The sequence below is a fragment of the Anser brachyrhynchus genome, assembly GCF_964034855.1.
Source record: "Anser brachyrhynchus genome assembly, chromosome: 4".
NCBI lineage: Eukaryota > Metazoa > Chordata > Aves > Anseriformes > Anatidae > Anser > Anser brachyrhynchus.
In genome coordinates, this window is record NC_137698.1 from 65,205,444 (window position 1) to 65,277,532 (window position 72,089).

Below are 72,089 nucleotides of genomic sequence, written 5' to 3' on the forward strand. Positions count from 1 at the left end.
AGCTAGAGAAAATCCAGTCTTTTCAAACATGAATGCCTACAGTGAGTCAGTAACAGGTTAATTCAAACACCTAATTTATATTTCACGATCCCAATCTTAGTGGCACGAATGTTTAAATAGGCAAATATATCCCATTCAGCAAAGCACCTTCTCTTTCTTCTAAACTGCATCATTCCTTAATTTTTGTTTGTTTTGTTTTTGTTTTGTTTTGTTTGGAAATATTGATTGTAGTTTTGCTTAAAAAATATATATATATATTGTTTGACATCTGCTCATATAAGTATATAAATAAAAAAATGTAAACAATAACTGAAAAAAATGCTATAAAGATACTTGCTTGCTTTCATTTTAACTTAGAAGTGTGACTGCCATATGTACCTTTAACTCAACATGGAAACCATTCCTGTGAGAATACGTGGAGTGGCCATTTTTATCCAACTCTAAACAGGATTTCATTGGCAACCTGTAACTGTGGTGTAATGTGTGATTCATAGATATTAAGGACATGGATATAGGTTTACAGTGCAGTAGCAGTAAGCTGGAGTCCTTTTATATATTTTCTTTCTGCTTTGGACAGGATAATTTTATTTTTTCTGAGTACTAAAAGCCATACTTTAGGCTAGACTCTATGTCTATGGTGGAAGCATCAACCACTTGTACTTTTGTTTTTATATGGAGATTATTCCACCTCGACTCAGATAGAGTGAAATTAAAGTAAAATCTGCTTATCTGTCGGCTCCTTCCTGGCAGCAGGTGGACAGGGAAGGACAGAAATGGCATATTCTTTCAGTTCCGTACGGTTAAGTGTCTGTCATGTGCAATGGGTTTGCTCAGCTTGTTTTACAATTTGCTGTTGTAGAGCAGAAGCAAACCAGCCATATAACAGCAATAAGGAGGGAATTTTGATACTGATACTTAACTCAGAGTCAAACATCTCCTGAAACAGGAGGTTTGCCTGGGGCTATGGTAAAATTGCCAGACTCCCATATATGCTAGAAAAGGGTATACATAATGACAACACCCCGGGCAGTTCTGGTTGCACAGTGCCTCCCCAGATTCTCTGGCAGGTAGCTCCAGCCAGCACTACATGCTCTGAGATAAGATGTCATCTGCTGCCTTCTTGTCTTCTCCCAGGGTATTGCTCATCTGTGCAGGAGGAAGGAGATGATAAACCTTCAGCTCCTCTGCCTGCTCAGATTAAATACTTCGGTATTCTTTTAAGAAAGTGGAAAGCTAGAAGGCTTTGGGTTCCTTTTTCACTCCCAAGCACTAGGGAGAGAATTAAGAAGTTAAATATTTTTCCTCAGACATCCCCGTGTGTACAGGGATTTGCACTTGTCATTGCAAGATATAAGGGCATCTTGCAAATAAGCAGAGTATCCTAATGTATGGACTTAAAAAAGCCAGAAAAAGTCAGTAAAAATAACTTGGTAGGTAGCTACACAGAACACATCTGGAAACAATACTGCTTATAAAAGGCAAAAGAAAAATTAGTTAAAATCTATATATGAACCTTCTGAAAGACATATATTGCAGGCAGAATTGCCTTCAGAGGAAATGTTTTCAAATTTTGCAAGTCCTCGGAGAGTATCTGTTACCAGAATCTTCACAAAAAAAGTAAAACACATTCGCTTCCCATTCATATCTTTACTCTTCATTCCAGAAGAAACTCTCTACCATTTAGATGTCAAAAATCCCAAGGGGCTGCACAGAAACTATGGAATATGAAAATGAAAATAGTCACAGTGATGCAACCCTACACCTCTAGGAAGTATTAATATCACCCCAGGACAAAATTCAGATGAGGCATTGTACTTGAATTACACTGATTTCTATGGTCACAAATCACGGTGCTTCTAATGTATATCTTTAATATTATTATGTCACTGTAAACCATTTTATATGCATTAAGGTCTTCCCTCAGTCTTGCTCATTCACATTACTGTTTAAGTACTTGGATTTAAAAATGTGAAAGCCCTATCCACATGATATATTTGGTTCATCAATGCTTTTCCTGATCTTCTCATAGAATATATGATTTCAGGTGAGTTTAGAAAAACTCACTCATAGACCATTTTTATTCACACTTAATAAGCATTTCTATTTCAAGCCACTGTTAGCCTAATCTCCCTGGTCTATATTATGCCGTGACAGAGCTGTTTTAATAGATAAGAAAGTGCTTGGCATAAACATGCATAGTAATATGAACAGTAACCACAGGTACCAAAAGCCTCCCACTAGCATTTTTTCAAGTGTCAAATGTCTGTGGTTACCTTTCAGGTATCCAAGGTCCCTGACCCTCCTGACAACATATGCTCAGCCAGCTTGACAGTTTTATTAGGGGTTCATGCTGCTGGCCCTAAGTGTTTGCACTGAGGTGACAGAACTGATTGCTATCCTTAAACAAGTACATATTGTAACGTATAATATAATATACAATATTTATATTATAATGTATATAATAGATACTATATGCAGAGAGAGAGAATATATGTATTCTACTCTTTTGTATATATATATAAATGGTCTATATGTGTATACATACATACGCAATGTGTACATATATAGAGAGAGATTATATATATGTATATATATACACAAGGTTCTGCCTTTTGCGTTGTATTCCTTTAAGGAGACATACAGGAATGGTTAGGCATGGAAGAGGCAGCCCCATGGTTCATACTCCTTTCTTCAAGGGCAAAATGTCCGTGCCATACCTCCCTGAGGAAGCTTTGCAATGTGGTTCGTATTATATTGAAGCACTTGGCTTGAAGTGTCCCAAAACACTGTTGCTGTTTGAATATGTTTTGCCTGATTTGATAGCAGAGTTCTGGGGAGGAATCTCTGCCAAACTCCAAATCTTTTCCAGGCATTTCTCTCCACAGCATGGTATCACGCACAACAACAAAACATAAATCTACATTTTGCAACAGTAATTTCTTAAAAGGGCCAGTCTCTCTAAGTGTTTGCAAATAAGGCTGAGTAAAACCTTTCCTTCTCCTTAAAGATCACAAAGCTTGGCTTGAAATGTGCCTTAATACTGTCCCGTCTTTTTCTTCAGACACAATGGGTTATCATTTTTCTCTCCTTTTAATCTCTTTCAACCTGTGCAAAATCACCTGGCTAGGATTCATTGCAGCCACTCCAAACCAGATGAGGCAAATAAAAGTGTCTTCTGTGTGTCTTAATTGTCAGTCTGAATACCTGTATTACCCAGTAGTAGAGAGGTGGGAATGATACCATGTTCACCAAAGGAGCTGTTTCCTGATAAAGGTAACTTTAAAATCTTTTAATATTTTGTAAGTGGAGTTTCAAAGAGCTGGCATTTTGCTGATTGCTAGTGCAGTTTGGCACTAAGGAAATGTTTCTGTTCAACACTTCTAAAATCCGTATTTAATCAATAGGATAACTAATTATTGTTCACTTTACTTGTGTTTCTGTGGGTTTATTTTAACTGATATTATAGTGATCGGTTGGTATGTTTATACATCTATATATATCATTTTAAAGGTTGCCAAGGAAACCTACAGCATGTTTATTTTTTTTTAAGAAAATAATTCAAATGAATTGTGCCAGTCAAAATTCAAATCATTTTGCAAATGAACTGTTACATAATTATACTAAGAGAATATAGCCTATAACATTTATTATTATGCTCCTAACATTCACTTTAGGTTAAAAAAAAAAGATATCCTTGGAGACTTGGAGGATCACAGCTGAAGTCATTTAAAGATGTTAATCATATAAGCATCCGTTTTAGGCAGCTTTTTGTCTGATGTCACTGCACTGAGTACAATGCTTCCACAGATGATCTTATTACTGATTCATAAAAACTGACCTTTACAAATTAAAACAAACCAAAAAAAAATAAATAAGAGCTAATTTCCAGGACAGTGTCTGGGACTGATTTCAGAAAAGTGGTTGGGCCTCTGCGTCAGACCTGCAGGATGCTTATGTGCCTGCATTCAAAACCATCAACCTGAAAAACGTGATGCAAAGGTTTTCACTCACCATCTCCCACGGGTAGGCCAATGCCTAAAGAGTCTCTAAGCAGTGGCTATCTCCCCCAAAAACTTCCTTTAAATTTTAGTGCTGAGTACAGCGTCATATGTTGTGGGACATCCCTTTGGTCAGCTGGGGTCAGCTGTCCTGCTCTGTGCCCTCCCAACCCCTGGGGAGCAGAAAGGGAAGAAAATTGAGCCTTGATGCTGAGCAGTCACTGCTCAGCAACAGCCAAAGCAGTGGAGCATTATCAACATTGTTTGAGCCACAAAGCCAAAATACAGCCCCATATGGGCTGCTGTGAAGATGATTGACTTCATCCTAGCCAGACCCAGTACGGCACACTGCAAATTATATCAAGTACATAGAAAGGTAACTATGCTGGCCCAAAACTACCTCAAAAGGACTTAAAAGCTGAATGTGTGCCACAGGCAATTTGGAGTACAGAGGCTCCATGTTAGCCTGTTAAAGGTTCTAAATAACCCTGCTCAGATGTTCTTCCCATGTGTACCTCCTACCCACCACTGGCATCAGTCCCAAAATTACTGTTTCTGCCCCTAAGTGGGATGGTAGCAGTAGGAAAGCTCTCCCGCTGCCCTTCTGCACATAATTATGGGATTCAGGAAAAGGAAGATTTGGACTCACATCCTCCTGAGCTCCAACGGGAGGCCAGGCGGGGTGTATTCAGGCACCCAAAATGTCAATGCATCCCTGCATTGAGGCAACTTTGAAATCGTCTTCAGTAGTGAGCTAGCCCAATCAAGCCAGATTCATGATCTCTCTTATTTCCTGTCACTTCCAAAAGTGAGCTAACTCTCTTCCATGCACTCCGTGAGAGGTTTTTGTGAGTGTTCTCTGCTGTTAGATTTAAACATTACTTCTGCCCTACTGACTTCAGTTGTGCTTAATCAGGGCCACAACAGCAGTAGCCAAGCCTCCTCCTAAGCCAAACCCTACTGCTAGGTAACGTCTGTAGAGAAAGATGTTACCAGAAAATGAGTGAACAGTATGATGCACTTTCAAACCACCTCATAACAGAATGGCCTTGCGATTGCAACATTCCCAAAATCTAATCACACTGCCATGTGCAGTGCACACAGCACATTTAGACACAATTCAGGAAACAAACTGTGTTTTGAATGACACCGTCCCTTATTAATTTCCCTGGTAAACATTTTTATTCAGAAAATTACTTCAAGGCATGGATTGGGATAATCAGAGTGAAAAACACTAGGATCTTTCTTTTGTGTTAGGTAGACAATAAAATGTAATATTTATCTCTTTGTATAGTAGTAACGATACGAAGATTGCTTTCTCCTTCCACGGGCCTGACGGGTACCTAGGTTTTCACACCAGGGACTGACCCCCTTCAGATGTCTACAGTTATCACAGGGTTGCATACTCCATGATTTCCTCCTTTCCTTCTAACCAAACTTTATTTTTGCCTTCAGCTTATTGTTTTGTTCCCTATTTGTTGGTGGCATCCACATCTTTTCTTGTTTTATGCATTCTTTGACTTTACGATTGTGAATCATCCAGCACAGCGAAGATCTATTCTTTGAGACGAGCTCTCACAAATTTCTGCCAAAACAAATAAATATGCAAATAACTGCAAAAGTAAGTAACTACGGAAACAAATAACCACAATAATGTTTAACCAATAGGGAATTGCTTCTGAATACTTTGGGACGAATGATGGTATTTACAATCTCTCATGAAGAAAAATTTGACGCAGGAATATGGCAGGGTGTTTGGAATGTAGTAATTGATGGAACAAAGCATCAGGCAATATTGAACTGCTTCATGTAAAGTATTGCCTGCAGAGGAGAACCGATATGATAGCTATTTTTGTTCTTCTTATTTCACTGCTGAAATAGAAGAAAAGAGAGAGAATAAAGGTAAGAAGAAAAGGATTTGTCTCTCTTTTTACCGTCAATATTTCAGCTACTGATTTAGTCATTCTTTACTCCTGGCAAGTAAAATTTACCCTAGTAATTATCCCCTTAAATGCTGGGAAGTAAGTAAACTTCCAGATGGAGTAACATAGCTACAACTTCTGTGACTCTGGGAAATTCTGAGATTTTGAAACAGGAACTTTTATACATCCAATTCGTCATGAATTAGTCATAACTTATTGCAAGAGAACTCATCAAGAGGAATTCAGCTGATATTAATGTAAATGTTATTTTTATTGCTTTAGGTGCTCCATTACAGTTTGTCTGCAGTAAAATATTAGTCAACCATCACTTAACAGGAAGTCTACCCTAGATTTTCTTCTTGGTATGTCTTCTGGCCATATACAATGTAACCTGGATCTTGAGCTAAATAGGTTTTGCTGATCTCTCTGTGCCACTAAAGTGCCCTGTCAAAGACATGCAATTTAGGTTTCTGTATCTGGTCAATCTCAAATGAGTAATAGATGAAAAATGTTCTAAAACGTAGCCAGATAAATGAAATTCTACATATCCCTTACGTTAGAAGTGAAAGGGTTTTATAATGCGTAGAAAAAAAAAATGCCTTTTGCAGAAGGTGGGAGAAAAATCACTGTATTATTGCCCAGAGAATGAGGAAAATTCCATGAAAGCAAAAATGCATTGGCACTGTAATTAGACACAGGGATTTAAGAAATGGCATATCTGTATTTTAAAGAAAAAAATGGTGAAATGGGCTTTTTGTAATCTTTCTGGGCAAGGGAGGGATTTTGTTAACATAGGTCACCCAAAAAGCGCAGAATGTCCCCACGATCTGAACCCATGATAAGCTTCTGACAAATCCTGTACCATTAACAGTATTAGTTACCTTTAACATGTCTGTGGTTCTGAAGGACTTATGTAGGTAACCATCAAAAGAGGTATTTAACCTCCGTGCTGCATCTCACATGCAGAAAAAAAGCATACAAAGGGGACTAAAATAGTTCCATGCTGCAGGCAAAGGAGAACTTGCAGAAGGTCACTTTTCAGGTGCATGTTGGGAAATTCACCATGCAGAAGGGTTGGTGACAAATGCTGCAAATTCAAGCACACAAAAATTGCATTCACTGTATTTTAGAACATTTAAATGCAGTAGGCATTTGCATTTGGAATAGATACTTCAGTAAGTGGAATTGGGGAAAGTTTTGCAGAGAATGAAATTGTTCTCTTAAAGGAAAAACAAAAAGTTATACATGAATGATAAAGAGAATAGAGCTGACAGAAATCAGTTACCTGTTTGTATTTCTGACATTCTAGAGAGATAACTCAGCAGTAAAAATTTAACCATTTACACTTCTGGTGGCTGGGGAATACAACAAGATTTTTAAAAGTCTTGACTGGCAAACTGAGAAAAAGGCAATGTCCAAAATTCTCTGCAGTTATAGCCACTGTTCGAAAATATCTCTCATGCCAAACAAAATCATGTCTTCTCTTTGTGTTTGTGACCATTAGTATTTGCACACTGACAGAAAAAAATATTTATCAATGTGTACATTCAAATATTGATTAAAGGATTTTTATTTTTTAAAATGAATTTTGGAGCATGTTTATAAGGAAAAATGAAACTTGATTTGGCAATACTAATTATAGGATCTATGAACTTAGAGTAATTAGGGCAGGACTGAGCCCAAGTGAAATTGTTCAAGAGAACATGACCAACTTGACTATCTGTAGGCATTATTTAGCAAGAAAATCCTAACTCTTTTGCTGCAAACACTGAAGTCTCTGGTAGTTAAATGGTAAAAGTTGAAATCTTTTCAGTGTTTCAAATTAGTTTATTTTACATGAGTAAAATTATGTAATCTGTTTCTACATAGGGCTCAAGAGCAACCAGAAGTGGGGGACCAAGAGAAGAGGTCTCTGGTACTTTGATACATACGTTGCTGGTGTTTAGCAAGTGTTTTAGTATCAAAAGAGATCTTGGATAGGTGCCCTGTGTTTTAATTCCTATTCAGCTATACAAGAGTTTACTAAGTACCGTACAGTAAAGAAACCAAAGCACTGGATGCAGGAATTCAGTTCCTAGACTCCCATTCTCTCAGCAGGAAAACACTTTAGTTATAGTGTTTGGGGTGTTTTGTTTTGTTTTTTACAAATCAGAAAGAAAGAAAGAAAGAAAGGTCAGCAAATATATTCCACCAGAGGATGGAAATGTTTGAGGTAGAAAAAGCAATAATTTACATAAATGTGTTTCCCAGACTTGAAAATTTGAAAACTCACTTTTCTTTCCCATTTACTGCTACTTGCTAACAATAGACTTTGTTCAATTGTGTCAGAGCTAACAGGAAAACCAGAGTACAGTGCCTGACAGATTCAAACAGCATAAAGAAAACTATGCCAAAAAATAGGTAAGTGAATAAATTACCTTTTAAGGCATCCATAAGTAACTTTAATAAAAGCCGTAGTATTGATACGCCCATGTTTTAAGCAGCAGACAGCAAAGACCAGATGAATCTAGTGTGGTTTACATACTGCTCGCTGAACAGGAAACCACTCAGCTTCACTCTGTTCAAAAGCTGCTGCTAACCTAAATTATGTTGTGATTCCAAGAGTGGGGCACTTGAAGCTCAAAGTTTTACACTGATATTTTTGCAAACTTTAGGAAGTTCCAAGAATGGGTCATCAGAAAGTAGGTAAAATAAGTGTGTATTACTGTACTCTTGATGTGAAACCTGTCTGCATATTCATTGTAAAATAATAATTCTTGTTGTTTCTGAATACTAATTACTGTTACTGTGAAGATCTATATATGCTGCTGGACAGAGTGATACAAAGTCCAGCGGGTAACGAGGGTGATGGTGAGAAAACTGTCGTCCACAACACCAGGGTTAGGTCAAGACCTGTCAATGCATTTCTTCTGCACTCAATATATCTCATATATTCCCTGTGTCTGAGTAATAGCAGGATTGAAGAATGCCATGTCAGAGTTGGGGGAAATCGTGATACCTGTGGGGGTTGGCAGAAGGGGAAGGGCACAGCTGCATGCTAAAAGGAAGGTTTAGGTCCTATCTCTCCAAGCAAATTCATCCCTGAAATGATATACTGAAGATGCTGTCAATAAGGCAGTTACAATATTTATGCCTAAAATTAATATTAGCAATATCAGTAGAGTTCTCTTTAATTGCACCAAATTTGGGGCTGTAAATGATTAAAAAAAAAAAATAGTACAGTTTGACCAAAATTGTTGAATTTCCATGTCTATTGAATTGTTTTTCAAATGTAAATTGTTATTCTTGCAACTTTCATTCATTCTGTTATACTAGATTGTATGTAAAGTTTAATAGAGCAGTGGTAATTTCTAATATTTAAATTTATTTATTTATTTATTTTATGTTCTTAGGTCTTGTCCAAACATACTTGCAGAAATGAATCTGGAAATATATCCAAAAGGTAAAATTCATTCAGTACTGAAAAAAAAAAAAAAAGAGTGCTATAACATATCTTTTTACCTTACTGTTTATTCAGTCAGTGATGGTTTCTAGTATGCAAGGAACAAAGGGCCAGAACATTTTAATGTGATTAAAAAAAAAAAAAAAAAAAAAAAAATTGTAAGAAAAAAAGGAAAAGAAAGCTAACTTCTTGGATACCCACTAATGAAGAAAAAAAAAAAGAAAAAAAAATAAGAAGGTGTTTATTTCCAGGCTGCTCCAAAAAAATGTTGGCTTCATGATGTTATATACTGAAAAAAGCCACACATAAGTTATCTTCTTGCTGGAAACTGAAAATATTACATTGGCTGATGACTTCTAGAAAGCAATTGAGGGAATTTAAAAACTCACCTGTTTTAAAACAATCACTTTTTTGTTGTTCCAAAACAGTGGGACAATGACACAGGAGCTCTAAATGTGATTCCATGACAGTTATGGTCAATGTTAAGCATGTGTTTAATTCCCATTGACTTCATAAGTAAAGTATTGCTTCTTCTCAAGTCAGTGGAAAATGATACCGTATTTCACAACTTCAGCTGAGCTTAGAGATATTTAATGCAAAGCATATAAAATTATCTAAGTAAGTAAGTGCAAATCTGTTTAGTATACCATATATTTATTGTGTTATGTGAAGTTTTCTTAAATGTATATCAGTACAATACAGAAGATTTAGATTTAAGTCTGGAAAAAAAAGTAAAAGTGGTTCTGGGAAAATAAAACCCAACAGTCTAGCATCTTACTGCAGGTCTTTTATTCCCTCTGGATAACTGACATATCACAAAAGCTTAACATAACTGGCATTTATTCACATACCTTTTTCACAGTCTCTGAGGAGAAGCCTGCCTAGCCTTTTCCTTGGTCCTGGAATTAAATCTGTGCAATTTATGAAGGTTCTGCTTGTCTTGCCTAGCTCCTCTAGAGGCTAAAGGAAAATGCCAAGCATTTTACACAGTACTTTTGGACCTGACGGAAAAAAGTGACACTGAAAATTCCTGTGAAGGTTCTTCCTTGCAGTATTCCATCCTTTTTTTTTTTTTTTTTAATTTCTTTTTCCTTCTGTTGAAGAGGTTAGGAGACACCCTGTAAGTATGACAAGGTTTATTGAAACATAACCCACAACACTTTATTGTTTTCTGTCACTTGCTGAAACACCACAAAAATGACTGAAAAAACCACAGCACATTCACAGACCCACAGAAGTCTGTGGGGATAGATTTATCTTCTGCTTTCTCATTTAAATATGGACTAGATTTCTGACATTAGATTTACATGCACGAATTGTTAACCAGTCACTCTTTTGGTCAGACTTTTTTTAGGTCACATTGAAAAGCAAGCTAGATGGTCACAAAATGCACACAATTTTATTCCGCTACAAAGTAAATAAATTTAATTTCTTCGCTTTTGTCCTTTGACAAGGACAAAAATGTCCTTCTCTATCAGCTGGCAGAAACACACCCACACATATGCCATAGAAATCCAACACCTTACTGTTGTTACAACTGGTATACTCCACCTATTAATTTCACAGAGGATGCAGTGAAGCAACAAGAAATTTTAAGACTGATTATGACATGTTCAGTCTCTATAGCTTGAGGAAACTCCCACCAGTTGCAAGTTGTTAACTTCACTGAAAAAACATTGATGTGAGAATGTCCACCTGATTGCAAACTACCTGACACAAAGATGGAGAGAGACTAAGAGTGCTGGCGTTGTTCAGCCTGGAGAATAGAAGACTCCAGGGAAATGTTATAGTTAGTTGCTTTATGTTACAGTTAGTTGCCTTTCAGTAATTAAGTGGGCATACAGAAAAAATGGAGAGAGACTTTTTACCAGGACCTGCTGTGACAGGACAAGGGGCAAGAGTTTTAAACTGAAAGAGGGTAGATTTAGATTGGATATAAGGAATAAATTCTTCGCTATGAGGATGTTGAGGCACTGGAACAGGCTGCCCAGAGAAGCTGTGGATGCCGCATCCCTGTATCACAGTATCACAGATTTCTAGGTTGGAAGAGACCTCAAGATCATCGAGTCCAACCTCCGACCTAACACTAAGTACTCCACTAAACCATATCGCTAAGCTCTACATCTAAACGTCTTTTAAAGACCTCCAGGGATGGTGACTCCACCACCTCCCTGGGCAGCCCGTTCCAATGCTTAATAACCCTTTCGGTAAAGAAGTACTTCCTAACATCCAACCTAAAACTCCCCTGTCGCAACTTTCGCCCATTCCCCCTCGTCCTGTCACCAGGCACGTAGGAGAACAGACCAACCCCCACCTCTCTACAGCCTCCCTTAAGGTAACTGTAGAGAGCGATGAGGTCGCCCCTGAGCCTCCTCTTCTCCAGGCTGAACAAGCCCAGCTCCCTCAGCCGCTCCTCGTAAGACTTGTTCTCCAGACCCCTCACCAGCTTGGTCGCCCTTCTCTGGACTCGCTCGAGCACGTCCATGTCCTTCCTGTAGCGAGGGGCCCAAAACTGAACACAGTACTCGAGGTGCGGCCTAACCAGAGCCGAGTACAGGGGCACAATCACTTCCCTAGACCTGCTGGCCACACTGCTTCTTATACAGGCCAGGATGCTGTTGGCCTTCTTGGCCACCTGGGCACACTGCTGGCTCATATTCAGCTGACTATCAACCAATACTCCCAGGTCCTTCTCGGCCAGGCAGCTTTCCAGCCACTCATCTCCCAGCCTGTAGCTCTGCTTGGGGTTGTTGCAGCCCAGGTGCAGGACCCGGCACTTGGCCTTGTTGAACTTCATACAGTTGACCTCAGCCCATCGCTCCAGCCTATCCAGATCCTCCTGCAGAGCCTTCCTGCCCTCGAGCAGATCGACACACGCACTTAGCTTGGTGTCATCTGCAAACTTACTGAGGGTGCACTGGACGCCCTCATCCAGATCATCGATAAAGATATTAAAGAGGACCGGCCCCAGTACCGAGCCCTGGGGGACACCACTAGTGACCAGCCTCCAACCAGATTTGACTCCATTCACCACAACTCTCTGGGCCCGGCTATCCAGCCAGTATCTAACCCAGCGAAGCGTACGCCAGTCCAAGCCCCGAGCAGCCAGTTTCTTGAGGAGAATGTTGTGGGGAACGGTGTCAAAAGCCTTACTGAGGTCAAGGTAAACCACATCCACAGCCTTTCCCTCATCCACCAAGCGCGTCACTTTGTCATAGAAGGAGATCAGGTTCGTCAAGCAGGACATGCCTTTCATAAACCCACGCTGACTGGGCCTGATCGCCTGCTTGCCCTGCAAGTGCCGCGTGATGACCCTCAAGATAATCTGCTCCATGAGCTTTCCTGGCACTGAGGTCAAACTGACAGGCCTGTAGTTCCCCGGGTCTACCCTCTGGCCCTTCTTATAGATGGGCGTCACATTGGCTAGCCGCCAGTCAACTGGAACCTCCCCCGATAGCCAGGACTGCCGATAAATGATGGAAATCCCTGGAAGTGCTCAAGGCCAGGCTGGATGGGGCTTTGAGCAACCTGGTCTGGTGGGAGGTGTCCATACCTGTGGCAGAGGGTTGGAACTAGGTGATCTTTAAGGTCCCTTCCAACCTAAAACATTCTACAAGTCTGTGATTCTGTTCTCTTTTATACCTGTACAATAGGGAATAGAAGCCAGGGAATTGGAAGTTCCAGGGCAATATATATAGTAAACAGCAGAAATTGTCTCTCCCTAAGTGGTGAGTCTCTTTGACAGTCTTCCACCACCCAGATGGCAATCAGCACTTTTCATTCTGCAAACCCAATATGTCTAGCGTAGTTGACAAAATGAAATATTCATCCTCGCTTCCAAAATGTCATCCTTAAATAACAGGAGGAGCAGTTTCTGTCTGGTTTGCACTCCTCAGCTAGCACAGAGCAAATATTTGGGAACTCACCTTATGTAAAGGGAATGCCCACAGAATAGCACAACTCTCTCTCTCCCTTCACTGGCATTGTGCAAAGGGCTGCAGTTCCTCCAAACTGTGGTGATCCTTGGGTAACAGAATAGATTATAGACTAACCTGGACATCAATTTGTAAATCAATGTTAGATATCAATAAATCGACCCAAAGGCTCACGTCAGCCGTTTTTTGGCAGTAAGCATGAAATGTGCATCAATAACTTTGATGTTTACCACTATTTTTCATTTATGTTGTTCACTGTTACTCTGTGGGAGATAAAATGACCATTTTTATTAACAGATGTACAAAAGTGACAATTTAAAGACACTGACTGTTTTTTCATTGTTATATTGTCACCATCTAATTATCCTATCATCTCCATCGGTTTTACTCAGTGTCATTGATTTAACTGGCCTTACTTCTGATTTACACCAGCATAACAAAACAGAAAATCAGATAACTATTTTGCATGAATAATTCTCCTCCTTGTCAATGACCCTCTGAGTAGAGATAAGAGCACTATGTACATTGTATAAATGAACATTGAATGCCATCTGCTGGGGCATACAACACTCTGCAATACCAGGCTTATGTGCTTTTGAGACCTTAAAAAGAAAAACATAATAATAATAATTAATAATAATAATAATAATAATAATAATGGAGCTGGTAAAGACTGGCTTCTCTTAAAACACGTCTGGAAGGGAGGGCTGTGGGATGCTGCCCATCCTTCATATACTTGCACAGAGTACTCATTGGGTCTTGTTTTAACTCTCTCCTTGGCATAGAAGAATTTCAGTCCACAATTCTCCCTTCCTTCTAAGCATTAGATCACGTTGTAATTATGTTAGTCTTGATAGAACCTTCATTCTCTGCTTTTGAAACCAGGCCATTACGTAGGCACAGGTGTGAGGTTAGTGAGGCTAAAGGGTCATTTCAACAGCTCAGAACAAGAGCACTTACTGCGCAAGGACATACTATGGCCATTTTGCATTTACCAGTCACCACATTAAATGTGTAAACCAGGTTAAGGGTGAAAATAAGGACTCTCTTCTCAAGTGAACACACTGTCTGTTCACCAGCCCCTTGGCCCTGTAACATGCTTTCTTGGCTAAACCATGAAACAACATCTATGGGCAAACAGTCACCAGCTGGAACAGTTTACATCCTGGTAGATGGAGTGCTCTTATCTTGGGAATCATGGCTCTGAAGCTTCTCAAGCTGAAACCAGTCATATCTCCAGGGCAAGTGCCGCAAGTGCTGTGCTATTATCACAGAAAAGACATCAGCAGAACTCCTTTTCTCATTCAGTCTTGAAAGCAGGAGGCCACATTTGCTTGCACCACTAAAGGAACAAGATATGTTTCTATCCAGAAGAGGGATTTCCAGTCCAGGATCCCCAAGCTCAACACTTGGAGTTCTGCCCTAGGCAAGCAAAACTCAGAAGAGAGGTAGGAGATGGAGCACATCCTTCTCTGAGTGTTTTCTGTGGGTGCACTTAGAGAAGCTAGTGGTTGTGGATCCTATTTCTACATAGCTAGTTCCTTGTGCATTGTATAGGTCAAAAAACTCTTGGGTGGATTTGCTTCTGCTTCTTTGTATCAGTCACTGATCTGTAAAATACTGTGCCATTGACAAATTTTTATTACTCTATGTAATCTACTAGTTATTGTATCATCTTCTACAGAATGACATCTGCTGACATTTTTTCTCCATTTCATACAGAATATGAGAGGAGTGTTCCCACTAATGCACATTGTTCTGTAAGTACCATGCTGTTCTTCCTAGCATTTTATATTTCTTTCACTTCTAGATGTGTGCTAATATTGTCTTGGCTACAGCAGCGGTAACAGAACATGTAGTCCTCACTGTTAATGTAAAATAAAGCATGAGATTTTTTTAATTACATAGGATAACTTCAACTTTGTTTTAATGGGAGCTAGATAAGTGAAGTCCATCTATGGTATGCATCTAAAATGCATCTTTATCATAAGATCATGCAAAATTAACAGGAGTCAAGCTGAGCAAGTATGTAAATCATAAACTTTGAGCTTTAATACAAAACCAATGCAAATAAAAGCTGAAAAGATAACAGTACACATTTCAATATCTTCCAACTTGTATCTGAAATATGGTTTTGAGTTTCAGCTGTTAGGTGATGCATAAAAGAGTGCAAATACCTTACAAGTTACAGAAAGATGAAAAGAAAGCACAGGTCCATTGCATAATGAAGAAGTTAAACAAATAAATGATGACAGAAGAAGGCTGCTGTAATTGATACTGTGGCTGCTTCAGGTTTTGTAGAAAGCTTAATTACATTCACACACTATATGGATTTAATAAAAACTAGAAGGCAGTAATGGTGAAAAGCAGAACAAGGAAAGAACTGCTAGGAGAATATTTATTTATGCGAAAGCACTTAAGGAAATATTTGAAGTAATTTCTGAGATATTAATTTACTATCTTTGGGAACTCTTCAAGGAGTCATAGGTTCCTAAAACAGCGGAGAACAGAGGTAACATCAATTTCTTACAAGTAAGAAAGCAGTTTCTGAGGGTTCATTGGATACCTGGAGAGACTATTACACAAAGTCAGTTTGAATGCATCTTTTGGAAATATTAAGTATGTTTATTAAAAAAAAGCTGTTAGTGTGAACACGAAGAACCATTCATTGAACCAAAATAATTTTTTGGCAGAAATATGAGCATGCTGGGGAGAAAGAAAACAGTAGATGTGATATATCTTGATTTTTGTTAGGCCTTTGACAATTTGTAGGAGACTGTCTCACAAGCAAACTGTGGAAACCTGGCCTAGATTAATATGTATAAAGTGTTTGCACAATTGATTGGAAAAATATCCACCCTCAGTCTAGTTCACAGTGGGCCTGCTGCTAAACTGGAAAGAGTTACCCAGAAGAATACCCTGAAAATGCAGGTATCCTGCAGGGGGAATGTCTAGCGTGTAGTGGTATTTTTTTGTGCAATATGTACAGTTATAAAAAGGCATACCTCACCCTGATATGTACTGTCTAAAGCACTATATTCTTGGATGTCCACGTGATGTTTTCATCAAGCTGTGTACAACCTGGAGAGAGTTTCTAGGAAGGTAACGCTGGGGGTATGAGGTTCAAAATCCTTTTGGGGATATAAGGTTCAAAATCCTTTGAGATGTCTGAGCACAGAAAAGCTTTAAGCTAAAGCTTTAAAGAATTGTTCTTGTTTAGTCTAGGAATGAAAAGACTAAAAGGAAATATAATTATAGACATTAAACGTAATAAAGGTTGAAATAAAGTGGATAGTAATCAATTGTTGTGTGTGTGTATGTGTCCTTGGAGTGTGAAACAAATTGGCTTAATTTGTAGCACTCAAGAGAAAAAGCATTAACTGAAAGGATAGTTAACTAGTGGAAGAAGACACCTCAGGAAGCTATCGATTCCCTATTACTAGCAAATTCAAAACAAACATCAGAGAATATCCAAGTATGCTGTGAGTGGGTGGATGTACCTATACTGTCTCCAGTAGCAAAACATTATTAACTGAGCTGCTGGGTGCCCTCAGCTGAGTTGATATGGCAATAATCTCAGCTATGTGCTGCCTGTGCATTTCTCCTCCAGAAGTAAGCCAGCAGTGATGTCCCAGCATGTAAACAGTGAGTAAGAAGTGTGGAGCAGGACCCCAGAAAGAAATCTTGAGCAAACCTGGTCCAAGTATATAGACAAATCCAGAGACATCTTGAGTCAATTGGACTGCTAATTTGCTAGCATGAAATCCCCAAAAGAGTGCATGCTTTTATTTTAAAGCATGAAATTTATGATGAGCTAGTTGATATATTCTTGCAAGTGACATATATATGTAAACAGTCAGTACAATACAAACACCACATGGATAATATTATGAAAGGCATAGTTTCAAATGTCTGCAATGATCATAAAATTAAACATTCTCAATGCATTTTCAAGAGTGCTGACAGGGAGATTTAAGCTGCCTCCCAAAAGGTTATTGTAGGAATCAAAATCAAAAATGTAGAGCCTCAAAACTCTTGCTCAATTACTTTTCAACCCTTCAATTTCCATCAGAAAATGTACGGTGTACCAAAATATCTTGTTCTGGCCATCACCTATTTCCAAATCTGAAATTAATCTTGAACTTAAACTTATTTGCATTATCTGTATATCTCTACCTCTTTTATCCAGGACAAAAATTTCACAGGGGAGTATCAGGCTGACTTCAAATCATGCTCTAATCTATACGAGAAGGAAGAAGATGATTATGAGACAATAAATTCTTCCACTCTGGAACCCATACATACTTTGAGAATCCTTCCTCCCAAACCTGTACAGGAATCTGAATATGCAGGTATTTTTTTCTTTTTTCTGTTTGCTGAAAGCAGGCCAAACCTAAACATAAACAGGAACAGTACACATTTGGTTTTATTTCATTCTTGGTATTTATTTTAATGGTATAGTTTAATTGAAAAAATAAAGCACTAGTGAGCAGGATCAAGAGAGGAACTTTGTCTGCAGTTTCATATTCACCGCCTTTTTCCATTAGAGTATGTTAAATCAATACTTAGATGCTGCTTTTTGTTGTGTTTTTTTTTTTTTGTTTATGTGTTTGTTTCATTTTGGTATTGCTTTCATGGAAGAAATTCTATAATCCCACCTTCTAGAAGAAATTCTATAACCCCATTTGCAAAAACCGACTAGTCAAATCTACAACCTTTACAGAAAAGCTCACTGCTATTTAAGCATAGAAACCTTTAGATGGAAAGCATATTAAAAAAAAAAAAAAGTTTCCTCCAGATAATAATTTGCAGATGGATGAATGCAGCACTCTTTTTAAAGATATTTTCTGCTGCTTTTAATATCCGTAATTAACAATTACTTCGAATGTGTTTCTCAGAAGGTATTCTTAACTTTACAAGATAGCTGCATTAGTCAAGTTTTAGATTACTAAAGCAATCTGAAGTCAAATTTAATAACTAAACATGGCTAGAAGCCATGGGTTATAGAGATTCTAAACTATTCTCAAAATAAAAAGTACAAAAATGGAGGAAATCCTAGATGAGGAAGAATGGAAAACAGAAGCCAAACACAATCTGAATTTACAGGATATGTGTATACATATATATATATATATAAACTTGCTCCGGTTCCCATCAAAGTTTGTGAAGATTTTTCCATTGATTTTTGTATGAGTTTGATGTCTAAACAAATAAATGGCTTTTTATGTGAGAACTCTATCAGTGTGTGAGCAGATCACAATCAGTCTGAACATCCAGATATTCTACATAATGTTCCAAAGAGTCATTTGGGCATTTTGTTTGGAAAAGAGTTATGTCGGTTAGAAAAGATTTTACGTCAACAGCCAGTACCTTCTGTGGTTTATGTAACTGTCCCGAAATATCAGAAAGAAACTTTTGTTTTTTATGGTTTTGGAGAAAACACATTAAGCAAAAAGCTGCCTTTTACCTGCATGTTATGCCCAGTAACTATGATGTAGCATTGATACAAGAATGATGAAAAGGTACGAAAATGTATTTCAGAAAGGCAGAATTCCATGCTACCGTCCCATTTTGCCATCTTTCCTAGAAAAATAAAAATGCCCTTGAGATACAAAGTAATGACTTGAAAACATGCCAGTTAACAATCTGCGCATTTCCTTTAGAGGGCGATAAGTGCAGTATTTATTAGAGGCTAAAGTAAAAATTAAGATGTTCTCTGGAGACCCCCCCCCCTCCAACCCTTGCTAAACCCAAACAATCCATTCAAGAAGGCTGTTGGCATCTCCAAGAACAAATGTTCCAGTGAAAAACAGAATCACTGATATGTTCGCAGCCTACATCAAACATCTGCCTTAACTGTGCATCAGCTCACAAAGGCTTTTTTTTTTGCCTTTTTTTTTTTTTTTACCACAGTGAGGTATGCCTCAATACCATTACCAAAATAATGTGGAAGTTCAGAAAAGACAAAATGAAAATGCTATAAAAATGGCATCACCTGACCTCATAAACATGTTCTGAACCTATTCATATTGAGACACAGCATCACCGAATTACTAAGGTTTACTTTTTCTTCCTCTTTTACAGACAAACGTTATCTGATGCCTTCAGGTATCACTTCCGAGATGAGCAGCCAGCACCCCTCTCAGTCACCTCAATACTTGGCTGTAAGTAAAGACCTTAAACCCTGTTCACAAATGATATTTCCTCTTTTCTGTAACATCATTTAAAGCTACAAGCGGTCCAGTCAAAGTCTTAGCCACATAACATTTGATTTTTTCCAAAGTCACAAAGGTTCCTGTTTCACTTTGCAACAATGTGCTCTCAACTAACTATTGTTTGTTGATGCCTAAAGTCAAGACTGGATCTACAAAGTATATGGGGCATCCCAGTGAAGAATAAACGTGTTTTTACTAGCTACAGTTTCAAATAACAATGCCTAAGATCACCTCTTTACTTTGTTTTATTAACAGAAACGCACGTCTGCTCTAGAGGGGAGGAGCATGCTGACTATTAGAGGTATAATTAAAAAATCTGTTTCTGCAATCAGAAATAGAATATGGTGATTCCATATTTAGCTTTGTTATATAGGTACACATTGAAGATGATAGAAAAGACAGTTTTCAGAACAGCAGCTGCTTTCCAAATTAAATCTGCTGCAAAAGGTGGAATGCTGTTTCGACAACCAAATATTTAAGTAATTATTTAACAAAGGAGATACATTTTATCCCATGAGCACCTTGTTTCTCAATGGAAATATATTTATAAAAGCTATCTGACAACGTTCTCCTACTCAGAACATGCTAAATCTATAGTATTACCTGGTATATATTTGTTTCTCCACTGCGTTTGTTCTATTTCTTGTGACAAATTTGTAGACAGACTGCAATCTTATTCTTCAAGAACTTAATGAGGCCTCTGACTATTAAATCCTTTAATTTACAATTTTACTCAATAATAAGTTTATTTTAAAAGTATATTTCTAAATACTTTTCTATATACATTTCTATATGTTTGATATACTTTAGATATAGCAAAATATCATGAAACCAAGTACTGAAGAATTAAATATGATTCACCTTGAAAGGGAATTATGATTTTTCTCTTATCATTTCAAATCTTTGAACCATATTTGCTAAATATGGCCAGAAAAAAATGCAATTACCAAAATATGATCACTTTCTATGTTTGATGTAAAGGGTGATTTTCAGAGAGTAAGTATTACATTTGACCAGTCAGAAAAATAATACAAAGAATTCCATTAAAAAAAGAATCTGTTTAATTTTTTCCTTTTATTTCATACTTTAATTCAAAGCATTGAGCCAAGTAATTCCTACAGATGATGAGAAAGTAAGCAGTATAAGTTCAGAAAATGAAAGGTTAGACTGAATCTTGTGAGCAAATACTGATATAGCTTGTACGAAAGCTGAACTGAGAGAAATACCAAGCAAGGCAGCTTCAAAATCTGCAGAAATTAGTAGGAAAGGTCCTACTGACAGTTGGATAGTTTGATAAAGCCTCAAATTCCACAATGTTTTACGAGTTAGCTATATGTGTTTGCCTGCCTTCCTGAGATATGTGCTGACATCATTAAAGATGAACCAAGGACAACGCAGAAAGGTAAATTAAACTCTGCAATTCGAAGGTGTAACTTAAACATATTTTTGAGGACTTCCTGAGCTAACAGTGCTTGTAGAGTAATCTAATAGTTTTAGATAATAACTACACTATTATTAAATTTGTCTTAACATTTATTCTCATACACACAGCTATTAGTAGCTTTGCCACAAGATGGCATAAACAGCACAAAATAATTTTTTTCAACAGCTATTTTCTAGAATGGTTAAACATTTAAGGTGTCAGTATTTTTGTTCAGAGCAACTTTCTCTGGCTTACTTGAAGGAGAACTTAGCTTGTTTTGCATCACTTTTAACGTTACTTATGATGTCAGTATATAGAACTTCTGAAAATATTTTCAAAACCAAACTCTAATGCAAATAGAGTAAAATAATTTTTACTAGTAAGATGTCCTATGTGCATTTAAATAATCAGTCAAATTGTGGTAAATTTGGAAACAACAGCAATGACAAAAAGCATAGATTTACTTTCATTTTTAACAAGACAGAACAAAAAAAAGTCCTACATAACTTGATAAGCACACATATAAAGTCTCTGAACAGTGTTTAAATTTGCAAATTACATGAAAAAAAAAATCTCTCTTTCAAATATTTCATTCTGAAATCCAGAGGTAAAAACAAACTTTACTCTGTTTTATCAAGCATCATAAAGAGTTTTTAGTTTGCTTTATTTTATATTTTGAGCTGAGAAGCTGAGATAATCAAAAATACTTTTTGTTGTTTTTTGGTTGGTTGGTTGGTTTGCTTTGCTTTGTTTTTTTTCCTGCTTTAGCTTCAGGTAATTTCTAGTTATGTCTCTTATGAAACAAATGTTTGTGAGTGATATTAAAAAGATTTACCTGGCTACTATACAAGAAGACTCTCAATATTTCCAGGACTGCCATAATTATATAAGAACAAGTAGTCTACTCTTTAATTGGAGAGAAGCACAAATGGTTGAGAAGGAGTTTTAAATTGCATCTGAATCTATCTCCAAATCCATCCTTAAAAAAAGGCTAAATAAAGTACAGATTGAACAAAACCCACATGTGATGAGACAGCAAAGAGTTCTGGAGGTGGAACAGGGTGGCAGGTGGATGGGGGTGGACTGCCAATAATAATACTAGAATAAGCCTATACTTTTATTTGTGGATTATATGGACAGCATTCTATCAACAATTATTATCAATTTTCTTTAGGAGAAAGAGGGAAAATACATGGACCCCAGGTAAGCAGAATCTCTCATCAGTTAGATTTTTTACAGGGCATTTTGCCATTGAAAGTTTTTTAAAAGCACACTCCAATTTTGCTCGCACTAACTGAAGGATGAGAGAACTTGTATCTGTAGTCCTACATTATCTCACTTATTTGTATTCATGGTTTGTATAGGCATCTTTTACCCCTCAGTGATTTTAAAGTGGCATATTAAAGTATGATGTTATGTGTTGTGGACTACATAAAACTTTGACTGTTGACACAGACAAGACTGCTTAATCTAAGATAGCAATACTTCTTTTAGTAAAACAAGGAAGAAAAGCTTAAATGTATTTTTGTTTTCTCTCTTTCCTAGCAGCCTTTGCCTCCTCCACGGTAAGATCAATTAAGAGATGGCTTTTGTGCATTTCCCAAAACGTGTGCTCAGGGCACTGAGTGCTGACGAGCGCTCACATCCAGCTGTAGCAGTTGTAATCACTCCCACAGAAGACAGGCCAAGCTCTATTCCATGAATACGTATGAATACATTTTTCTATGATACGCCCACACCAAAAAAAAAAATCTTTTTTGATTTTTTTCCAATCTCAAACAATAATAATTGCTATAGTTAACAGATACTTTCAAAAGGTAATCCAAAAATTCCAAGCTTATTCTTCACCATCTATATTAAATGCAGTATGAGCTGTAAATCAGTTTTAAAATGTGATTAGAATTACAGACATTCAAATTATTTCTTAAGTAAACTGCAGCATATTCTGCAGCTGGGCTCTATACACAGCTGTACCCACCCAGAGATGTCAGCACTGAAGAGCTGTATTTGGCACATACCAGTGAAGTGTATGAAAGTACTGTTAAGTGGCACAGAACATAGTACAGTAATGTCTTGCAAATGTAGAATATTATCCAAAATTACTTTTGCTATTGAATCCTGGACCTGAGCTAAACTCAGAACAAATACATAGAAAAAATCTTGGAAAAATTCTGTATTTTCCTTTTTTGAGCTTGCAGTTACAACAGACATAACTCTTGTGCCTCCTTTATACCCTACAAGTTCTTCCAATTCTCCTTTGACTTCTTCAGGCCACTGAAGACACTGCCAAAGCAATATCAACCACTTCCTCCAGAGCCAAAGATAAGCAGCCAGGTCTCCCACACCAGGAAAACGCTCAGCCAAGCACATACCTTTCCAGTATCAGCAAAGCTCACAAGGTACTGCTGTGTTTCTTCATGCTGATTGCCTGAAAATTAAAACACTCTCCCTGGCAAAATCACCAGACTTTACCTCCATTGCACCTTTGCTTTTACTTAAGGAAAATAAATGTTGATTCTTTAGACAGCTGTGAATAATCAAGAGAAGGGGTATTTAGAGTAATCTGATACTAACATTCTTTAAAGAAAAAAATGCCAAAATAACGGTAAAGAAGTAAAGGAGCAGAAAAGTAGAAGTCGAAAAGGAGTAGAAAAGTAGACTAAAAGTCATGAACACTTAGTATAAAGTTTGTCCTACTTTTTTCCTGACATTTAGAGGTTTTGCAACCACTTCCAAGCAAAAATAATAGCACTTGCTTAGCACAGTTGGTGAACCGAGTAATAGCGAACCATGTGATGGGAATATACACTGACTGTGCCAGAGAAATACAGAAATATCTCCATAACCCAAGGATGCTACATTCAGCAAAAGAAATGACTAATCTGCAGCCAGAAATCTTGCTCCAGCCCGAGACCAGTCCTTTACACCAGATCCCTGTAGCCCATCCTCTGTTATACAACACCCAGCGGAGAATGGATCTGCAGCACAAACCATGTGTGTCCAGCTCTATGGCAGACCATGTGCATGTCAAGTTATGAGACTGTCTGCTTTTTTCATGCAACAAGCATGCTTAGGCACATGAGCATGAATGTATGCTGCTCACTGCCATGGAAACAGAGGCACTCCTGCTGTGTGACCAAAACACACATGTGTAAATGGGGAAGGTGGTGGGCATGTGCTGGGAACAGGAGTGGTACGTATCCTGGGGCCACAGGGTATAATGCTCAGATGCCTCTCTGTGAAAACCTGTTGCAGCCAGATGTTTGGGCCAAACGAAAATATGTCAGTTCTGTCCATCCTTCCAAAAATAGTTTCAATTTCAGTTCGTCAAGTTGGAATTTTGCTTCATTTTGCAAAAGTCACCACAGTCCAAATCCTATAGTACAAATACCACAGAGAAAGAAAAAAAAAAGCAGCTTACAAATCAATGAAGTAATCTTCTACTCCAAGTTAAGTATATACTTAAGGAGCTGACTCTAAGTATGTTTTATTTTTTCCTGAATGGTGCTTAAATTTTTTTTCATGGATTAAGTTACAGAAGCTTTCAGTTGTTAAGACATTTTATTAATATGAAGTAGCTTCATATTCAGATGTGTGACCTGACCTACAGCTGAGAAGTTCCAAATCCCATGACTGATCCCTTCCCTTCGTAGGACGGCATATAAAATTGAAAGCTGTGAGAACTATTTCAAGCTGTGTTTGCCAGCAGTCATCAGTATGCAAAGTGCTAGAATTCAAAAGGTCCCTTACAAAACCAAAGTCTGTAATATAAATACATGTAATTTCTTATTCTAGAAGTAAGGAGTGGCAGCAAAAATCATAACCACAATGCTCTGTATTGCAGTTATAAATACTAAAATATTTCTAATAGTCTTTTTTTTTTTTTTTTAAGTTGACATAGGGTTTTTTTTAATCACAGGAGTAAGAGGGGAGTGGCAAAGACTAAGACCACACATAATCTGGGAAGGCATTTCACAATTTCCGACACAAGCACTTCACTCGAAATATTTGTCACCCATCACCAATCCAGTCACAGCTCTGCAGGGAAAAAACATATGTATGGACTGCAGTATGGAGGAGTGCAGCAGTACACCATTGTCTGCCAGACTGTCAGCAAAGCTGTCAAACTGCAGGCATGATTTACGAGCGCACATCCTATTTTCCAACAAGATTTGGAAGACTTATAAAATTACACACCATTATTTATACACTCTATAAACATCTGCATAAAATATGGGCATGTGCAGGATGCTGGAATGTATCTGAGAAGCTTTGGCGAGATTTAAATGTGTGGTAAATGGAATGGGCCATACAAGTGGTGTGTCCCCTCGTAGAGGAGTCCTCCCTGCAAACACACCTTTATTACCTCCTAACTTTACTATGCACCCAGCATCCTACATATGGACTTTTCCTTGTCAAATAATGACCTCAGAGTCCAAGCTAACGAATTGCACGTGCTAACACAAAAGCATCTTTCCAAACCCAAAACAGCATGATGCCATTTCCCCTGGTCTTATCACTTGGTGCCTGGGAGAAAAGCCTGATCCCCACCTCGCTATAGCCTCCTTTAAGGCAATTGTACAGTGTGATAAGGTCAGCCCTGAGCCTCCTCTCTGCTAGGCTAAACAAACCCAGTTCCCTCAGTCGCTACTGTAAGACCTGTTTTCTAGACATTTCACCAGCTTCAATGCCCATCTTTGGACACGCTCCAGCATGTTGATGTCCTTGTTGTTTTATGTTCATAAATAACTTCTAAAATTTAGACCTCTATCTCTTTTGCTATTAAATGCAAGCTGCTGAAAAGTTTGTTCATCAAACCTAGGACATCCAATAAAATATGCCAGACTTGATACATTGTCCCTTTTGAGGGGGAGAATACTTTCTGATGATCCTTCTCACTAGGGGAAGGTATTCCTGTTGACCAGGCATATCAGGAGAAAGCAGAAAAATACCTAAATACCAGCTTGAATCAGGACCAGGAGAAGCATTCTACAATTCTCTTTATCTGTTTGCATCTTAAGTTCCTGGTTTGCATTTCCTTTTGTCTATACTTTGCGTTCTGCCACCATGAACGTTTCACTTTTGAAACTCTTCAGTCTTCGAGAAAATCTGTTTATAGCTGACTTTAAAGTTTCTAATAAGATTTTTAGCATGAGAGTAAGAGTAGAGAAGAAAGCTCATAATCCTTCATATCACTTCTCCCTCCCCCCAGAATCAATCCTTACAAGGACTTTTCTCATTTACCATAATGAATTCTGCGGATGCTGTTCTTCTTTTATGGATGTCCATAACCTTTTCTTGCAAATAATTTATGTCAAAAAATAACCAGCCTCTGAATTTCTATAGCAGTAATAAAATGCCAAGGGCTGTTAATTTTCAGTGATGATGTAACCAAAGTATTTAAATACTCAAAGTCATTTTTTATTTTATGATAATGAATTTTTTTCATATATTTCTTTCTTTTCCAGGCATATATCTCTTAGGGAACTGAATGAAGTAAGTAATCATCTTTGTATACATTATTACCACCAAAAGCATACACATTTCATGGCTGTGTAGCTTCAGAAGTACAATTATTTCAGTCGCAACTTAGCCTGTTAGGTAGAAACAGTATAATAACCATATTAGCTTTGGGTCATAAATATATCTATTTTTAATGTGTGTAGTACTGCCAAAATGGCTACTCTGTGAATGACAGCTAACATCCTGAAGTTGTTTTCAGAAATAAAAACACAAACAGTGTATAGCAGCCTCCCCAGGTATCCAAATAAAAGCACATCTCCTAAGTGCCAAATGCTGCAAATGTCTGAAAAATGTGCGGAAGGGAGGCACTCATGCTCTGAAGGCCAGTGACACTGAGCTCCTGTGTGCAACAGAGGCTATAAAGGCTCTCGCTCCCCACTCTCACCTCCAAGCTGAGCTCCTCTCCCAGTGCAGCCTGCAGCCCCGTACCAGCTGCCTGTGGCCAGAGGGCAGAAACTGAGAGATGATGCCATGAACTCACCTGTAGGCATAAATGCAACATAAAGCATTATCTTTTCTCAGAGACAGGTAAAGGCAAGTGATTATTTTTTCAGATCCCAGTTTCTGTAAAAAAAAAGTTTTTAGAAAGTTTGTTCACCACCTAATCTATCTGTCAGTGAAGTAAAGCAGAAAAAATGGGCTTAGCAACAAAAAAAAAAGGGGGGGGGGGGGGTACTTATGACAAACAGAAATTTCTTAGTGGTTTACTGTAAGATGTATTAAGAGATACAGTCCCTACAATAATGCAGAATGTTAAAGGCTGTAAAATTCAGAGATGATAGGTTATAATCTACATCATTTTGTGTTTCTTACTGTGTTCTATTTGTTACAGTAATACATTTGTAAAATGTTTTTATCTCATTACAAGAGAACAAAGGAAAAAAAGTAATTTCTACACTGGTTAAGTCCAGCCATTTCCTATCACAGAAGCTGTATCACAAACCCATAAGCTGATCTAGCTCTAACTTCAAAATCCTTTGAATTTTTCTGATCCACAGCTCTGAATGGGAGGCTATCCCAGAACCTCACCCCTCCCATGGCTAGAAACTCCTTTGCTTTGAAAGATTTTTACAAAACATGCTTTGATTGTAATATTATAATTAACAATTAAAGCCAAAAAAAAAGAGCTACTGCCAAGAAAGATAATATTTTAACACAAAAATCTTTGTCTTCTCCTAGATGATGACTCATTACCAAGTATAAAAATAACCCCAAGAACAACAAATATCTTACATCTGTAATTAATATTTCTGGCTGGGCACTGTACAGCTGCACAAATGCTGCAGCTCTTAGTAAGCTCATTGTTTAGCTACATCTTAAGGAGAAATACTGTATATTTCATAACATGGATCACTTCCCATCTGTATAGCTCCTAAGACATAGATAGCTTCAGTGTGACCCAGAGGAGACAGGATATGCTCTTGTTAAGTTTTTGGACATCAAACTGCGGGTCAAAATGGTTGAGAGCAGACCCAGACACAACAGGACCCAGATGAGCTGTAGGAAAGGGTCACCAGAGCACATCTGGAATGCTGCACAAGGAGCTGCTGGCAGGCAGGAGCGGGATTATGAGGGCAATTTCAAGAGTGTTGGAACAGGTTGCCCAGACAGGCTGTGAAATCTATGTTCTGTGGGTCTGCAAGACTCAGCTGGACAAAGCTCTGAGCCCTGGCCTCATCAACTAGCTTAGTCTTTGAGCAGTCCAATGACCTGCCTAGGTCCTGTCCAATATGAATAGCACTATGAATTTCTAAGTAATGCAAAAACATTAATGGGGAGGTAAGTTTTAAGGAAGACTAAAAAAAGCACCATTTACAAAGAGTATTTTTTTTTCTGTTTAATGCTTATGTATTATATTCTCATGTGTATCAAATTAATAATCAAAATAATTACTATTCTTGTGTGAATCAAAATACTACAGAAATACAGTGAAAGTTTATCCAACTGTGGTCTCTAGACACCTATCTATTGTTCACTTCTCTGCAATATAATATGCTGTACTGAGACTCCCCACACGGTGTTTTTGAACGAAGTATCTGCCATGACAGTTAAAGTAATTGTTCTACTAAAGGGTCTGAAAAGAAATGACTGATTTTAATCTTTGGATAGTGTATCTCCAGTCAATCAAAATCAATCTCTTGAATTCATAGAAAATCAGTTAAGGAAAGCCATATTGTAAATTAAGCTGATGCACGATAGTGATCATGAAAATGGTGATCATTGTGATACACCTTGTGTTCACTTATACCCCTAAACATTCATTTCTCATTGTTGCCAGTGGACTGAGATGAAAATTCAGCCTGAGGTTTTGACAAAGTGATCAGGTATTTATAACTGAATGTCTGAATTTAAAATGAAAAGATAGTTGAGTTTGTTCTGGTAAGTTCAAGTTGATAATCAAAAGAAAAATATTCACTGTCTATGTTATCATTTTATATAGGCATCTGGAAGAGAAAAAGGTTAGTATTTAAAAATATATTAACTTGTTTTCTTTCTTTCATATCCCAAGAACAAAATATCCTATCATTAAAACTCCAGATGAAGTTCTCAGTACAGGAACCTGACATCTATCCTACTGTACGGGATTATGCAGTCTGGCTCTGAATTAAAACTAGTAATAGACATCCCCCAGGTATACATCTGCTGGGAACTGAGAGATTTAGAGTGACCTCAACGGTTCTGGAAAATGGAGTGCAAAAAGGGATTTAATTTGCATTAGCTACACCTATTTGGGGAAGCAGTGCATCACATTTGTTCTAAGCAAACCAAAGTTTTAAGGTCCTAGGGGGAAGAAGAGTGAAAAAGAAAGTTAAAAATCTTAAAAGAGATTTAAAGAAAAATCCTTAAAGAGTTAAAAATCTGTCTTTTTAAGCTTTACATTTTTAAAGCTACAAATAGAAGCTTTTGTTTTGTTTTATTTTTTCGAAAAGCATTTTAAAAATGTCAATTCTTTAGATGCACATAAAATGTTTTAAAACCACCTTAAGCTATTCTGTCTGTATGAAGGTCCATGAAACAAAAAAATACTTGAAAATACCTTGAAGACAGATACAGACTAATTGTTATGCTGTTTACACCTCCATGTCAATGAATTCATAATTTCCTCTGGCAGTTCCTTTTGTGGATTAAGGCACGGTTTCCCGATTTTCAGCTAGAAGTACTATTGACTGCATTTGTTTTCTATCTGTCCTGCCCTACAAAAAGGATTTATGAACTCTCTGTATGCTTCTAGTACAGCATTCTCCACTATTTACCGTTATGTTAATCCATATTATGTTAATCCATATTATGTTAATCCATATTTGGCACCAGCAAAACCTGCAATGTTCAGCATCACCATGTAACATTCAGTACCACAGTAATGTTTCCTACTCTAATCATTAATTGACTGATTTAAATCAGACTGATTGTAGCCTATTAGCTTTCTCTAAGCTTCCCCTTGTACACAAATTTGGTTAACTTAATTTTTTTTCTGTGGTAGTTGCTAGAATACTGTCAAAGTTACACAAGAGAGGATACAATAAGTTCTCGTTCTTTTTATTCATAGTTACAGATTTGATGAAGAAACTGGAATTGACTTTACAAGCACAACAGTACAAAATAAAGCATCTTCCTGATTCCAGGTAGGAATATAAGAATTTCATGAGCTTGTACTGGATGCTTCAAGAACTAAACATTCTGCACGTAGCAAATTATACTTCACTATGTAATAAAGCAAGAAGATATCACTTTCTGATGCCATGTAGTGATATATAATGTTTTGCCCTGAAGGTCTTTGGGAATTGCTTTTAAGCTATTATAAATACACATTCAATTTTTATCTTTAATAGCATACCAGTGTATTATATTTTGCCTCAATTTCCCTGCAGTGGTGTTAAATATACTATAAGAAGTAGCTCTGTCATCTCCAGCCTCAGCATTTTCCCTACCCTCTGTATTCCATTTTTATATGTGAAGATATGCTTGGCCTTCTTAAGGCCAATTATTATTCCATAGAAATCTGCCACAGTTTCTACTACTTTTCTAACCTTGCAAATCTTTCTTTTCTAAATGAGTTTTTGAATGTAATTCTACCACCTCTCTCCTAAAGCATTCAACAAAATATAAAAGTATAGGATAATGTATAGGAACTGTGCCAAAAATTTAACATCTTTCCTACAGTTGACTGATAAGACAGAATCTCTCATCTAGCCTTCTTGATGATGACAGCATTTCTCCAAGATAAAATACTACCTGTAATACCTAAAATTATTACCGGTATTTGTGACCCCTAGTATTTTGATTCTTGTGCTGTGGTACCAGTGGCTCTGTTATGGGAAGTTATCTGTACAGTGCATTTCCCAGTTCTAACTAATATTACTACAAAATCTGGGGCACTCAGCAGTGGGCTAGAAAATCACAAGCATCAGGGAACAACTGCTTGCTGCATCTTCCTTATGGAAGGACTGGAAATATCAGGTGAAATTAGCAGGGGGTGGGCTCAGAACAGACACAGGGAAATTGTGCTTCACTATAGAATCAAAGAATCATAGAATCATTAATACATGGAGTGAAAGCATGAAACTCTTGCAAAGGCTCGTGGGGAGTAAAAATTTATGTAATTTCAAAAAGTGGCTGGAGAAATTAATGGAAGAGAAATCTGTCAAAAGCTGGTAAATACAAAAATACCACCTGAAACTCAGGAGAGCCCAAGGCTGCAATTTGTAGGATGAAGGTGTGTTCTGGGGTAGCACAGCTATGCATTGCTCTGTAATTTTACTCTTACTTAAACATGTGCCGCTAACAGAAATATTTTTCTGACGTTACTTTCATTGCTTTCTCCCAGCTTCCAGTATATACAGAGCTCGAAGAATGTTTGCAGCTCAGGTAAGAAGAGAAGAGCTTTGAAAACTAAACCAGGAATGGATAAACTGTGACACAGTAGGCACCACATCTGTGTTTCTATGTGTGTGCATCTGCACTGGGTGTTTTCAGTGCATTGAGGCAGTGTAAAGGGATTGTTAAAGGAAGCAAACAGGAAAAAAAAAAAAAAAGTAAAACAATGGCACAGTCAATAGCAATGAAGAACCAACAGGAGTTACTTGCTTGGCTGTACCCTGCGCATGGTTCAAGAAAGCTAAGAAATGCCTAACCTAGCACCCAAGGGCATTAAGCCACTACAAAACCCGACACCCAGAAAAGGAAGGAGATTTGGACGAGCTGCTGAAGGACAACAGGGATAAGAGGAGAAGGCAAATTGCTGGGCATGCAAAGAGGCAGAGATGGAGAAAGCGTGCTGTGAGCAGAAGAGGGTGCTTTCCCCAGCAGAGCTGCCATCAGCTGACAGGGGTGGAAGCTGCAGATGTTCAGGATATTATATAGCAGCTACCTTGGTTTTAATGACTTTGGGGAAGTGAATACATTGATCTTTTCTTTGTGGAAACTACTTTAGGTTTATCACAGATTCCTAGAGGGAAGGACTTGCAGATGGCATTATCAGACAGGCCTGTTAACATATTATGGCTGGAAATAGGAAATTCACGGGGCTGCGTGGTGTTTCCTGAGGGAAGGGACTGGGAGCCAAAAGTAGCAGTTGTGGGGTGCCCTGCCCAGCCCCAGCCCGTGGTGTGGCTTGTCCAGTAACCGTGGCAACATCACTCCCGTCATTGTCCCTGTATTTTTTTGAGACTCACAGAACTAAATGCAGCACATGGGAGTGGTTTCACCACATTGACGGGCACACTCTCTAATCTGGAAGATGATGCTTCCACAAACACGGTTAAAAGCTGTGTTAGCTTTTTGCTGTTGTGTCATATTGTATCTGGTGTCTGTCAACCTCTCTACCTAATCTCTTCTAAAAAAAATATGGCTTTATTTGTATTTAACCCTTTAGCCCAAAAGTTCTATTTGACTTATCCCTACCTGTCAATAAAGTTACCCTTGCTTTAAAAAGCAATTCCCTAAATCCAAAAGAGAAAGGATTAAAGTAAAATAACATAACATAACATAACATAACATAACATAACATAACATAGCATAGCATAACATAAAATAAATAAAATAAAATAAAATAATAAAAACATCATCTGTTTACAGACATTTGAAAAGCAAAATCCCTTTGTTAGCCAAACTTCATGATAAGAATTGTGTAAGGAAAAGAAAACGTTTATCACTGTGTTGTATAAATATGATTTTTGCACATATATATACTAAAGAGGAAATATTATAGAAAGGAAACTCTCTGATATGTTGGTCTTTCATAAAAAGATTGATTGACAAAGAAGTGTGTCTAAACCTTAAGTGGAGTACATATAAATAACATGACCTTGGTCTTTTGAATTCTCTGGGTCTCTGGGTTTTTTGAATGTCATTAAAAGTGCACCAGCCAAGTTATCTCATATTTTGTCTCATTTTTTTTTTTAAAGTAAGTCTTTGAGAGTGCATGCCTTGGGAAACCCAGTGGCTCTGGGGCCTCAAGGAGTACAGGGCTCATCCATGCTGGTAACTTTCTACTGTCTTTGACTACACTTACTGTACTTTTGTATTCTCCCTTAACTGCCACTGCAAATGCCCTTTCTACCAAAAATACAAACCTCTAAGCCATGCTGAGAACCCATGAGCTGCATAATCTGAATTCATGCTAAAAGCCAGGAACACCAGGAAGCACATACAGGCTGTATTATTTGTTCAAATAAAGAAGGATTCACCTTGACTTCAGCCTGTGTCAGGCCAAACAAGCCCACCTCCCTCAGCTTCGTGCCGTAAGCTCCTTTACTTCTGTTTTGGGCTGTTCTCAGGAGTCTCTCAGTCCTCTCATCTACGCGCAATTCCTTGTTTTTCCTAGGTTCCCTGTACCAACCTCTGCTTCAGAAACTCCTGCCATTCCTACCACTGCTTTTGGTCCTTCATGTGCAGGCCCTCTAGGACAGCGCACCCTCACTTTATCTCCTTAAATTCCTTGCCCTTGTGAAACAACAGGGACAGAACAGAACAAAAAATTGGCCTTCAACCCTGCTATCCTACATGGTCCTTTAAAGCCCATGTTTGGATTAAAAAAAATATTTTACAAAGAAAGTATTAACTTTACTGGATTTGTACGAATAACTTTGTATTTTTTACAATATGTAAGTATATATTTCTCTCACTCTGATTGATATTTTTTTATCCTTTATTGTTTAAAACAAGTTATTTTCTGTGTAAAAATCTAAACTGTTCTTTAATTTCTTGGCAAGCAGTGTAAGAGAATTTTCCACTTCCTGACATACGAGAAAGAAATTCTACAGAACAAACACACCAGTCACAAAGCAAACATAGTGCTAGCTGCAGGGTTTCTTTTTAAAAATAAAGTATCTGAGGACAGCCACCAAAAATGAAATGTGAACACAAATGACAGCTTCAGGATCTAATAAACTGAATGGTGGCATATGGGTGTTTTAACGACTCAATCTGCAGAAAAAAATTGTAGATGCCTGGTTACAGACCCTTTACACAATTAGCTCAGTAATTTCATTTCTGAAGGGATCGATTGCCTATTGAATATGATTGTTTTCCTACTGACATCAGTGGACATTGTTTACTGGCTTAAACACAAATGCAATGTTCTGTAAACCAGAACATGACACATGGTACATGCATGAAACAATGAAAACTATTATTCTTCTGTAAAAGAATGTCTCTGAACTTCTTTAAAACTTTCATATGTTATGTATTGGCAGAATAATCTGATAAAACATGAGCAACAGATAAAACATAATGAAATTTCATTTTGGCAAACATTACTGTCTCTTATGACAGTAAAGGAAAATATGGAAGCCATCGATAATCACATTTTTCTCATTTACTCTTACAATAGTCACTAACTCATTTCTACCAACAGCACTGCACAAAACAAATAAAAATGCCTTCTGTTTTATGGCAGGATATGATGTTTTTATTCTGCAGTTAACCATTTCTTTTTCTCATGGTGTACACCTGCAAAATGCTTCCTAACCATACATCTTGAAGCTTTTCTCAAGCTGTTTCCACTGCAGCCTCACCAGCCCGAGCCTTCCCATGTCACCCCACGCTTTGTGGTCCTGCGCCATCCCGTGCACTCCCTGGTGCTGTGCTGTTAAAAGGCAATATTAAATATAGACCGCAAATCACTTGCTTCAGGAGGACGCTTTTCAGCTGCCTGAGCAACCTCAGTTGGCTCATGTAACCCCATTAGGAAAGGAGGGAGCAGGAGCGTGCAGCCTGGGAGCTCTGCCTTCACCTTTTTCTTGATGCAAGAGCAAATTCACTTCTCCGTATCCAAAAAATGAGGCCTGGCCCTAAATTTATTCACTGCAGCAAGCTGCAGAGCAAACTGAAATTCGTCAGCACAGCAGAGCCTTGAATCCTCTAAGGCTTGGTGGAAATAATGCCATCTGGCAATGGGATAAATGAGGAGCTTTAATGTGCTTGGATACAATACAAATGCAAGGGGTTTGAAAGGTAAATGCAGAGCAGAATTACACTTGTAGAACATAAATGTCCCCGTATTTATTATTTTATTTAGTATTTTATATTTTATTATAATTTGCATATAATATTTTGCTGTGCTTACAGGTACGAGAACCTTGTAGAGTGATGTCAGTTAAAAGGCATCAGAAAACTAACTCATATCTTAAATTTCTTGGGGCATGAATCTGAAATCACTGGTCCTGCATTAGCAGAAGAGCAGTCATAACAGTTCTAAATTTTAAAGGTTGAGAACACAAAACTGCAATTCCAAATTGTAAATGCTATTATCTTGTGTATAACAGATAGGGTAAAATGAAGCTAAAATTTAAGTTTAAAAAATATGACTGTTTTTCCTTCTGAATTTACAGGGACCACATTAAATGTAGAGGATGTGTCAGTGGAGAGGTCACCGTCTCCTATACAGTGCACATCATATGAAAACAAACCATTCACAAAACATTCACTTGTAAAACGGGAAATGAAATCTCTTACCCAGCCCACTGAAAAGGTAAAGAATGCTTTGCTTAATGGAGGCAGGGTTGTTGTTTTTTAAATGGGATTATCACTCTATAGCACTCACACAACTAAGAAATATGGTCTAGTAAATATATTTCTCTAAGAAATTAAATAGTCTGAAACCTGTGGGCTTTCAGCACCCCTGAAAACAATCCAACATGGTAAGAATTTAGATGTTTAATTTGAAACAGATTTTCCAAAACAATTTCTAGATATAGATGCATTATAATCATTTTAATAAACCATGATAAATTTGCTTTAAAGGCAAATTTGATTTAATCAGTTTTCACTGGGAATTGCTTCTACCAGCTGTGGTTAATTTCTCAACACTGATTATGATATCTTAAAATTAAGGACTTAAACAAATATGAATGGTACATTGGAGAATACGATCGCCATGAAGCAGAGGTGGCATTGTTACAGGAGAACACTGTAAGTACAATTTCTCTTGAAATCTGTGGTGTAAAATCTTGGAGAATATGTCTTTAAACTGTCCACAATGGCTTACTTTTTTTGTTGTTGTTGTTTTGTAAACTAACTATATAATCCATAACAATTTAGATTTGATACAAAATATAGAAAGAGTTAAAAATATTGTCAACTGATTTTATTGCATTTCTGATAAACAAATTTACATCAAAATTCTTAATTGCCACACTACCAAACATATATACACCAACAAGTAGTTTGCTAATTAACACATCAGACATTATCAACAGGATTAAGGACAGGAGTATGTTTCAGTATTTATTTATTTCTAATTAACTACTAGTCATATGGGCATCCACCTATCTTGCTGTTTTGCAGTCATTATTATGCTTCAGTGTTTTGCAAAGCACAGCCTGGAGGGCGTGGGGTGAGCAGAAGGACGGATGACTCCTGGGAGCAGGAGGCACTGAGCAGAGCGCTCTGAGCAGTGCCCAGCAGCCGGGGCAGCTGGCACTGGCTTGTGACCTACATGAAAGACGCTCTGCTCTCACTGTCTCACTCTGGGCAATGCGGGTGGATAAAAATAATTCTGTTGGGGTTAAAAAGGGTTTGTGGTATGGTCAACAAAAGGCATAAAATCCATTTATCTTGTAACTACTTCAGAGACTGAAAGCAAGCCTTCAGGGCTGAAACGTCAAAGACACATTCCAACCCATCAGCCAACCCGCAGTACCCCAAACTGTGCAGGGCTGGATTTATTTACTTATTAATATAATAGAATGCAGTGATTGCTGTTTTTGAGGGCAATTTTAGCACAAAACCTCTCGGCTGCAGTCTCCAGAGAGCTGCAGTCACTGAAGGAGTCAAGAGCATGAGGGCTGATGTACTGCCACGGGTTAACAGCCAGCAGGGAGTTTCGAAGGGCTGGGGCCCCACACAACACAAGGGGTCCCGCACGTCCTGGTGGCTGCCCTGGTGTTCTGGCAGACCCACAGCAGAATGAGCTGCAAAGGGTTGCTGAGGACAGCCAGGCCAAAGAGCGCTAGCATCAAGTTATTCCAGTGTTTTTAATTTTTCTGTGGTCATTTAACTTCTTCCACTGGGCTTCCAGTCTGATAGGGTTTTACAGTGTTTCTTTAGAATACTTCTGTGCATAACTTTAAATACAGTATGGGATCCCAGGGCAAATGGGAGAGAGAAGGCAGTTTCTCAGTGAGCTCTTTCCAATTGCATTCAGAGTAATGGCTTGAGGCCTCCCATCAGATCTAAATTTGACTACACTATCCCGAAGTGGCCATTCTGAAAAGAGTTTGGAAAGCAAAGCATACAGCCGCTCTGTGATTGTGTAGGGGAGCATAAATGAGAAGCAGTTAGTAATGGTGTGCCTTTGGTAACAGCTGAGTGTGGGGATTAGTTCTGATACCAGATCCTGGCTTACAGCTCAATGCTTTGCACCCAGGAGGACTATCAGCAAGAACAACAATGTAGGCATATTTTTTGGACTTCAATTTATTCATAGCATCTGCTGGGAATAGCATAGTGATTTTCAGCTATTCAAAAGTAAATCAGATTTTTTAACCTCCTATCCTTAGCTACCTGTGAAAACCCCAAAAAGTATGCATTTAAGAATTAATGACTATTTTTTAACATTCTTGTAGAAATACACTGTAGCAGCTTTCTTCAATATTAGCACAGTCTCACTGAAATGCATAAATACATTTTTTTCCCTCTTTTTTTTTTTTTTTTTGTATCTGATTTCTGGCCAGAAAAAAGTCTTGCACCCCACAGCATGGGTTCTACTACTGATTGCAGCAAGCACAGAATCAGATATAATAAGACTAATAGCATTCCTTGATTAATGTCATCTCTTGGTTTCTTCATTAGCTGCCGATCCTTAAAAAAAAAAAAAAAAAAAAAAGTTCAGGTCTCCTGGTGTGGCAATCCTCATCAGAAATTCCTGTAGTTTCTACTACAGTGACAATAATTTGTTATTATTCGCATAGAATCTAAAAACTTGTGAGATGCTTAGATTTGTCAGCGGTTCTTAGCTTCTCTGATTCTCTGATTTACATATTCTTTCACTCTAGTCTCAAACATTGTTACAGTTAAGAAAAAATAAAATAAAACCATATATATGAGAACACACTCCATACAATCAAGAGTAGTAATTTTGAAAAAGTGACATTTTGTTTTTCCTTCCTCTGATCCTCTACTGCATAAATGAGAAATATCAAGCTGACATGGATCAGAATTAGATAAAGTCATTTGAAGGAATTAATGTTGGAATCTTAGTTCCATCACTGGTAACTTTCTTCTTCTCAGGCCTTCCTACAAAAGAGTAAAACTAGACAGCCAGATCACAGAATTCGAAACATTTTCTGACAAACATTTAGGTTCATGAACTCTTTACGCATATGAAAATCTTCACTGTGTTGAATGAAATTGCTAAAATCAATCATGCAAACATTTAATTGCATACTGAACTTTATGTATATGAACAACCTACTGGGTAGTTCTGCATGGGTGTCAACTCTGAACACACGTTAAGTGGACAAAGTCATTTTTCAGTATTATTTCTATATTCACTGCTACACTCCATGGGTATCTTTTTGTTATTGCATGTCCTTAAAAACAGAAACTATAATTGAAACTGTTGTAATAATTACATAAAGGATTTATTACACAACCAGGTTACCCCAATAGTATAAATATATATCATACCATCTTAAGACTCACTACAGTTTAAAACTAAGAGGTCATAACAAGCATTAGAGACCATGTCCTTGTATCGTAAATCATTATTCTATCCAAAGGAAATTAACCAAAATCATACACTGTTTTTTAAAAAGAAAAAAATGTCATTATCTATCCTTTCTTCCTTCTTACTGTTACTCATTAACTTTTTTCTTTTAATTGATTTGACTTTTGCTATCTCATTTTAAGATTATTTACTAGCATGGAGCTTCAATAAAGATTTCAGCTTAACATTGTACAAGAGAGCAGCGTTGATCAAGCCATGCTTTTCACTATCATCAGTCAAAGTGTATGCTAATTATATTTGACTCATGGAAATTATTGATTTAAACACAGCTTCACTACATTTAAAGAAAGTGCTTTGCTAAACTGCCTACCATCGAACTTCATTTAAAAATATATTTTCTTGATACAGTATAACACTGCACTGTAAAAATTAACTAGTTTTGCAAGATTTAAAACTAAACACCCAAACACCAGCTCTAGGCAAATGTTATGATACACTTTTACCAGGATTTGCTGGTATAACTACTATAATAATTTGTGTCATACAGGATGAGACTTTCTTGGTTAGAGACTGTTCAAAGAAATCAAACACTGAACCGTATGTTTTGGTTGTCTATTATGGAAGAAGAGTATACAACATTAAAGTACGTTTTCTAGAAGACAGCCAACAGTATGCGCTGGGAACAGGTCTCAGAGGAGATGACGTAAGTAAAATGACCTCTGTCTATTGTCTATTTTATTGTATATTTGCCTATTTTATTGTATAGTGTCTATTTTGTGTTGCACTTCACAAGTTCTTAACACCAAAGATTTATTATAAACTTCCCCACATAACAATTTTGCTGTTTCATTAGTTTCTTTTACAATACTGGTGTTTCAAATATGTCTCAATGTTTCAAGTAACTTCAAGACAGTAATTTGAAACCTAATTTTACATGCCATGCTCAAATACTGATTTAAATAACTGAAAATTTCCTACGCATGTATAATATTTCTACCTATCCTGACTAAGTATCACCTGCAAATTAAAGCAGAAAGTCTTCCTTTTCCAGGTATACATCTTTATACCTATAATTTTAGCATATTTTGTAATTTGTTAAGATAAGTAGAAATTTTAAAATCTGTACAACTTCATACATCTGGCAGCATGGTCTGTTGCTGCTATTGCTACAAAATCAACCAGATTCTCTAATTGTCTGTCCCTCATATAACAAAAGGTGAATTAATATATTTAAAAAGAGATGAGAAAGTAGGAAAAATATGGGACAAAGGATATTCAGAAACCATGAAATAATGTGGGAGGGTTATTTTTCCAAGCAAACGCTATTTATTTGGTTGTTGCCTTCCCCCATTCCAGTCAGTTTTCATTATTAAAGATCCAGAGATAACTATAACACTGCTACTTTTCTTGTACACAGTTCTTTTGACAAACAACTCAAATCTTTGCTCACATTTAAAGCTCATCATGACACAAAAATTAAATATTTTCTACTTTCTAATTAAATATTATCTACTTTGCTAATCTGCTACATACAAAATACATGGTTTTTAGCAGAGTGGATCAAAATTATATTAGCAAAAATTACAAAAACTTTTAAAAAAATAGCACATTTGCTTTGAATCAAGTAATTTTGATTCTTAAAAAAATACAAGATTGCCAAATCAGATTTCATCTGATCCTCTTGTTATAAACTGGGCATGGATCAGGTGGAAAAGACAGTAATTACCATGAGATACTATCATGTATACAGTATGCCTGTGAATATAGGAAATGTGATAGAATAAGCCATGCATTTCTTCTAGAAACAGCACTAAAAGTACTAAAGTAACAGTATACTTGCATTTCTGTGTACAGTTCTCGTGACTTAACAATGAATCCAAAGAATAGCTCAAGATGAAAAACAGTGGTGCGATCACACATGACACGTGATCGTATCCATGACAGAAATGGATCACTTTTCTCTAGAATTAAAGTTAGAAGTCAGTTTGTCTCACCTGCAAAAGCTTTGAAGTTACACACAGAGGGAAGAGTACTATTTAAATTGAAAGTCAATGGCACAAGGTGATTACTAATGAACTGACTGGAAAGTAGAGAAGTAGAGGATTGCTAACCATCAGAATGGCAGATCAAGGACAGATTCTCACCAGTAGGACAGGTGAGGGTAGCTTTCATAGAATCATAGAATGATTTGCCATGGGCACGGAAATCTTCCGCTAGACTAGGTTGCTCAAAGTCCCATCCAACCTGGCCTTGAACATCTTCAGGGATGGGGCATCCACAGCTTCTCAGGGCAACCTGTGCCAGTGCCTCACCACCCTCATAGGAAAGAATTTCTTCCTAATATCTGATGTAAATCTCCCTTCTTTTAGTTTAAAACCATTACCCCTGTCCTATCCCTACATTCCCTGACAAAGAGTCCCTCGCCAGCTTTCCTGTAAGCCTCCTTCAGGTACTGGAAGGCCGCTATAAGATCTCTCTCCCTGGAGCCTTCTCTTCTCCAGAAGAGTGCTCCAGACCTTTGATCATCTTCACGGCCCTCCTCTGGACTGATTCTAATACATCCATGTCCTTCTTGTGCTGGGGGCCCCAGACCTGAATGCAGCACTCCAGCTGTGGTCTCACAAGAGCAGAGTAGAGGGAGAGAATCACCTCCCTCACCCTGCTGGCCACGCTTCTTTTGATGCAGCCCGGGACATGGTTGGCTTTCTGGGCTGCAAGCGCACATTGCCAGCTCATGTTGATTGTCTCAACATGTTTGAGAATGGTTCAGTTGCAACTTGATCAGTTCAGGAACCTCAAACCAAATATTCATCATTTTATGAATGGGCTTAAGGGACATCATTGTTTCTCACAGCAGGGAACAAAATTAAAACTCTGCTGAAACCCTCCTGATCTCGTACATTAAAGGGATTTTATAGTGACTTAATTGGCAAATCAAATGGGAAAATAAAAGGTACATGTAAAAAACAAACAAAACAAAACAACAACAAAAAACAGAGAAACCAGCAGTATATCATGTACTACAACCTAAGAGTAATTTTGATAGGATAAAGTTAGTAATAACTTAAAGTTGCTTCATCTTTTCAAAACCTATCATTGCATCTGCTATCAGACTTTTATGGGTGACACTGCATTCCTGGGGCTAGACATGCTTCCCTTTTGCTCCAAGCAGACAGCTGCTTTCTATCACACAAGATGGAGACACAAAGAAAATAAGAGGATTAAATCCCATTGCGTTTCCTTTTATGATAGCTTCTGTCCAATCATAATTCTACGCAAAATATTGCCTACTTCTAATGCTGTCATTTGCAATTCTTTTAATGTTATTGACAAAAACATATAGTACTTGTAGTGTCAATGAATAATTACAATTTTTCTTTTTCCCCAGAAATTTAATTCTGTGAAAGAAATCATTGACTTCTACAAATATGTTCCCATCACACTCATCGATGGAAAGGATAAGGCAGGAAGCCAGAGAGAACAATGCTACCTTACATATCCATTCAAGTTACGCAAATGATACTTTCTGCCTCAACATCACCCATTTCTGTATAAATGTAAATAGATTATTTAAATACGTCAAAAGCCAGATTAGCCTTTGAGTGATGAAGCATTCGTATTATGAAGCATTCTAAACACTCTCCTAAAAAACTTCTCTCCAACTTGGGTTATAGATTACTGTATTTTTGATTTGTTGCAATTTGTTTTTATCCAATAGATGTAAGTGAGCCTCACATTGTATTAATTCACAGAAAAGTCTTAAAAGACTGACTCCTGATACTTTGACAACTGTTGAGCAATTTGCTTATCTTGCATTGTACCTGCTAATGCAAGATGAAAACCAGTCTTCCTTACCTAAATGTCACTGAAGCTCAGTTAGTAGCAAAGCCTAATAAAGCACATTGTAGTCATATTAAATATATTCTTGCTTTTAAAAATACACACCAAATGCTATTTGTCTGAGTATTCGCTGTTTAACACTTTCATTCAGCGTGCATATGTACTTGCACAACAAAAAGCCCTGCTCAGCAACCACTGAAGTCAATGGGTATCAGCTGATGCTCCCAGGTATTGGAGCAGATTCTAAGGCTACCTTTAGCAATGAAAACTCTTACTGGTTAACTAACACATATTCTTCACCTTAAGTAGAATCATAGAATCATTTAGGTGGGAAAAAACCTCTGAGATCATCAAGTCCAACCGTTAACCTAGCACTGCCAAGTCTACCACTAAACCATGTCCCTAAGCACCACATCTACACGTCCACAACCAGCCGGTACTGACATTGGAGATCTCGCCAACCTAGATGCAGGAACTTGTACATGCCCTTGCTGAACTTCATGAGGTTCACATGGCCCCAGTTCTCACATCTGTCAGGGTCTCTCCTGATAAATTCCCTCCCCAACAGGGATATCAAGTGCACCACTTGCCTTGGTGTCATCAACGAAGTTAGTGTCACCCATAAACATTATGGTCGTTCAGATTCTCTTAGGCATTGCCTTTCTAGGCAGGCCACCTCTGGTCTTGGGTTTTAGACTCTCCCTCAGATTAACTATTGCTCTTGGGAGAAATGTGCCTGGCTCTTCTTTTGCAATCATACTTCTTCCCTTCATACCTTCCTGCTTTACACAGCATAAAATAATAATACGAAGATTTGGGAATGAATGTGCTGAGCTATTTATACACATCCCTCTATCTGCCCATGTCTTTGTGCTTTGGCTGTCCGGACTGACAGCACTGCAGGCACAACCACATAGTTGGTAGGATTTCCACAGGACACCCCACCCTGCTCACCAGAGGTGCCCCTAACGCTGCCTGAGGCAGGGTCAGCAGAGTGGCAGAAGCAAAGCACTGTCTGTGGAGGACAAGAGCATGGGAAGGGGGGGCTGAGAACAGAGCTGGTGGTGTGCCACTCCCTCAGTCTCCCCAGCTGGAGGCCAGGGTGGAGGGACAAAGCAATCACTGAAGTGACAGATACCTGTATTCCATATTTGAACTTTCAAACATATGTTAGGACCATTAAGCAAGCAGTCCCTTTGAATTCTCACTATGTTCAAGTGTACAGATAAAAATTATCAGTAGGAGCAGTAGAATTGTTTCAAAGTCACCTAAAAATGTTCCAGCATTTATCAAAGCGGATGAGAATTTTATTATTTTTTTTTTCCCAGAAAAAAAAATATAATTTATTCATATCTGAGTTTGGGGAAGTTTAACTAATTTTCCCTACGAATACGAAAGGCAAGTTTAGAGCTGTTTTGTAAAGCATTAGTGATCTTCTTTTCTCAGCATGCTGAGTTTATTGAGGTAATTGGAATACACCAAGAAAGCAACCTCAGGTACTTTATCCTTACAGAACAGGACCAAGAAGAATAAAAGCATTAAAGCCCAGAAAATGACATTCCAACCCAACTTATGATGTACTGTGTAGTCGCACAGACTAGCTCTACATGAATTTAACAGTTGGTTGTTGACTTCCTTGCAATCTTTTTATTTCTCCATGCTGCATCAGAATGCAAAGGAACATTCATTACAATTATTTCTCTCAAACCACTGAGAGTATTAAAAATGAAAGAAATTATTTTCACATGACATTATCTGATCATTAGAACCAAAAAATCAACAGAACAGAAGCTGCTAAGTACAGTTTGGCAAAGCTCATGAAAATTGAAGAGAGGCATGATGTAATCTGCTTTCAGATTTTTATAGTCACCATATAAATTAACTTGTGGAAGGTTTTCATGTTAAAAAAATATTTTTTTTTTCTAAATTAAACCCATGAGAAAATAGAACAGCTTAACAATTTAGATAGGAGACCATGTCAGTGACATACAAAGCCTTGTAGATGTTTAGTAAAACAGCAAAGTTGCTTACTAAAGACAAGCATTACTAGTATACTTAAACCACCTACAGTTTATAATGCTGAGCAGCAACACTTTTTCCACACACACAAAGATTACAGCTTTCATTAGGAATGTTCTAATTTTGCCAGTGAAAACTCTTAAGAAGAAAAGTCAAAGCCATTTTATTTAGTAGCTTCTACAGAAACAAAATCAATTCAAACAGTAACCTGGACTGAAAGAGTTTAAACAAAGGAGGAATTTTAGCCATGTTTTTCTTATGTTAACAATTTCGATATTTATTGTATATGATAGGCCAAAGTTTTAAAATGGAAACTATTTTCAGAATCAAAAATGCAAATAGTACTGTTAGGTTTGGCATAAAAGTACATGAAGTGAAAAAACCCTCTGGTGTACCCATCTAAAAAAATATAATTCCATTTGAATACAAAATGAGAACTGTCATTTCGTTATTACTGACAAAGCAGACAAAAGGAAATTTGTTCTGTGGAATAGGTTAGTCTATGATACAAATGATACAAAATTTTTCAATGTGTGATGAAAAAGATCTCACTTAAAGCACCAAATATCTGAAGGATTTTAACACTATTGCAAAATGCTTGGAAAGCAATGTTTTAACTGTTTTTTTAAAATAAGCCTCAGTCAGATGTACTTTATAGTTTTAAAATATTTACATTTCAATACAGATACCATACATACTTTATCAAAACAATGTATAATCTGCCGGAGTGTATAAAAAAATATTCCCAGCTTAGTTCAACTGTTTACAAAAATGCACGAACAGCGAAACGAAGAGTTAGGAACTACCAGTTTTTCAAAAGAGTAGTCCCAGTTCAAACATACAATAAACATCCAGCATTACAGTCAGTATTGATCTTCTTATCTTTAAAAATGTAATAGGTGATTTTAATTGCAATTGTGTGCTTCAATATAATTCATTCTATACGATTTTAAAATAGAATGATTTAAAATTGACGAGATGAAGAAAAACATGTATTGTTCACGTACAGTAATAACTATCCCTCTTCTGTAAAAACTTGAAATTTGGCCCTGACTTAGAAATGTGTTTACGCAACTGAGCAATGTTTATACTGCACTGAAGTCAGTAGATATTATAGTACATATGTAACTAGGCACATGCTTGTATGAATTGACACCTACAAAAAATATACTCTAGCAACATCTAAAATTTTAAGATTAAGGATGAAAGATTGCACTGAAAATCTGGTTCAACACTGTCAAAGTTGTGCAATACTGTTTTTCATTTTGAAAAGTCTTTCCTCTTCAGCAAGCTTCCCCTGTAAGTAAGCATTAACCTACTGACTAAAGTTTTAACCAAATGCCCAATTCTGCAAATGTGTTCCTATCAGACCACACACACGGTATTAGAGGGTTTATGTTTGGCTATTAATTCCTCAGATTTCAGAACAATCTGTTGAGACCACATTAAGAAAAGCTTCTCTCTCCTATCAGTCCAAGTTTGATGGTATCTCTGGCTCTGCCTGCTCAGAACAAAGCCAGTACAAAAAGCTTGACAGTCTTGTGCTCTCCTTCTCATCTCTACGCAATACAGTCTAGGTAAAGACTAAGTACTACAGAAAATTAATCTTTTTAGTGCTATTTGACCTAGCGTGATTAACTCTGATCTCACAGATTCTTCATTTACACATTTGTATTCCTTGAAAGTCAGTGGAGGTAGTCTTCTTCCACTGAAACAGTGCTTGCACTTAAGTTTTACTTTCTCTGCTTGGTACATAAATTGCCATCAAAAACTGATATACGCTTGCTGCCCACTGAAGATTGAAGGTGCTTTTCACTACATATATGCCTAATCTCTGAAACAGCATGCTGTAACAAAACAAATTAAACCCTGTGAGACAGATCCCATAGTCTAAGATTTTAATTCATACAGACCTAGAACAAATCAGTTACAGCACACTATTCTAACACAGAGAATGGCAACTAGAAAAATGTTTGCATAGCAAATCTTTTTCAAGTTTATCTTATGGAACAGATGAAGTTGACCTCCAATAAAAATTTCAAACATGAGTGCAAAGTAGTGCTTAGTCCTCATTATAAGCTTCTCAGTATCTTCCTAATTCTGCTCTCTTCTCCCACTTTGCTAACAGTAGAGACCTTCTCACGAAGTAAAACGTTTTTTCCTGTCTTCCTTTCCAAACAAATTGATGGCGCCCATTAAAATTGAGATTTAAAAAAAAAAAAAACAAAACAAAAAAACAACACCTCTCACTTAATGATTTTTTACTGGAAGAGAAAGAACATCCCAACCCTTGGTTGCCTCTATCAAGTGCCTTTGTCCATGACTTATCCATTCTTCTTGGTCCATATACACTCTTCCACAAAACCAACACTTAAACATACACTGAAGTGTTTCAGCTGGTGAAGCTTCCACCACCTGGTAATTGTTTTTATGGGTCTTTTTTAGTTTCATTTTTAGCATACTCTGCTTTTTTGCTTGGCTTCCTGTCTCAGCATTTTGAAGAGTAAGACGCTTTCGATAACGTTTGACACCAAGACAACTACTTGTCCTTTCCGATAGAACTACTTTCAGGACATGACCTTTATACCTGTTGATAGTCTTCATGACATTAATTATCTCTGGCGTGTCAACGTCAGGATGGTTTAATACCACAACCGGCTGGTTGCGACGAGGGCATTTGATCAGCTGATTCATTCTCAGAGGGACAAGCCGAAGACGTCTTGCTGTCAATAGATACGACATGTCAGAACTTGAACTGGTTTCTGACTGAGTTCTTGTTTTCCTCTTAGGAAGTTCCCTGAAGCTTGCTTGTTTTACCTTATTTTTGGGTCCTAGTTGACTTTTTGAATAGGGTTTGCTTTGCTTACTCACATCACTGCTTTTCTGATATGGTACACCATTTTGTTTGCTATTTTTAATACTTGCTTCTCGCCTTGGTCTTTGCCTGAGCGATAGACTTCGAGACTGAGCATTTGGTTCAATCTGATTAGGCAAATGTGGCAAATCACTGCTAAATTTCTCAGAAACACTAACAGGAACTGGGCGAGGCAAAAGCATTTCATTGCAATACACAGAAGGAGCTGATACTTCACTCTTCTCTATTCCTTTAGAGTTTTGACTGCTAGTAGCATTAAGCACTCTCAACACTGTCCCTTTGGGGATAAACACTGGAGTAGCAACATTGGAATTTTTAGTTACCCTGCTTTTAGATGTTCTTGCAAACGTAAGCAGCTGCTCGTTACTGTGTTCTTCACTACTAATCACACTATTTCCACCATGCACTTGAGGGAAAGACATAGCTTGTTCCAGTTCAGTGGCAGGAACGACTCTCTCACAGCTTGCTGAATTTTCCTGAGGGAAATGCACCTTTTTACTAGAAGCTTGACATCTCAAAGGCACAGATTTCATGTTAGATTCAGCAGCAGACATGAGCTGAGCAATCTTTCTACACAGCAACGTAGCTGACTTCTTATTGCACGTTGTATCATCCCATCTGACGCCCTCTGGAACATTTTCAGCCCCAGAACTAAGAGAAAATACAGATGAAATAACAGGTCCCTCAAAAGGATTGCTCTTATTTTCCATTTTCTGTAGTTCTAATGATTCCAGAAGAATATTGTTTTTTGGACTTACAGTTTCAGCTTTCTTTACTTTGCTAAAGCCAAAACTCATGTCCTCCCAAGGTGGAGTTGTAGTGAAATGAAAGTTTTTTTCCGCTTCAGAACATGTAACAGATTTTTTATCAAAACCCTTACCAGTTAGATGTGTTTCTGCAGAGCTAACTACCAGATTCTTACATTCTTTGTCATCCCTCTTTAGAGGCAATGTATCTTTTTGTTTAAGGACTGCAGCAGAATAGAATGTTTTGCCCTCCTGAGTAGCTTTTACTGAAACGTTCTTGGAACTTTTATCTTCAGAAACAGTGGCATATTTTGGACGGGATATATCCGCACCTTTTTCATAACAATACAAATCATAATGTAAGTTATTTTTTCCATCTACTTCCCACTTTGAGGATTTAAGATCACTTTTTTTTTCAGTACTATTAGTCACCAGAGACTGAGAATAAAGCTCTGCAACACCTGAATGCACATCAATACCTTTTACCAAATGAAGGCGTAATTTTGATGCATCTTCTCTCTGTATAGATACAGAATTGTAGTCTAAACATTGAGAATCCGAAGAACAAAGACATTCAGAATTTTTGTCATGTGTACTCTCCAAATTAAGCTGGTTACTAACACTGGATAACTTGTCTACATTCACTTCCATGGTTAGTAACTCATTTTGAATCACAGGAGATGTTTTTTTTCCTTCTACAGATCGTTCTATACCTTGATGCTCAAGTTCCTCTTCAGCACAGTTCACAGGTTTGTAAGCTGCTTCTTTCATAGGTATTAGTTTAAGAACCAGCTGTTGAGCTCCATTCACTATTTTAATCTCTACTATCTGAGCTAAACAGTTAGAAGGAACTACAAGTTCAGATGGTGCAATTACTGTTAAAGGCATTCCAGGTTGTAAAGGCTCAGATTTTGGAGAATAAACCTCAACTTCCACACTTTGATTCTCACAGATGTTTATTTCAGATGGCTCCAATATTGTTTTGTCCTGTAGTGATGTTGCATTTATGCTACATTCTGTATCACGAGATGAACAGACTATTTTAGTCACTCTTTCTGGAATCTCACAAATCATATTTGAAGATGAATTTGAAAGTTCGCTTTGAAAAGGAATTTCTTCATATTTCTGCTTTTCAAATAAAGTGCTTTTACTTGGCAAGCAAGCCTTCTTTCGCTTGTGGTTTATGATAGTATTTGAAGGCCGTTTTGTGGGTGCTTCATGTACTCTTCTTGTATGTTTTACTATATAGTCATGTCTAACGGCACCATATTCACAGTATTCACACTGATAAGGAAAAGTTCCAGTGTGTTTCACCAAATGTCTCTGGAATTCACCTTTAGTGTAAGATACATAATTACATTGGGAACAAATAAATTTAATTTCTTCATGTTGACCTATATGCTTTTTATACTGTAAAGGATCCCGTGTTGAAAATCTACACTTATCACAGTAGTATTTACCTGGCAGAAAGTTTTTAACTTTAAATGTTTTCTGTTTTCTACTTGAGGATATTTTTTCATGCTTTTCAAAGTCTACAGCATTGGCACCTTCAGGAACAAAATGGAAAGCAGGCGGTGGAATATGACTGCATGTCTTACATATGAAATTTTTGTCTTCAGTCCACCCGAGTTTCTTATGCTTTTCTATATCTCGCATTGAAATTTTCTGAACATTTCTGCATTTTATACAGTTTATCAGTGACAACTTATTATTCTCAGCCTCAGTCCCTTGGTACAGGCAGTTCTGGTCATCATCCCCTTTTGATGGATTTGTTTTATCTTCAGAAGATTGCTTTGGGGATGTAGTTAAGGAATTATTTTTATCATTAACTTGGCCAGGGTACAATCTTGGTAAAATTTCCCTCATTTTCTTCAATTGCATTTGAGAAGATGCAACTCTGCAGTAGTCTTGTCAAACAGAGCAGTAACAGACAATGTTTTCTTGATATTACTCTTGTGTATGCTGCTTATCAATTACTCATTCGGGCCACCAATCTGCAAAATATGCTCTTTGGAAGAAGTGGTGCTCAAGGAACTGCATCCATATTATATTCCATGTCCTTAATTTTATTCAATCAACTTGCAGCACTAGGGAATAAAAAGTAGAAGATTAAGTCAGTTATGATTTACTAATCACTAAAATACAGTGAACTACAGCTTAATTACAACATGCAAACTTGTTAATGTAACATTGATTGTATTGTGCACATACAATCATTAACTCTACATGAAATATATCCAAATAAATAACCCTTTAATGTTTTCTTATATTCACTGTTCGTAAATTCATGAAATGATCTAATATATAACAAAACCTAGATAGTTTCTTCCATGTTGTGAAAAAAAAAATCAATTTAAAAACACCTATTTAAGCCTAACAAAAAAGATGCTCAGTAACAGAACTCAGCACCAGAATTTGATTTCAGTTTATATACAGTCCTTGACTGAGGAAAAGATACTATAAAACACTATAGGTGTCACTCATTTATGAATAGCAGTAAGAAAAAGGAAAGCAAGTCCAACTCTAAGGATTATTAGAAACACACAACCAAGTTAACATAAAAATTCCTGAAGTATAGATGTAAATTCTTTTCTAAGCCATGCCAATGTTTCCAGATCCAAGCAGTCCTGAACATTAACTCATAACAACATATGATTTCTACTTCACATATTCTCAAAATAATTAGGTCAAAACAATCTGTGGCTGCAATAAGTTAATTACTTTCACTTCTATTAATATCAGTACAATCACTTCTACATACATGTGCTTGTGGACAAGCACATAAATAATTCACTCCAACCCAATAATAGAAAATGTATTATTCGAGCAAAATAAGCAATGCAATGGTAGGCAGAGGAAGAACAGTATTATTAGTATAAAACCACCACAATCACTTGTGCAACACTTTTGGCCCCACAGGTTCTAGTACTTACTGTCACTTTTCTATATTTAACACGAACAAGATCTCAGCTTTAAAAGCTTTTGCCAAAACTACGACACCATTGAAATTTGGAAAATAAACAACTGAAGCATCTTTTTGAGACATAAATAAAACAAGATAAAGTCCAAAGCTAACAGTAACAAATAAAAATCTATTCAACACCTTTCTTACTCAAACAGTCTTACTTACAGACATAGTGTTGCACAGATCTGCATTCAAGTATAGAACCTGAGGTTATTTCTAGACTCCTGCATTTTAATATATCACACAGAAGATGGCTATTTCTCCTCCTGAAATCTAGTTTCTCTCCATGACTATCTACAGAGAATAGGGCTTGATTTGGGCTCTAAAACCCTCTCACAGAGCTGAGATCACATATTAACATCTTACTACTATAATACTACCTGAATGAGAACTTGACACTCCAGAACACCTTTACATTGCCTGGATATGAGTAAGAATCCAGAAGGTTCTTCCTGCATCTCCCTGCGTTCCATCTGCTAACATTCCTAATTGCTGTAAGAATGCCACCCTAGAGATGGGGCTACACAAAGAGCATATGAATTGACGTAACCTCAAACAACAGCAAAAAGTTAGAAAATTGGTTAGATAATTGCCTTTTCAGTCTCTAGCAGATGGATGGTGGCACACCTCAAACTCACCAGTAGGTAGCACTTAGGACTATAGCAGTCTCATCTCATTACAGTGCAGACAGCTATAGCTACATCCCTGCTTGAAAAACAAATCCACGGCAGCTTCCCAGGAAGAGGAAAAGTATACATTACTATATCATGATCTGAAGTTTTGTGTTTGATTTGTTTGGTTGTTTTAATCTAACATTGGTAACATTAGCACCTGGATAACAGGAGGAAAGTAAAATAAACGCTTCTGATGATCTCAGAAGGACTGTTCTCCCCTGCTAACATAACTTTAGACTTGGGATGAATCTTGTTGACACAAAAGACATACGGTAGACCTATATTCAAGAGATCCACTGCTTTATTTCAGGAGAAAGATTATACAAGAGTTTGGAGAGCTCAAGTGCTGCATCCAGACCAAAGATGCTTTGATGATTTGTACAGTTTTAACAAGTAACTAAAAAAACTGCATTTTGAAAGGGACAGGTGAAATTAGATTAATATTGTCTTTGCCTTTTTTGCTGTTAGCAATTACCTGCTCATACTGAAACTGCACTCCACATAAACTGGCCAGCAGATAAGCATTGCGTACCTTATGCCATCAACAACCTTGATCACAAAAACCAGTATTAAACGAAATACATGGAAAGTTTTCTTATTTTTTGTAACACTGTAAACTTCACCTTCCAGAACAGCATGAAAAAGGATCCACCACCTTTAAAGACCAAGAAAGCACAGGAAACACTGTCAAACTTCTTATAAAACCTTCAATTTACCAGACAGACCTCAACTGTTCAGCCCAAGAAGGCAGCACTAGAAGAATTTAACAGAGGTAACTCAGAGAACAGGCTAGTAGTCTTTCTAAACTTTTCTAACTCAAGTAGTTTTATATTTGAAAGAGAAACCAAATGGGTATATAACCCCAACTCCAAGCTTTTATGCAGACCTGTGACAAATACTATGTTCAAATCAGTGTTGTTAGAAGCCAGGTTTCAAATGTTGCTGGAGTTACTGTGACTGCATTTGAGGCATGTGGTCAGTTAAACCCGACCAGCATCCAAACACCCACACAGCCTCTCACTCAGTTCCCATCCCTCCCTGAATAGAAAGGGGAGTGAACTGCAGGAGAAGAGCAAGAAAACTCATGGGTTGAGACAAAGACAGTGTCATAGATGAAAGTAAGAAGCAAAGTGTAGGGGAGGCAGTGACATAAACGAACTCACTCACCATCTCCCACAAGCAGACCAACACCCAGCCAGTCTACACACAGCAACCACCTTGGAAGCCGACACTCCTCTCCCCTTTTTCCTCTACTTCCAGTTATTATTGCATATTAGGATGTTTTATGGTATGAAATACCCACCTGGCCAATCCTAACCAGTTGTCCCAGCAGTGCCCCCTCCCAGTCTCTTGCTCACCCCTTGTCTACTCACTACGAGCCTAGGGGGGCAGTAAGGGAAAAAAAAAAATAATAAAAAGGCCTTGACATTGTGCAAACACTGTTCAACACCAGCCAAAACACTGGTATGTTATCAATTCTGTTTTAGCCACAAATTCAAAACACAGCCCAATACAGGCTGCTCTTAAAAAATTTAACTCCATTCCAGCCTAACCCAGTACAAGGTGAAAATTAACTGAATGACCAGCAGCTGCTGAAATTACACCCTTGCTGTCTACCTAGCTTTTTTTTTCCCCCACAATCTTTTTTTGTTTTTTTTTTTTTTTTTTTTTTTAATTAACTGTTCAGTGATCAGGAAAGGTTTGATGCAAACCATTCCATTTTATCACTATTTTGGCTAAAACAAAGTACACTGCAATGTGTTGGTTTTTGATTTTTCATTAAACACAGGAATGAAATTATTTGCTTTTTCTGATTACTTCAAAAAAAATAGATCTTTAAAGTACACACAGAAAGGTGGTGCAATAATCCAGCATCCATTCACTTCATACCAGCATGAATGGGGAGAGGAGGGGGCAGGCTGAGAATTACCCTGAAGAATTGTGGTAATTAACTGTTAGCAGAGACATGCTTCAGAAGATTTAATTAAATTATACATACTGTATTTTTTCAAGTTACAATCAGATGCAGAGCGCACAGACCAAACCAAAGATACCACTGGAACAAGACCTGAAAGTCTACAAGGAGTCTGAATAGAAATGCAGGAATGGGACTGATGAAGAAATCACATAAAAGATACTAGGAGTGTCAAAAGTCAGTTCTAGTCACTGTCTTTACAAGAATGTATTCACAAAAAAAAAAAGTTTATGAAAATACTTTGAAACTCTAGATACCCTAGTTTTTGGAAAAACTTGGAAGAAGAAACAGAGGCACATGAAAAAAAGGATAACAGGAAGTTAAACCAAACTTTATTCACTCCTACCAAACACTTACTATTCAATGACATTAAAAAAAAGGAAAATTAATGAAAGGAAATATTCCCACCTTGCACGTAACACTAAGTAGTGTATCTTGAACCTTGCTTCTCAAGATAGAGATCAACAGATCCACAGAAGTCAAAACGTATTTCGAACACTAGATACCACATTTTTATAAAGGTTAGAAAACAAACACCAAGTAAAAATAAATACGTAAATAGACATCCTCTGCAGTCTGACTATGCCAAATCCATCCAGTACAAAGTTTTTGCACTGCAGTAAATTACAAACCACTGACGCAGCCACTGTCAGAGACAGGAATTCCTAGCATCTTCCCATTATTCTATATTTATGAAAATTTCCATTAACTTCAAATACATTAATACTTTGTTCATCATCTCAAAGAAAAATATTTCTTTTCCACTCTTTTACTTCCCTTCTTTACCTCAAAGTATACACTACTATCAACAAAATGGATGTGGCAAGCAGCATGTTTTTATCATACGTGATCAAATAAGTAAACCTTACTTCAGCGAAGTATACACCTCTCACATACTAAGTTCACAAACCGCACTCAACAATCAAGCTCTCCTTTGGTATTGAAAAACCCATTCAAGTCATTTCCTAAGAGAAATAAGTTTAAAAAGAATTAGAAGACACTGTGCATCACTGTACCAGGAGTATAGCATGCAAAATGCGAGTCTCTGTGGGAAAACTTAAATCTCCATGTAAACTTATCTTGTCTGCATTTCACAACTCCATACTATGCCACATACAAGCCATGTAGTATTGGTTGGCTGTATCTGATAAGCTGAGTGAACTGTCCTACTGACCCAGCAACAGGGGTTGACTAGCCAACAACCCACAATTGCCAGCCACTAGCTTTAGGCCTAACAACTAGTAGAGATCCAAAGCGCTTGACCCAAGTATTGCATAATATTGCAACTAATTAAAACCACTCATTTTGTATTAAAAGCGAATTATTCAAATACACCAAAGAGATTTTATCTGTAATTATTTCTTCTTAAAATTGCATTTTGCTTCAAAGTGACAGCTAATCACACAGACATAGGGCTTTTTGTATCTGAAATTCACATCAAGCTTTTCAATCAAAATCAATGAGGAATGTCAATGCAGATAATTAAGAAAGAACAAAGACCACGAACCAAGTTTTTAAATCTTACTTTTATTATAAAATATACAGTTATTTCACTCTACTGAAAAAAATGTAACTACATTCAGAATGTTTACTACTTATGGTATAAAGTTATGCAAAATATTGATTAAAAGTAACTAAATATTTTTCTAATGCATAGATGAAAAATTCTAAAAATGTATCAACATTTATAGACATAAAAAGGCATGTATATAAAAGGCATGTACATAAAAGGCATCATATATATATATATAAAATGCAGTATATAAATACACAGTTTTCTACTGAAATGGAGGTCTGAGGCTCTAGGCCTGAGGCCTAGCTTTATCTGTACCTGACATATAAAAGACTCTGGTATATAATTCAACTGCTTGGTGGTCTTATTGCAATAAACTAAGCAAGGCACCCTAATGTAACTACTATATCAAAGGCAATACTTTAGACAGTGTCCAAAGAGATGCTCATACAGTTGTTTATCATTACATGCATGATTATCTTATGAATTTATGTTGCATACCTCTCTATTTCACAGAAATTACAACCATTTCAAAAATCTCTCTGTATATCCAAAGCATACTGACTAGCATTTAGTATTACCTTGTTCTATGCTTTAAGGCCTGTAAGCAACAAAGCAAGGAAGCATGACACTACAGAAAATGGGAGAGGAAGGAGAAAAGAGCTCTATTACATATTCCTCCATACCCAGTTCACAAAACACTCATGTAGATGCTAAAATTCATCTCTATGGATTTAATTTCTAATCAAATAAACCACTTACATAAGGATCTGCAAGAAAAGGACCTACTACTACAACCTTTTATTGTAGTAGTCACGCAGAAGAGAATACTAGCAAAATCCTGTAGAATACCATTAGTCTTCTTTGTAACAAAAGACTTCTTTTTATTACACGTGTGCTTCAGGACACGTAGGCTACATCCATGATAATACTGGATTATTTTTTAAAAGAATTCTGTCATTTTATACATCAATTTTTTCTTTAGCGTCCAATGTCAGATATTTTTATGATAGATTCCGTAGCAAAAAAATTTAGTTTCAGATTTAATTAAGAGATTCTTATGCCTAAACACTATAAAGAACAAAATCTACATACGAAAGGCAAGATGTTCAATTTGCTCAGTAACGTGGTTACTAACCCGAAAGCTTCTCTTCTTCAAGAAAAACGTCCCAGACGCCAAACCTGGACAACAGCTTTAGAGTCCAGGCGAATCCACAGCACTCTCATGGCGTCCACGAGCCAGCAGCACCCGCCAGCTTACCACCAAGAAAAAACAAAGACGAAAAAAAAAAAAAAATCCCAATTTTCTCAGGCATCCAGCCCGCCCACGCAGACACGGTGCTGCCCCTCCGAGGAGGCCAGGCCCGTCTCGCTGACAGAGCGTCTTCGCTTCGGTGCCCGGGCGGTGAGGGATGACCGGGCGGCCGGCGCATCCTCCGCAAGGCCTCGCAGCCGTCCGCCCGCTGCCGCCGCCGCCGGCGGGGAGGCGGCTCCGCCCGCAGCGCCGCGGCAACGCCGCCGGCGGCCCGCAGGGGGCAGCACTGCGCCGGGCCGCAGCCCGCGCTCGCCGCCGGGACCCCCTTCAGACCTCCCCCTCAGGAAGGCGGGCACGCAGGCTGGCAGCCGCGACGCGGGACCGCCCGGGGGAGCCCGGCGGTGCGGGAGCCCCCCCCCGGCTGGGAGGAGGGCGATAAAAGCGTTGTCTTCCTCTGCCGCTTCACAGACTCCCCTCGGCTCCAGGCGCGGCGCCCGCTCCACCTCTCCCCACAGAAGGCGCCGCTCCTTGGCGCCTCCGAAGCACTTACCCCAGCGACAGCGAGCCCGCGCCCCCCGCCCGCTGCTGCTGCTTCTACTGCTGCTGCTGCTTCTACTGCTGCTGCTTCTTCTAGTGCTGCTGCTGCTTCTAGTGCTGCTGCTGCTTCTAGTGCTGCTGCTCCTAGTGCTGCTTCTAGTGCTACTTCGGCCCGGCCCTCCGCTCACCACGGCGACGGGCAGCGGAACTGACCTCAGCGGCGGCCATGCGCCGCGCCGCCCCATTGGTCAGCGCCGCGCCGCCGTTCCCGCCGGCGGCGCCGTGTAGAACTCTACTGAGGCGCCCCGCGCGCGCCGGCGGTGGCGCAGGCGCGCTGCGAGCCGCAGCCCGCACCGTGAGGCCCGGCCGGGCACGGCCCCGCGGGGATCCCTTGGGAGGAGAGCCCGGCGCAGCGGTGCCACCTCGAGGAGGCGCGGGGAGTGCAGCCGGGCCCCGCACGCCGAGCTGTCAACCAACCGTGCGCGGCTCGAGGGGAGTGGTGGTGGCGGAGGACGAGGCCGGGTTGATGTTAAAAGGCGTTCAGTGTTTACCAGAAGGATGACTGGAGAAGGGTTCGTCGTAGGGTTGCTGTATGCTCAATGTCTGTCGTGTGTTGCGTGACTGAGATCGCAGGGATACGGGAAAACCAGGGGGAAGCGAAGCACCCTTGTGTCGTGCTCGGCAGGGTTGCGCAGCGCCCTGTTTGCTGGCACTGTCACGGTTCTTATCACACTGCATTTGGTTTTCCTTTGTAGGGAAGGGTTCTGACAGGACAAAAGTCTGGTGGTTGCAATATCTCACCACATTCCCACTGACATCACAGTGGTTAATTTAATACAGGACATAGGCTTAAATTTCACAGGGATTCCTCAGTTAAGTAGCACGATGGTGTAGTGGTTGTTTTCTGTTGCTTCCTATTAAATCTAAATTTCTGTTTAAAGAAATTGTTCGTAGTCTAATTTGAAGGGAGAAAAGTTTAAACTTTTAGCATGCTACCTCCTAAAGATCCTTTTAATGTGACCACAGTATTTAACTATTATACTTAAAGAGGAAACCACATTTAACATAGAATCCAGAGTCTTTGCAAATAGTGTCTTTAAAATGGAGCTTTTTCTGTACAAGACTTAACAGTTGTATGCCATTTTCCTGCTTGTTCTGTTACATGGGATCTGTGCGATAAAAGGAACCGCTAGTAGGTCGTATCTTCTGATGAGTCTTTACTAGTACCATAGGAAAGAGTGGGCTTGACCTAGTTTTGCCGTTGTCTAGGTACGCCTGAGTGATACAGGTGGTATTTTGTGTTCTTACTCCATCATAGGCATTCACTGTACTCTATGTTGCAGACAGGTTATGGGAGTGGATCAGCCTTTGCCTTGACAAATTTATGCGTTGAGATAGCTAACATTGTCATCTAATCAGTTAGAGTTATGTATCATCTGTGTGGATGCCATGAAAGCCACCACGGATGATCTCGACTTAACTGGTTTGTGTCAACTGTTCTGCAAAGATAAATATATGTGGGTTACACTTAGCATATAGTTTTCTTGAAAATCAGAAGCAATAGAAACATTCCTGAAATAAAAGATGATACTGTGTAACACAAGTAGTAAGTCAAGAAATAAAGAGTTTGCTGGTCAAATGTTCTGTGGTGTTCGGTTTGTTCTTTTTTTCCACATCATTTAGCTGTATCTTAAACAGTCCTGAGTGTGATAAATGCACTTCATATCCGTGAAATTGAACAAGTTATCTGATACACAACAGTGATTAAACACTTTCACAATTCTTCCTTAGCCTGTTCCTAGGTTAGAAAAGCAATTGCCTGTAGCAAAAGCAAATAGATCATTCAGTATTTAAATAAGGCCAGATTAAACGATGTGACCCAGAAAAGCCTTTTTTTTTTTTAATGGAAAGATTAAGAGCCAATTTGCAGCTTCCTTGCTGTTTTCCAGCTACACTAAGTTCAGTCTCCTCCCTGCATTTTGTATCCTTGTGTTCACAGCTACTCCACCATTTCCTTTCACTGTCATGTAAATGCTGTCTTCGCTGAAATGAGTCAGATCCGTTCAGATCCTAGCTCCCCTTCTCATTTAGTCTCCAGCCCTCAACCTATTTAGACTACCAGAGACAGGATAATTCTGTAGACTTATCACCTCATCACTCCCCTTTCTTTTGCCATTGACCAGTGAATTCACACCCTTGTGAGGTCTTCCATTCCTTCCCTATTTGTCCTTTAATTCCCTGACCCTACAGGTACCACCAGTGTTAGTCGGGCACTTGGGGGCATCCACAATGAGGACCCTAAAGTGAGGGTCATTACCTGGTAATGGTAAGGGTTGTTGCTTAGGTAGATGCTGGTGGTAATGATACCAATTAGCAAACAGAATCATCAGCTAAGTAAGTAGCCTGCTTTACTTTAGAGCGAGTCCTAGTTCTTGCGGCAAAGAGATGATGCTCTTCCTGCATTTGGGACAAAATCTATTGTTCCTTTGTACCATTGTTATCCCCTGTGAGACCTGCCCACCAGGAATTCGGCACAACTCCTCCTCTGCTGCTGACTGTCTCTCTGTCAGCCTGCATTTCCTTCCACTCAGTAACAAGATTATCTGACATGAAATGCTGATGATGGCTTGAAGAGCCAGGAGGGCCACAGAGAATTTTTGATGTTGAGCTACAGCTTTGCAACTCAGCTGCAAAACTATGAAACAGATGTGCTTGGAGAGGAACCAGGACGAAAAAATATAAAGAGGGTAAAAGGACTACAAGATTAAATGAAGGGCTCTAGGAGTTTTTCTTGGAAGAGTTTTCTGTGCATATTACTAAATACACAAGCTTCAAAAAGTAGGAAAGAGATGTACTGGAAAACCTGAGAAAAACAGTAGTGATAACAGAAGTTGCCAATGAAAAGGGACACTTTTTTTGAGACATACAAAATTTCTCCTTGAACTGTAGAAGTACCCTCACATAACATCCTCCTATCTCTTCAAGACTATCATAATTACACTCAGGTGGATATGGTTTCACTATATGCTGTGATAATGCAACTGCACAGTCTATTGTGATCTGTGAATAGAGGGGAAAGTGCTTCATTTGGTTATGTATTCTGTGAATACACACTGTAGATCTGAATTATATAAAGAGTGAAACATATACTTGAAACAGAGGAACATTTTGTCTTTCAGGGTGGAAGTATACCACTTTGTAAGAGTTCAGAGCACTTAGAAAAGAAAAACCCAATCTTTGTTTTCTGAAGTGTGCAAGTACAAAATGCATACAGATGACAAAAATGAGAATTTGAAATAGAAGCAAGTTTAAATTCTGAAAGTTCCCCACTCCTCTTGGGGGGGGGGGGGGGGGGGCGGGGGAGGGGTGCACTTGCAGGATTGGGCTTGGAGACTGAAAATAACAGCTTTACATTTCTGCAGCTGATCTCAATGTTTTATGATACATTCCTGATTAAAGCGGCTACACAAAGTGCATGTCAGATATGATACATTTCAGACATTTCTTGAGGTGCAGGTTGCTGCTTATTATCAGAGTGCTCGCTTCTAATGCCCTCCAATCAAACAGAATAGCAGGACTATTAAGAAGTGGCAAGAGGGTAATTTTACATTATGATGTTCATTTCTGCATCTGTACTTTTAAAAATGTTACAGCCCTGTAGGGTGCTGAAATTTTACGGTACCACCCGTAAAACTACTGGTTTTCTATTGCTCTCTAGTGGTCAACACGTAACCCTGCTCCTATATCTTATAAAGATTAACTTCATGTTTTTTGCTATCAGAGTGCACTATGCTAACATTATAAACCCCTCTGCAGACATTTACCTTTAGTTTAAGGAAACTTACACTCCGATCCTTGGCGGGGGCGGGGGGCTTCGTGAAGGCATGGGAGGGAATGCAAAGTGAGCAGAAGCAAAACTTAGAAGTATATCAACTAGATTAAAACACGTGTTGTTACAAATGACGAGTTCTCCATCACTGCTTATTTTTGTGTTTTGTAGCTATTTCTTATAAATATTTGAGACCACCTATGTATATAATAACTCTAGAATAGAAATAGCTCAGTTGGAAGGGACCCACAGATATCATCTAGTCCAACTGCCTGACCACTTCAGGGCTAAAAGTTAAAGCATATTATCAAGGGCATTATCCAAAAGCCTCTTGAACATTGACAGTCATGTAGCATCAACCACCTCTCTAGGAAGCCTGTTCCAGTGTTTGACCACCCTCACAGTAAAGAAATTTTCCCTACTATCCAGCCAGAACCTCCCCAGCACAGCTTTGTGAAAGTGCCTTGCAACAGCCTTAGTCAAGCAACACAGTGTTCATGGCAGACTCATTGCATGAACATTAAGACAGAAATGTGGAAAACAGTCTTACATTTTGCATGAAATTTAGAAAAATAGCTGTCATTAACATGTCTTAATACTCATTTCAGGCTTTTCATACACTATCTGCAGGTTTACTAAAACATCAAGGATATGGTATCTTTGAAAGTGGGATAAATAAACTATTAGAAATGTGTTTCATTTCTAAATATCTACACATGCAGTAACACAATACGTCTGTCATGTCAATTGCATGTTGATATAACCTGGTAAAAACAAACCTTGCAGTAATGCTGTTCTAGTGTCTCTTTAATATCTAGTGCTTTCCTACAAAACCAATCCCATCAGACTTAATCGTCTATTTCAAGTTCTGCTGGGGAGTGACCATAAAAAGTAAAATATACCTGTGTGGGAGAAATGGGAGAGGCTTACCACATAATAGTGAGCAAACAGGTGGTAAAATCAGTGTGGGTATTATCTTACCTGTGTTAGAGATAGCTGCTCTGTAATAACAGAATTAAATACATTTTTTTCCCTTAGGAATACAGTTTTCCATACTTTTGCTACAGCAAAAGTACTTTCACCCCCACTGAGATAGGGACCTCATTCCCCTGACTCAACAAATGTACTTTAGACCTCTCCTTAAGTACCATAATTGCTCTAAGAGCTTTTTCAGGTAATTAGCCATTCTGTGAAGCTTCTGTTTTCTCATTATTGTTGTGTCGTCTATGAGGAAATTAAAGACAGGTGGAAGATCATCCCTGTTAAATCTACACATATTCAAAACGAGTTAAAGTTATACAGACCTTAGATGGCATTCCTTTATTTAAAAGTATTTTTCTTCATGGCTTTTTATAAAGGATCCTAGTTTCACATTAAAGAAAATATTCAAGGGTATATATAAGACTGTTCAGTGTGTCTTTTTCTCTAGAATAAATGAAAACTGACAAAACAGGAGTTTGGGGTCTTCCCCACCCTCTCCCCTTAATAGCTCTGATCATCTATATCCAATTCTGATCATCCATACTGCTTCTGTTTTACTTCTGTATTGATGTGTGCTTAATTCCTAAAGTGGAACAGGTGATGAATTAATAGAATGAAATATTTTAAGGTATTCCCAAGGCTCTAGAATGAGTAAATACTTGGTTCAGTCAAGCCTGAGAACTTTTCTTCCTCCTGCTCAACACCCTAAACCCCTAGAGCTGTTCTGTCTGCACAGAGCTCTGAGCATGGCAGGAGACTGAGCTATGCTTCGTTATGTACAAGCCTTTGAATACAGCCCTGAGATGTGATGTGATATCAAAACTGACTTATCCTGGTTATCCTCTCAAAAACACATTTAAGGGGCATCTTTTAATTTCTTATCTCAGAAAGGGCTCAGGAGATTAAAATTTTATATAGCTTCTGGCTTAACATTTTTGTGAACCTGTAGATTTCTGGAAAGTCTCTCAGATGTCTGACAGCTGTGGTGCACCCCTGTGACATAAGACCAAAAAGAGTGTAATTTTTTGGACAGTTTTCCAGCAAGTCTACTATTGCAGAATTTATTTCACATATATTGTTTGATGCAAAAGAGCTTGAATTTTAGAAAATGCTACAGAATCACAGATTTTCCATATTTGAGGCCCATGGGGGTTTAAAAGTTTTCCGCTGCTATGGCAACTTCAGCAATAAATGCTCCTTAAATACCCCCCTTGATGAGTCATAAGTATCTATTAAACTTTCTTTGTGGTGAGTTACTATTTCCATTCAAAGAATCTCATTGATCTTTTATAGTAATCATTCACTCTCTACAATCTAATATTAAGGAGGAAAAAAATAATGTTTCAGATTTATACAGTCAGAAAATAAATTCTACGAAATTCCTGGATCTTCAGACATAGTCCCAAACTGGGCGCTCCTCAAGAAGGAAATCGTGATGGCACAGGAGTGGTCCGTCCCCACGTGCCCAAAGACGAGCCGGCGTGGAAGAAGACCGGCCTGGCTCAACAGAGAGTTGCGGCTTGTGCTTAGCAGAAAAAAGAGGGTTTATAATCTTTGGAAAAAAGGGCAGGCCACTGAGGAGGACTACAAGGATGTAGCGAGGCTGTGCAGGGAGAAAATTAGAAAGGCCAAAGCTCATCTGGAGCTCAACCTGGCTACTGCCGTTAAAGACAACAAAAAATCCTTTTACAAATATATCAACGCGAAACGGAGGACTAAGGAGAATCTCCATCCTTTACTGGATGCGAGGGGAAACCTAGTTACTAAGGATGAGGAAAAGGCTGAGGTGCTTAATGCCGCCTCTGCCTCAGTCTTTAGCGGCAATACCGGTTGTTCTCTGGATACCCAGTGCCTTGAGCTGGTGGAAGGGGACGGGGAGCAGGATGTGGCCTTCGCTATCCATGAGGAAATGGTTGGCGACCTGCTACGGAGCTTGGATGTGCGCAAGTCGATGGGGCCGGATGGGATGCACCCGAGGGTACTGAAAGAACTGGCGGAGGAGCTGGCCGAGCCGCTTTCCATCATTTATCGGCAGTCCTGGCTATCGGGGGAGGTCCCAGTTGACTGGCGGCTAGCCAATGTGACGCCCATCTATAAGACGGGCCGGAGGGCAGACCCGGGGAACTATAGGCCTGTCAGTTTGACCTCAGTGCCAGGAAAGCTCATGGAGCAGATTATCTTGAGGGTCATCACGCGGCATTTGCAGGGCAAGCAGGCGATCAGGCCCAGTCAGCATGGGTTTATGAAAGGCAGGTCCTGCTTGACGAACCTGATCTCCTTCTATGACAAAGTGACGCGCTTGGTGGATGAGGGAAAGGCTGTGGATGTGGTTTACCTTGACCTCAGTAAGGCTTTTGACACCGTTCCCCACAACATTCTTCTCAAGAAACTGGCTGCTCGGGGCTTGGACTGGCGTACGCTTCACTGGGTTAGAAACTGGCTGGATAGCCGGGCCCAGAGAGTTGTGGTGAATGGAGTCAAATGCAGTTGGAGGCTGGTCACTAGTGGTGTCCCCCAGGGCTCGGTACTGGGGCCGGTCCTCTTTAATATCTTTATTGATGATCTGGATGAGGGCGTCCAGTGCACCCTCAGTAAGTTTGCAGATGACACCAAGCTAAGTGCGTGTGTCGATCTGCTCGAGGGCAGGAAGGCGCTGCAGGAGGATCTGGATAGGCTGGAGCGATGGGCTGAGGTCAACTGTATGAAGTTCAACAAGGCCAAGTGCCGGGTCCTGCACCTGGGGCGCAACAACCCCAAGCAGAGCTACAGGCTGGGAGATGAGTGGCTGGAAAGCTGCCTGGCCGAGAGGGACTTGGGAGTATTGGTTGATAGTCGGCTGAATATGAGCCAGCAGTGTGCTCAGGTGGCCAAGAAGGCCAACAGGATCCTGGCCTGCATAAGAAGCAGTGTGGCCAGCAGGTGTAGGGAAGTGATTGTGCCCCTGTACTCGGCTCTGGTGAGGCCGCACCTTGAGTACTGTGTTCAGTTTTGGGCCCCTCGCTACAGGAAGGACATGGACGTGCTCGAGCGAGTCCAGAGAAGGGCGACCAAGCTGGTGAGGGGTCTGGAGAACAAGTCTTACGAGGAGCAGCTGAGGGAGCTGGGCTTGTTCAGCCTGGAGAAGAGGAGGCTCAGGGGCGACCTTATCGCTCTCTACAGTTACCTTAAAGGAGGCTGTAGAGAGGTGGGGGTTGGTCTGTTCTCCTACGTGCCTGGTGACAGGACGAGGGGGAATGGGCGAAAGTTGCGACAGGGGAGTTTTAGGTTGGATGTTAGGAAGTACTTCTTTACCGAAAGGGTTATTAAGCATTGGAACGGGCTGCCCAGGGAGGTGGTGGAGTCACCATCCCTGGAGGTCTTTAAAAGATGTTTAGATGTGGAGCTTAGCGATATGGTTTAGTGGAGTACTTAGTGTTAGGTTGGAGGTTGGACTCGATGATCTTGAGGTCTCTTCCAACCTAGAAATCTGTGATAGTGTGAGGAAACATTGCATCACGTTACTAAACAGCTCCAAGACAGAGCCTTAAAAACTCTTGAAAAACAATTTGTAAAGCACCAAATGCAACACACTAAATGCTATAAATATGGGGTTATCATCTCTACTTTTTATCAAAAGTTAGATCTGAGAAATCCTATCACACTTGCTCCCTAAACACTGCAATTATTAGATATTTTTATTTTAAATGCACCCAGCAGAGAAAGGTAGTAAACAATAAATTACTTTATATAAGGTTAAAAAAAACTTTTTTTTTTTTTAGTACAACCACTTTTCAGCCCCTTATATTTACACTCACTCTCTTTCCACACCTCCCCGTGCCTCTTTGGCACTTTAAACACCCTACATGACAAAGACAAGCTCAAAAGGCCATATATAACTAGTCCTGTGCAAGAGTTGACGTCAATAATTTGGGAGTCTCCTGGGCTTCAAAATTTAGCCACCTAAGTCTAGTTTGATGGCATCAGTCTGGATAGTTCAGACAGCAAAATTGGGTGGAAAACTGTATTAGCAGAATATTAGATACACAGAGACTTCTACAGTTTGAGGACCAATATAACTCCTTGTTTTTGCATCCTTTACCATTTGCAGTGGAAGAAAATAGATCTGAGCAGCTTTTGATGGGGAGAGACCTGGATATGAATGTATTCTAAAGTAAGATTACTTTTTTTACATGTGTTTAATCTTATAATCATCACCGAAAAAAAATGTGCACTGTTGTAGAAAGGATTTTTGTTTTAAATAAAAGTTGGTTAATTGACTTTGAACAGATAATGGATGCAGCTAGTCTTTTGAATACACCTAATGAGCTTATTTAGCTTTTTGAAGTCAACTTGATGTCTCAACAGGCATCCTTAGTGATATTTTTAGTTGCAGAAAACAATTTCACAAAATAATGAGGCTTGCAACAGGGAAATCTTTAGTCAAATTAGAATTCCAAGTTTAGACTGCATTTCCTAGCAGCTGCAAATTGGTATTTTTTTCAAGAAAAAATATAGTCTTCCACCTCCATTCCAGGAAACTGTTCCACATAAAGGGAACCAACAACAATCAGATTTCAATAGACACTCTTTGTGTTGTTATTTTACTGTATTCCACTTTATTTTGCACTGTTGTTGCTAACACATGGCCCTGAGTTCAAACCAATTTAGTTCACTAAGTCCTTAAAGTGAACAATTCTGCATAAGATATAGAGTTTAGACATAGAACATTAAACAGCAGTTTTACTCTAGAAGCAAAACACTGGTTTTGTGCTATTACTGAAAGTTTCTGCGATTCTTGCCTCCCCCCAGAAAAAGAAAAAAAAAAAAAAGCCTTAGAGCAATATTCAGCAACCATTGATTCATATAAATTATTACTATGTTTTGCTATTAAGAGTTTAAAAAAAAAAAAAGTTTTATTTAAGGTCTTTCAGTGCTTATATATCTGCTTGGCCTCAAGAACCTATCTACCTCTTTAGCCACCAACAGAACTTTAAAGCCTTTGCCCAGCACACGCTGCTGATTTATTTAACAACACAAAATGTTATATTATTTGCTAGTACTTTTAACTATATTTCTTCAGAGTTATCTTTAAGTAGTGCAAAAGTCTCTTCCTTTTACATTCATGTCACTCAATGGGACATTAATACCAATATTAAATTTATTAAATTTACATGCCTAATTTCTTTATAAAAGATGTTTATCAAGACACTTCTTAACATAATTAGAAATATCATGAGATCGATATTCATTTCTCTATTTAAAATTCAGAGATTAACTGATCAAAACAAAATATGGAAGCATGACTCTTTTTATGCTCCAAAGTCCTCTCTATCATCTTTATTCCAAGCTCCAAAGGCAGGATTCAAAACCCACTAAAGCTGACGTCTTTCTAAAGAAGTCTTTCCATTGATTTTCACAGGTCTTTGGTCAAGCTCCAGATGACCTAGATAATTGTGCCAATGAACAAGCTGGAACTCCTTGTATGTTCTTGTTTACAAAAGAGATGGAGCAGGTCAAAATTCTCATTTAATCTCACTATACTGGATAGATCAGTTACAAAACAGTGCAACAGTAAAGGAGACTTTAAAGAGACAGACCTGAAACAACCTGCTGTGCAAGTGTCATTTTATTACTTTAGTTCTCTGAGCTTTATTTTTCTTGATACAACCTGCCAGAACATTTCAAAATTGACTTAAGAATACTATTTCTGTTCTCTGTGCTTTTTTTCAGTTATTATTGGTTTTTGCATAATGGATGTATCAATAGAATAAGTTTGAAGGGAGTTTTACCCTATTGGTAAGACACAATGAGATCCTGTCCAGCTCAGATATCTCAGATCAGCTAGGGAAATCGTTGCCTCTGACTGGCTTCTCTCTGTGCTACAGCCCAATATTTTTGCACTGCACTTTCCTCCCATGTCTAGGTCTGAGGTTGACAGGAACTGAACTGTTTCAGATTTTTCTTACTGCTCCATCAAAAAAAATATCTTTCTTAATGGTGAATTAATTGAATTATACGCATACTAATGCAACAGAATTATTACATTAATATGTAAAACAAAGTTTTTAAGAAGACATCACCAGGGTTCCTTATGCTACTGGCTGCATCAGCTTTAATGAATCTTTTTACAGGGCAAGCCTAAGCCTTCCTATGCAGAGGAAGAGACACTAAACTGTAGGATAAACACAGTGAACAGCTGAGCAAAGCAAAGCTGAATATAAAGCAGTCATTGCATGTGAGCACCAGTTCTGAAACATAAAATAATGAAGGATAGAATGAAAAGACAAATTATTATAGTTGTACAACATTTCTAAAAGAAACCATAGTTCTCATGCATTTATAAACCTAGGTGAGACTTCAGGTGAGAGCCCTATGATAAATCATCACAGCTTCACTGTCTCAAGAGGAGTGGTCATTTAGATCAACTGTTATTCCAGAAAGGTAATGCAAAACTCATGATGGTAAATTCCTCTGAGAGTCAATACAGAAGCCTCATGTGATCCTATGTTTTTCTCTATGAGGGTAATTTTCAACATTTGCAACTAATAGGTATGGTTGGTGTTCTATTTGTCATCAGCATCATCAGCATCATCTTCAGTTCACAGTATACCTCATGAAAATAACCAAAAATTATTAAGGACTCCAGTCACTCCTAGTAGCACACATACAAAAGACCTTCTAATGCAGGCGTCATATCAGTCAACACAGAAGGAGATACTAATTATTTTGGTATCAAATATTAAATATGTTTCTGTGTTTAGAATTCATGATATTTTATTCTAATGATTTTTATAAGAATCTATATGAATCACTTAAAATTTCTGTTAGCTCTTGTATCAACTATTATATGGATAATAAGACATGCAAGAGAGAATCTAGACATTCTGCTGATTTTAGCAACCAAATGCTTGGATTCAAAATGAACAGACTCACTGAACAGGAGAATAAACCAAAACACCCACACATAACAATATTTTTCTCCATACTACTGCAAAAACAGGAAAAGCAAAACCAAACTCAATGAAACAAATAAATAAATAAATAAAATAAATAAATAAATCTCCTGGGATTGTTTGAATCAATAATCATGGTGGCCTGAAAGCCTGAAAACTGTTAAATGGAAAAATATACTGGATTGATACTGATATACACCCTCACTGGAGTACTGCAAGTGGAGAAATAAGTTCATAAAGAAATTTACATCAATTCAAAAGCCTTTTTGCTACACCTTTAGAGAACAATTGCACATACAATATGAATCAGCTATAATGTTCTTCCAATGCACTGACTGTTATCTGCTGCCACCAGGAAAAGAAATATTCCTTTTTTTCCTCTCTTCTCCCTATCCAAACATCACATGATGTGGCTTCAAAATTTTTGATAACCTCTTTCTTCGAAGAGATTTTTGTAATAAATGTTTAGTATGATCAGCAAAGAGCTAATGAAGAGTTTTGGTCGGAACAGAATGTATTTGTCCTGCAGGACGGTGTGACAAACAGGAAAAAAACAAACTTTTTCTACAGTTTCCAGCTCCATGGTACTGACACAATAGAGTCTTTTGCACAACAAAAGACAGAGAGCGTCCCTGTCCTTAAAGGGTTAAAATGTAAATGTACAAGATAAGTAATGGCAGAATTTGTGACAGCATATAATATTGTAGAATGTCTGAGAAGTCTTAATGGCTTTATAGGTAAACACCTGAATCTCAAAAAATAACATAACAGGACCAAGTATAGTTTGTCAGATGACAACGTAAGTTTTGTACAAAACAAGAATCCAGAAATGCAAGGCACTTAATGTAGTGGATTCCATATGGAATATACATGCTACAGGGAAAAAAAAATATATAGTTGTTGAAGTAATTTCCAGGAATGAGAAAAAGCAAAGTGGGAACAAAATAAATGATTATAGATCTGATTAGGACTAACTTAAAGAGAAATATATATATATATGTTTCTTTGTGAGAACAAGTACAAGGACACATTATTTTTTTAAAAATGCATATCATCCAAGGTAGAAAACAGGACTGTGTTCTATGATAAAAACTATGTTGAATTAAAATACATCTCTGAATACAACGAGAGGATATTAACCTTTTCTATTCAAATTAGGCATGGCTTTGAAGCAGAATTTAAATTGAGTAGTAGCCTGGAAGCTTTGATTTACATCAAATAATTGGATATGAGCTTCCAACATGCAAAGCAGGCAGCTGCTGAAAATGATCTGACGAAAAACAAGATTTTCAAAATCATCACTGAATTACCAGTAACAAAGGCCAGGAGTATTGGGAACAAAACCAAGACTGAGGAAAGTATTAAAGATCAGATTATTCACCCAGGAAAACTTTGCATATAAAATAATGGCCTCTATGAATGCTGCTACCATTCAGGGAAAAGATCTATTTGTTACAAATGAAAATTTTAGGAAAATGTCAACTAAGTGTGCAGATGCTCAGGTCAGAGAAACAAATGCTAGAAATGACAAAGAAAGGAATATGGAACAGACCAGGGGATGTTATTTTTTCTCTATATGGAAGCAGTATGCATACACCTTGGGTATTCTGAGATGTTATGATTTTCCCATCCCAGCCAGTAGAATGGGTTCACAGAAGGGCAGTGGAGGTTATCAGAGGCTGGACGAGCTCTGTAAGTGCTAGCATGAGAAAGAAACCACTGAGGAGGGAATACAATAGCGGCCTCTGCAGCCATTGGCAACACAGAGAATAAATAGAGGACAATTGTTTTTTACAGTCCAAGAGATAAGGGTATTATTCTTAAATAAAAGAAGCATGCAGCAGATGCAGAACAAAGGAAAGGAGGTGATCTTCCACACGAGCAGATATACTGCAAAAATTGCAGTGATAGAGTGTAGTTCATAATAAAAGTGCACGTGGATTCAGTGAGGGGCTGAACAAATTCAAGCAGTAGTGTCTGCTGGGGGCTGAGCAGAGGGACATCACTCTCAGAGAACACTGCCCGGTTGCTGGTTTTGTACCCTTCACTAAGCCTCTGCTGCTGGTTACTGCTGGGTGCTGGGTTGGAAGGACCTTCGGCCTAACATGCCTTTTGTGCACTCTCAGTCAGCTGCAGGTGTACCCTCGTATCTCAAACGCGTCAGCTTAATTCACAGTACAAATCATTTTCCACCTTGTCAAAAAGAAAAGACAGAAGCAATGGAGACCTGTTAGGGATCAGTAAATTAAAATTACGTAATAAGCTACTGAGGGCGATTTTCCCATCAAAGACAGCAACAGGCATTTGTTACAGAAAAGCAGGTTTATTATGACACAAAGAAGGAATAAGTTAAAAAGTGACGTAACAAGATTGCAACTTAAAAGTCCAAAGGTGTTTGGGGATCTTCAACATGCAGGAATATGTTTCCCATTGATATTTGGCTCAAATGTTCAGCAAATAGCATAACTACTTTGTACATTTTATATAATATGAATATCTGCCGTATTTTTTTCACAGTTTTACTCCATTTATATATATACATATATATATGCATATATATATAATCCACAAGACCTCATCCAAAGCTTGATAAATGTTGGTAGTAGTTTTAAGATGTTAAAAAAAAAATAAATAAAAATTAAACTAAAAAAGAAAGGAAGCCTAGAATCAGAAACAAGAAGTTCCTTAATTAAAATAGGAATAAACACCAGTGGTATAAATAATCTTTAAGAAAGTAAGATATGGGTAAAGTGAGAAGAGCTCAATAAGAAGGTCTGTCCAAAAAAAATCTTTTCAGATGCAGGGGCAAAACAATTGAACAATTAAGACAAACCTCTTTCCTTTACAGGTTCTTGAAGACTATAAAGACTGCAGTGATACAGCAACTTTACTAGATGAGAAAAACCCACTCCTTTGATTTTACTGGGTTTCAAGTGTATTCTTCAAATGTTATTGTTCCTCTCCTTATTTTCAGTAACTTAATTCAATTCTTTTGTTGAACAAGTTTATGGGAGGATTTATTTTTAGTATCTCCTGTCACTGCATCACAGCATTCCCACACTGATTACTCCTCAAGACAATTGTGCTTCCATAACAAGGCTGTGGAGGCAATGGGTGGGGGATGATGGATAGCGGGCAATATATTCGAAGGCTGCTGTAACCTAGTGAGACTGAACATCTTGGGCTCCTTCTAGTGTCGACAGTTGGAGGTGGGGTCCTCCAGAAAGCAGTTCAGAAGGAAGTGAAATTCCGATTTTCCCATCTTTAATTTCTCTCTGGAGAGCTTATCTCGCTACACTGATTGTGGAGGGAGCTTGGGAG

At 38.2% G+C, this 72,089-nt stretch overlaps 2 protein-coding genes across 3 annotated transcripts; one reads left to right on the forward strand and one right to left on the reverse strand.

Moving 5' to 3' along the window:
* The first annotated feature begins 14,751 nt into the window (after positions 1-14,751).
* CLNK (cytokine dependent hematopoietic cell linker) lies at positions 14,752-46,726 on the forward strand. The gene is made up of 14 exons (XM_080588915.1): positions 14,752-15,057; positions 17,487-17,649; positions 19,382-19,461; positions 19,768-19,813; positions 20,610-20,673; positions 23,134-23,334; positions 26,404-26,431; positions 28,899-28,917; positions 30,006-30,081; positions 31,284-31,324; positions 35,290-35,429; positions 35,792-35,869; positions 39,175-39,330; positions 42,016-46,726. Exons 1-14 carry the CDS (start codon positions 14,983-14,985, stop codon positions 42,145-42,147), a joined length of 1,299 nt encoding a protein of 432 aa, XP_080445041.1. The 5' UTR covers positions 14,752-14,982; the 3' UTR covers positions 42,148-46,726.
* Positions 44,634-58,658, reverse strand: ZNF518B (zinc finger protein 518B). Of its 2 annotated transcripts, none has more exons than XM_080588791.1 (2): positions 57,040-58,658; positions 44,634-50,194 (listed from the first exon to the last, which is right to left on the reverse strand). In XM_080588791.1, the coding sequence occupies exon 2, from the start codon at positions 49,986-49,988 to the stop codon at positions 46,737-46,739; it is 3,252 nt and encodes a 1,083-aa protein (XP_080444917.1). In that variant the 5' UTR covers positions 49,989-50,194; positions 57,040-58,658; the 3' UTR covers positions 44,634-46,736. The 2 variants fall into 2 exon arrangements, with proteins under 2 accessions (XP_080444917.1, XP_080444918.1); XM_080588792.1 differs by lacking the exon at positions 57,040-58,658 and adding an exon at positions 56,373-57,023.
* Positions 58,659-72,089: the final 13,431 nt, after the last annotated feature.

Bases quoted from the DNA above. Each gene is read 5' to 3' on its own strand.
- CLNK (XM_080588915.1), top strand. From the start codon at position 14,983: ATGACATCTGCTGACATTTTTTCTCCATTTCATACAGAATATGAGAGG. The intron at 15,058-17,486 runs GTAAGTACCATG...TCTTTTATCCAG, and splicing joins CCACTAATGCACATTGTTCT to GACAAAAATTTCACAGGGGA. The intron at 20,674-23,133 runs GTTAGACTGAAT...TTGAGCTTGCAG, and splicing joins ATAAGTTCAGAAAATGAAAG to TTACAACAGACATAACTCTT.
- ZNF518B (XM_080588791.1), bottom strand. From the start codon at position 49,988: ATGCAATTGAAGAAAATGAGGGAAATTTTACCAAGATTGTACCCTGGC.